The sequence below is a fragment of the Erpetoichthys calabaricus genome, chromosome 3, assembly GCF_900747795.2.
Source record: "Erpetoichthys calabaricus chromosome 3, fErpCal1.3, whole genome shotgun sequence".
NCBI classification, from domain to species: Eukaryota; Metazoa; Chordata; class Cladistia; order Polypteriformes; family Polypteridae; genus Erpetoichthys; species Erpetoichthys calabaricus.
This window is the reverse complement of record NC_041396.2, coordinates 274356884-274421538: the sequence shown is the minus strand read 5'-3', so window position 1 is coordinate 274421538 and position 64655 is coordinate 274356884. Positions and strand designations below refer to the sequence as shown.

General features: G+C 39.6%; 1 protein-coding gene across 2 annotated transcripts; it reads right to left on the bottom strand.

Annotated features, from left to right (window-relative positions):
- Nucleotides 1-5965: 5965 nt before the first annotated feature.
- On the bottom strand, nucleotides 5966-59242 carry LOC114648968 (diamine acetyltransferase 1-like). 2 transcript variants are annotated; one of them, XM_028798330.2, is made up of 7 exons: nucleotides 59089-59242; nucleotides 57554-57605; nucleotides 46838-46921; nucleotides 41710-41811; nucleotides 20539-20579; nucleotides 13897-14065; nucleotides 5966-6116 (listed from the first exon to the last, which is right to left on the bottom strand). In XM_028798330.2, the coding sequence occupies exons 1-7, from the start codon at nucleotides 59149-59151 to the stop codon at nucleotides 6091-6093; spliced, it is 537 nt and encodes a 178-aa protein (XP_028654163.1). In that variant the 5' UTR covers nucleotides 59152-59242; the 3' UTR covers nucleotides 5966-6090. The 2 variants fall into 2 exon arrangements, with proteins under 2 accessions (XP_028654163.1, XP_051781279.1); XM_051925319.1 differs by lacking the exons at nucleotides 5966-6116; nucleotides 13897-14065 and adding an exon at nucleotides 16836-17167.
- Nucleotides 59243-64655: the final 5413 nt, after the last annotated feature.

Below are 64655 nucleotides of genomic sequence, written 5' to 3'. Positions count from 1 at the left end.
AACCGCACGACAATGATTATATTATGTACATTAAAGAACCATCAACAAATCAAATCAAATTAATAATATATTGAACAATTATTGTAAAAGTAAAGTTGAATAAATTGGACTCTGCAGCAGCATGAATTAAAAAAAAATCGAGTATATATTCAGGTAAACTATCTCTTCCGATTAATGGATTTGGCCCAAAGTTAATACAGATCTATAATTGTGGTGTAACAACCACATGCCAAATTTCATCCATCTATCTAGTTGCGTTTTTTGAGATATCGTGTTTATACACGCACACAGACATAATTCCAAAAAACGGTATTTTCGGACTCGAGGAGGTCTAAAACGTCAAGATTCATCAAAATATCGAGGTGGACTTTTTCATGATTAGTATACTTTCTCTATACTTTGTATACTTCGAGTGTGAAGTGGCAGGTAAATTGCTGTCAACAAAAAGCAGGCACCTGTGAAATAAACTGAAACGTTACTCACTCGTGATTTTTCTGTCCATACGGTAAAGTTTTTGTTGAGCAGCACATTCCGATTTCAGGCGTTTGAATTACATCTTGATATACAACAAGTGCAAAGAAAGTCGACATGTAAATCGCTTTCTATTCCACACGCTTTCCACGCGTATTCAGCTCGCTGTGTCACTGCAAATGCTGTGTGAACAGCCGGCCTCATACCTCCTTCACCAGCCGCCGTTCATTGGATGAATACGTGCGGGCGGTTCGTGGTGGGTGGCTTTCAGTTTTAGAGTTAAAAGTTAAAAGGGTTAAAAACTAACAGCAAGAAAATTAATTCAAAAACGACAACTAAAATTGCTTAGTAAATTATTTTATTTCAGTTAGTCTTTCCAGCTACTTTAATAGTTTCGTTTTGTTTTTCATTTTAGTTTTATTTTATTTCAGTTTACGAATTTTTTATAGTAGTTTCTGTTTTGATTTTAGTTTTTGTTAACTATAATAACCTTGGTTCCTTCAATGGGTAAGTATCCATCCATTTTCCAACCCGCTGAATCCGAACACAGGGTCACGGGGGTCTGCTGGAGCCAATCCCAACCAACACAGGGCACAAGGCAGGAAACAATCCTGGGCAGGGTGCCAACCCACCGCAGGACACACACAAACACATCCACACACCACACACACCCTAGGGCCAATTTAGAATCGCCAATCCACCTAACCTGCATGTCTTTGGAGTGTGGGAGGAAACCGGAGCGCCCGGAGGAAACCCACGCAGACACGGGGAGAACATGCAAACTCCACGCAGGGAGGACCCGGGAAGCGAACCGGGTCTCCTAACTGCGAGGCAGCAGCACTACCACTGCGCCACCGTGCTGCCCTATGGGTAAGTATAATGGAAATATTTCAAAAATAAAGGTTTAAGTGGATGATAAAATTAGAAACTGCCTGTCAGGCGAATCTTGCATTTCATTTATGAAATGGAGTGTTCAAACTTTCAGATCAACCAATTTACACATCGTTCAATATTTGTATACAGGTGCAACTCGTAGTAAGGCCAGGCATATACTGTACCTGTGAATTAGGAATGCTGCAGCTTTTGAAAATAGAGTAACAAATTGTTGTTGACCAGAGGCAAATGGTTCCATATGAAAGAGGGCTGAGGATGCGAGGGGGTTTGCTGAGAGAAATACGGTATAGCGGGAGAGCCAAAAATGGGCAGAGATACAGACCTGTGGCAGACGGAATAAGGACAACATTAGTGGACCATGTCATGAACCATGATCTTACAATGGCAGAGGTTGGTCGGAGTGTACAGCTTAATGTGGGCCACTCGACAGATTTGGATTGAATAGTCGAAACATTCACAACAGAAAACAGGTGTGTAATCTTTTAAAATTCTTACAATGTAGCCCAACATATTTTGAAGAAGGCAGTACAGTAATGTGATATATTTTTGTACTACAATAAAATTTGTCATCAGTGTGTATGTACTGTGTGTTTAGGGCAGCACTTCATCCCAGTGTTGGTAGCAGAAGAACACTTTTCACACGGAACAAGATCTGCAACATGGTCATAGTGAATAATGCCATCAGACTAAGAGATAGAGAGTGCCATTATAGCAGACAGTGACATCTTCCAAAACATAAGCTCTGTCAGTCTCTCAATGATAGATTAGTGATGAGGGATATGATGTGAATGAAACAACTGTACAAGGTAATTTTGAAAAGAAAAGCAACAGAGCGAAGGAACTGAGGTACTAGAATGTGCAGGTACTGACCCTTAAAGCATCTGATCTCCCCAGTACGCGGTTGTGATTTTACTAACAACTGTTCTCTTCCTCCCCCTGCAGACTGGAAGACTGGCTGCATTAACACCAATGACTTCACTTCCTGTGTCCATCCACTTGGACCCATCTCTTCTTGCCACAAGTCCATAAAAACAGAAGATTTGCCATCTTGTGCAGTCACTGTTTATATACATATTGTGGAAGATGACCCGGACACAGACAGGCGGACACGTTGAAGTCACCCAACACATGTTTATCATACTTTTCCATATTTACAATAAGTGCAGCACAACCCCAAAGTCACCAAATTTCAGGCCCTTTCTCACAATGCCTTACTTTCTTCAGGCCGCCTCCTTGCCTCCTCCAAGACCTTGCCCTCCCTTCTCTCTCGACTCCAGCCCCTGAATGGAGGGAGGCGGCCCCTTTTATAATCACCCGGATGTGCTCCAGGTGCCTCCCGACAATCTTCCACCGGCACTCCCCAATGTGGCGGAAGTGCCAGCTGCGCACCCGGAAACACTCCAGGTGTCCCTGATCCTCTCTTCCCCCCCAACACTTCCGGGTGTGTCAGAAATGCTGAGGTCCAGGGCTCCAAAGGCATTGGGGCACCCCCTAGCGGTGACCACGGGCCCCTACAAGGTTGATCTTCCAAGCTCTGCACCCGTGGTCCCCATAGCCACCAGGGTGGTCGCCCCACGTGGTCTGGGGGAGCCGTAAGCCCTCCCCTGGTCTTTTGTGGCGTCCCGGCCACCTGTGACAATATTTTCTATCTATCTATCTATCTATCTATCTATCTATCTATCTATCTATCTATCTATCTATCTATCTATCTATCTATCTGTAACAGAGCACTGTGAATACACTTGACTTGAGCATTCCTAGTTTTCCTCCTCTTTCCCTGTACGTTTAGCATTCATTTGCTCAGAGGTTGATGTGCTTGCTGCTTCCTGAGCAGCTCTTCTTTTCTCCACCTTAGCAGCCTGCTTCTTCTCTTCTTTCATTGGCATCTTTTCATGTTAAAACTGATTAAGTTAGTGTTTGTGTTAACTTAGTACATTTTCCTTAATTTTTCACTTAAGCTGGCAGTTAAGTCTTCAATCTGCCTCAAGAATGATTTAAGATATGAAGAGGTAGAGAAAGTGACAGCAAAGGTGGTAGGGATGAGAACGGTGCCCGTACGCATGTGTTGCACGGCCACCCTGCTGCCTGGAGTTGATTCTACAATAAAATAAAAACAAAAAGAGTAATAACTCCAAAACTCTTCGCTTTTAATATAAATCTATAGTGCAGAGTTTCAGCATAGTATATGTGTACCAAATTTCAGGCTACATGTTATTTGATTTTTGACCTTGACCTTCCTCGGTTGACCTTGGAGGTCAATGAAGTTTGTGAGCTACGGGTGATTTAAAATCCTGGACAGACAAGTGGACAGCTACGGTAGCATATTACATAAGAAGATATATATATATGTGTATATTTGCAGCTGGAGATCCAAAAAGGGAGAAAATGAATCAAGTATCATAAAGTAGTTTTTATTCCTGAGCTTTCAGCCCCAGCCAGGGGCCTTCATCAGAGGATAATGATTAGACTTACAAGAACCAAAGGCAATATATAGCAAAAACTAGGTGTGGGGAGGCTAAGTCAGTGTGTTCAGGAGTGGGGGGTATTGGTCGTAGTTTTATTATGATTTACAACCAATACCCCCTCCTGAACACACTGACTTAGCTATACTTCTGATTAATTTTCTCCCTTTGTGGATCTCCAGCTGCAAATATGTAAACCGTATCACAGACCTTCTCTTCCATACTTGTATATGTATGTGTGTACCTATACTGTATATGTGTGTGTGTATGTATATGTGTATATATATATGTATGTATATACTACAGTAATATTATACAGTAATGTGTTTTACTTTATGTATTTCAGTGTCACCTGTATTTCAAGTTACATTACTGTAGTTGCAGAGGTGGACTTTTACTTTAACAGGTGAATTGTTGGTTTCATATCTGATGTTTTATGTTTACTCAAGGTAGTTTTGTTGGAACTGGAGTCAAATGAAACCCCTCACATACTGCTGTTCATGGATAATGCCAGATTCATCCTGTCCGAATTTAGGTCGGAATATAATAGAACACAGTTAACAGTGAATATCCAGTGAAACTCTATTCTAGAGAGTTTATAAAGCATAATCTAGTGCACTAAAACAGTCTATAGCTGTATAGTCCAGTACAGTAATCCCTCGCTATATTGCGCTTCGACTTTCGAGGCTTCACTCTATCGTGGATTTTATATGTAAGCATATTTAAATATATATGCCGGATTTTTTGCTGGTTCGCGGATTTCTGCAGACAATGGGTCTTTTAATTTCTGGTACATGCTTCCTCAGTTGGTTTGCCCAGTTGATGTCATACAAGGGACGCTATTGGCAGATGGCTGAGAAGCTACCCAACCAGAGTGTACGTATTAAATAAAACTCCTCATATATATTGTGAGCATGGGGGCTGTTTGCACCCCTAGAGGATACGGCTGATCCTCAAAAAATGCTGAAAGATTACCTTCACATTGCTGCCATCCTTGCTGGGCTTACATGTGGCTGCTCTGTCAAGCGATATGCTTCCTGCACAGTGCTTCTCATACTTAAAAGACCAAACAGCACGTATTGATTTTTGATTGTTTGTTTTTCTCTGTCTCTCTCTGACATTCTCTGCTCCTGACGGAGGGGGTGTGAGCAGAGGGGCTGGTCGCACACTGGCCTAGAGGATACAGATGCTCCTCTAAAAAATGCTGAAAGACTACTTTCACATTGCTCTCTTCCTTGCAGCTGCTTTATACGGCGGTTCTTCGCATACTTAAAAGCCAAACAGCCCTATTGATTTTTGTTTGCTTTTTTCTCTCTCTCTCTCTGACATTCTCTGCTCCTGGCACGCACTCCTTTGAAGAGGAAGATATGTTTGCATTCTTTTAATTGTGAGACGGAACTGTCATCTCTGTCTTGTCATGGAGCACAGTTTAAACTTCTGAAAAAGAGACAAATGTTTGTTTGCAGTGTTTGAATAAAGTTCCTGTTTCTCTACAACCTCGTGTTTCTGTGCAAATCTGTGACCCAAGCATGACAATATAAAAATAACCATATAAACATATGGTTTCTACTTCGCGGATTTTCACCTTTTGCGGGGGGTTCTGGAACGCAACCCCCGCGATCGAGGAGGGATTACTGTATAAGTTTTAATACTACATTTTAAAGTATAGCAGGATTTTGCACTTTTATAGCAGGCAAGCTTAACATAATTTTAGGAATGTTTTAATCTATTAGTACAATATAAGAAGGTTTTGTGAACTATTTAAAATACATATTATTGCTAGTATCTCTACTAGTTCTTGCTAGTTTCCACTCTTTCATGCTTACCTCCTCAACATTATTCTTGTTGCTTTTCCTCTTCGTGAACGCATAGCAGTCCCTGATTACTACACATGCAAAGGTGACTTCTGGTGTGAAGTATTAATCCAGAGTGGCCTGTCGCATGGTGTGCCCACACTGCCCAGTGACTGTTGTTGGTACCCCTGGTGTAATGTATAGATGAGGGAGCAATGGGTAAGCTCCTAAAAAGTTATAAGGATTAAACAACCTTCAGCATCCTCTAGTGACTTTTCCCTTTTCCCTAATCCCTGTAACTTTTTTTGGGTTATGTTTAATTTTCAAAAGAAGACAGATGCTGTGTGTCTGGGTAAACGTAAAATTTATTGTTTAGGTCAATGTGATTTTTTAAAAATTTCTTTAATGTTGTTTTCTTCTATACATCTTGAAAAATTGTGTCTTGCAGTCCAAGGGTTTTCGGACATAAATTAACTGTTCTTGTGTTCAGTTGCTCCTGAAACAGCATTAAGGGTTAACATGTGAAAGATCAGTAATCAGGTCAGGGTATCACATTGGACTGAATAAACTGTTTTGTATGCTCTAATCATTGCTGTATGAAATATCTTCTGAGTTATACTTTATTATAGTTTAATTTATAATATTAAATAGCAACATGAGCAGCAAGCAATTTATTTCATCTTTACTCCAGTAAAAAGACTAAAAAAGAGAATTTAAGAAACCTTAGGGACACAAATGGAGAAATCATTAAAAATGGGATTGAAATAACAAATTAACTGAACAAATATTTTACTTAAGTATTTATAAAGGAAGAAACAAGTGGAATGCCTCATGCAGAAGTAAAAACAAATTCAGAGTTCATAGATTTTAAATTAGAAGAGTCAGATGTGCTTCAAGCCTCTGACATTTTGAAGATCTTACTAATTGCACTGAAAGAAATTAAAGATGTCTATAAGTCCTTATTAGACATACTGTATTTCAGCAGCCACTTCAGAAAGGAGAAGTACCTGAGGACTGGAATGTTGCAAATGTGAATCTTTAAGAAGTGATAGAAAATGGATCCTAGTAGTAACAGACCACACATTCTTAACTTATGTGCCATGCAAAATTAGGGAAACTGTAATAAGAAATAAATGATAAAATTGCCTAAATAAAAATTATATTCTAAATAGCAGCCAGCATAGGTTTATGAGAGGAAGGTCCTGCCAAGCCAATTTTTTAGATTTTTTTGAAGAAGCAACTGAAATAGTTGACAAAAACAAACCATATGACATAATGTACCTAGACTTTCAAAAAGCATTTGACTCAGTCCCACACCAAAGATTAATTCTGAAACAAGAGACTGTAGGCATCAGAGGTAACGTATGAAACTAGATCTCTAGTTGGTTAACCCACAGGAGACAGAGTACAGATAAGAGGAGAATACTCCACATAGAGCAAGGTGATCAGTGCACTCCCCCAGGGGTATGTCCTTGGACCATTACCTTTTCTGATTTATATTAATGGCATTGATTCTGGTCAGTAAACTTGTCAAATTCACAGATGACACTAAAATTGGAGGGATGGAAGCAAAAAGAATTCAAAATGACCCGGACAGCCTTCAGAATTGGGCAAACACCTGGAAAATGCAGTTTAATGTAGAAAAGTGCACACTGCTACATGTGGGCAAAAGGAACATCAATTACAAATACAAGCTGGGAGACACTGAACTACAGGAAGACACCTCTGAAAAGGATTTAGGGGTTTATGTTGATGCAACATTTTCATTGACTAAGCAATGCACATACGCAATTAAAAAGGCTAATAAAATGTTAGGTTATATCATAAAAACTGTTGAATTTAAGTCAAAGGACATTATGCTCAAACTATATAATGCACTGGTATGACCACTTCTGGAGTATTGTGTACACTTACAGCCGCCACAGTACAAGAAAGACATAGCAGCACTTACCTGTCAACTAGGTGGATCCCAGGACTTAAGGATGTCTTACTCTGACATACTCAGAGAATCAAACCTGTTTAGCAGAGGGTGCTGCATCAGGACCTAATCCAGGTATTTAAAATCCTCAATGTCATTGATAAAGTTGAGCTAGCAACATTCTTTTGTCTTAAGGGTGAATCACGTACTCAAGGATGTCAGTGGAAATTAAGGGGAAGTGCATCTAAAACTGAAGCCAGGAAGCACATCTTTACATAAAGAGTAGTGGGACTCTAGAACAAACTACTGAGACATGTAGTTGAAGCAGAAACCTTCACAACCTTTAAGAAAAACATGGATGAGGTATTGGGACAGATCAGCTATTAGCTAAACAAACAGGCTTGTTGGACTGAATGGTTTCCTCCCGTTTGTTAAATTTCTTATGTTCTTATTCTTAATTGGACAAAAACATCATGATTAAAGCTTACTTATTATAAGTCTGTCCATAAATAAATCAACACCACAGTCTTGTCTGAGAATATTCCATTCATAGATGACTCTAGACAATCCAGACAAATGTCACCAGTGGCTATGAAAACCCACCGATTGGAGACAAATTGCTTGACACATCTTGGACTTAAGTCTTCTTAAATAAAGCCACACCGATATTATATTAGCTAGACCAGAGGTTCAAGATCAGTCCTGGGGTCTCATTTATAAAACTTTGCATGAATTTGTGAAAACACGGTATGTGCAAGCCAAAAAAAAAAAAAAAAAACAGGAAAATGCGTACACCAAAAAAAAAAAAAGATAAAATCTGATGTACACTCATTTCTATGCAATTTTGCATTATAAATCACAAATCCTTCCGCAAATGTGCACACATGAATACATCTCGAACACTGCTAGGATGCCACCATTAACAACCATACTATGGTCTATGGCAATAAACCTCATACATATGCAATCACGATGCTGCAGACCTTCACTGGCCTCCCAACTGAAGCATCTGGCCACTGCCAATTGCATTTGAAGAGTTCTATGGCCCGCATGACATTGAAGTACTACTTCTCTGCACTCTGATGAGCTGGGGAAGGTACCAGCGTCTAAGTGTAAAGCCACTATCATGTGGTGAAAGTAATGACATGATTGCAGTTACAATTAATATTATATGCCATATGAAACAATGAGGGTTCAGACACTTACCTTGTCACCAGCCATCACATACTGTACAGTGCCTTCAGCATGTTACCTGATCAAAGCTATTTTGCCTCAAAATAAATGAACCTTGGGTTGACCCATCCAACTAATCCACAGCATTTGTCAGCTTCATCTTGGCATCACATATGTGTTATTAGAAATATAACTGTTTATGATTAGTAAAAACACCAAAAAATCTCTCTATGTGCCTTTACTGCAATATGAGTACAGTAAATTTCTACGATTACATTAGGAAAATCGAACAGTGATACAAATTTCTTTTTATGGAATGTACAACCAAACCATGAAAAAACAGAATGTAATTCCTTGCTAGTTGTTTATGACTTCCAGCACTGCGAGAATGACAGAACTGAAGCCTGGCTAAGATTTTCCTGACCTGTTGGCCAGTATGCTGTGGTAGGTGCCTGTTGTTAGAAAGTCAACTGTTATTAAAACCTGCATATGAACAGGTAGAGCACAATTTTGGGCAGTCTGTTTTTCTAATGCTTGTTACAACTCAACACATAGTTCCACGAGAAGGTCTGAAAGTATAAATTGGCACCTTAACCAGTCATCATTATGGTGAAAAAAGAATCCAACTGGTCCCTAAAAGCTCATTCCTTTTGTATATGATAATTTGTATAATCTTCAAAACAGTGACAACTATTAGGCTATAAATAGGCCATAGGGAATGACATGTGTAGCTTTCTGAATGCTGGGAGTAAACCACATCTGTGCATTTACCATATTTTAGTTTCTAATCCTTAGAACTAATGAAAAAACAAGTTCTTCAGTCCAAGTGTGCAGCACTGGCCCTCTTAAAAGGGACCTAAAATACAATTTGTACATCACCTTCATCACTTTTGAGGGTTAATATTTTGTCACATCAACACACATTATTATAATGGCTTGGTGATATGATTTATTATACGTGAGTTGCCAATTAGCTGGTTTGTGTGAATTTCCCTGCATGATCAAGATTGTCATCATTTTCCAGTTTCTCCAAAACATTGCATACATGTGTATTGGAGCTGCTGTAAATACAGTATATGCAATGATGGATGGCTTCGAGTTGCCATAAATATACGCATGTTCCCCCATCAAGTTTTCTTTTATAAATCCCAACATTTGTGTGGGAAGTTGAGTATGCACATTTCAAGCCTCTTTTTGAAAACTTTCTAAATGAGGCTCCTGGGGCGCCACTGAGGCTGCAGGTTTTCATTCCAACTAGTTTCTGAAATCAATGCATCACACTCTCTGCAAACTGATCTAATTGCTTTTTTTCCTTTAACTTTACCTTCTAACAATATTGCTAGTATGATACTTACATTCATAAGAAATTTGGAAATGTTTATTTTTCCAAAGATTTAAATGCTTAATTTTCTTTTACCGCTTTCTTTTAAAATGACCCTTTTCTGTGCAGTTTGCTCCCTTAATTATATGTAAAATACTGACAATTTGCAGCAAGCAGTGCAGACACAGTTGCAGCTAATATTCACTTCTGTGCTAATTAGTAAGAAAAAGCTTTATTAACCTGAGCATCAAAAAAGGAAAATCTTGAAAAACAAGAAATCTATATATATATAATTCACTAAGCCGTCGACAAGTAAGACGTCCATGGCGCACGCAGGAAGGAGCCACGTCCACCAACTCTAAGACCATTGGATACAACGACAACTCGCAGAGCTACGCCCACCAACTCGGACGCGACGACTGGGGAAAAAAACGCCGTCATTTATGTTCGTCTGTGCTACAGTACACATGCACCTCTGAGCCACATTGACTTTTCGGTTACGACGCACGACCGCGTGCACCATAGCAAACTGTTTTACACGCTACATACAGCAATTCGCATCCGTGACAAACATGCGTCTTCTTAGATGGTCCTGCACGAACACGGAAGACGTTTCCCTGCCCACCAACACTCCTTTTTCCATGGCCCGCGTCTGCCCTCGCTCTCTAGGCATTCACACTGCCTGCTCATGTGCCCGGTCGCAAAAACTCACCAACCACCCAGTTAGTCCCTTTCGTCTGTGCTAGGAGTCCACATGCACCTCTGAGCCACATTGACTTTTCATTATTCTTTTTCGGTTACGACACCCGACCACGTCCACCATCAAAAACCATGGGAAAGGAACAACAAAGCCCCGCCCAGAAACTCTACCCCTCCTCCCACGTGATCGGGAACGCAACTCAGAGCACTGCCCGCCAACTTGAACAACTCATCAAACACATACTCACTCGCTTTCCTCTGTGCTGCTGTCCAAATCCAGCTGTGAGCCACGTTGACTGTTCTTTTGCCCTTCATGGCTAACGCTTCAAATGTATTTCATGGAAACAACACTTCTTTCAATGTTATAGAAATTCCTGCATCAGGTAACTGTTTCTCTATCAGTCGGGTTTTTTTTGGAAAAATGTCATTGACGAAACTGTTGCTCTCAAACTTCGCAACATGGCTGTTGGCTTTGTTTGCCAACATTGGGTTAACTTCGGCGACGTGGTGTCCGTTGTTGTTAGTCACAGAGGCATTGTTATACAGTCTGCTCAACAATACGCTGACTACATGAATACATCTGGAGTCTATGGTGGCGAGGCAGAAACTGTGGCAATGTCCCAAATTCTTCCAGCTACTATCAGCCTCTCCTCGAGTTTACAATCTGGCCTAGCGTCTCTCCATATCCCTGCTCTTTAGCGGTCCTTTGGATCATGGGCATTACGAGGTTCTCATGCCTCTCAAATACACACGTGATAACCTTCCGGTGACATCTTTTGATGCTGTCGGTATGTGCACACAGGGTGCACACCCACTTGCTCGCCACACTAATGTGACGTCACCTGCCCACTCTCCTCTTCCTGAAAAACATTTAAAGACACACTCCCCTGAACACACGCATTCCACACAGGACTTTCAATGCACCTTTTGTTCCAAAAGCTTCTGAGTGCAGAGATATCTGAACGCACATTTAAAAAAACACAACACTAAACGAATTATGCAATGTGAACATTGCCAACAATGCTTTAAAACAACTTGCGCTCTCAAGAAACACTTACGAACTCATTCCACTCTCACCTTCAATTGCACATTTTGTAACAAGGACTTCACAGGTGAGATGGATCTCCACAACCATATGCAGATCCATTCAACACAAAGATTTGTATGCAAAATTTGCGACAAACACTTTCACGCACGCAAATACCCTTACTAACCATCTCAAAACACATTCCCTGATGAATTCTTTTCAGTGTCAACACTGCTCCAAAACCTTCATGTGCCAGAAATCTCTCAAAGCACATTTAAACACCCACTCCACTGAACAAACGCATTCCAAACAGATCTTTCAATGCACGATTTGTTCAAAAACGTTCCGAGTGCAGAGATATCTCAACATGCATTTAAAAACACCCAGGCAAACAACACTGAATAATCAATAGCTGCAACTACTTTGCCCACCCCAACTCCTCACCTGAGTCGGTTTCGTCTCTGTTCAGCAGTGTTTCCCAAACTCGGTCCTGATGAACCCCTGTGGATGCAGGGTTTTGTTCCAACCAGATTCCTAATCGTTAATGCCGGTGAAACTCATCCGGGATAAGTCGGTTTTTCAAATGCAGCTGTGTAGCAAATTATTCTAGCAGGATGTAATAATCCGAGATGAATGCGCGCCCCCGCGCTGAGTGAAAAGCCAATGTATATTGAGTCTAGAAAACATGATCAGCAAGTCTTTGATAGGCTGCAACAAAATGATGAAAGAACGGGCGCATTTTTTTCAAACAAGCTGTGTGTGTGGGTGGGTGGGAGTTAGTTAGTTAATTAGTTACTCGAAAGATTTCAAGATTTAATATGCACAAGCGGTAACACTGCAAAAGCAGCCCAAACCAGAAAAGACGGCTGGCAAAAAGTGGGGGACAAATTAAATGCGTGTGCATTGTACTTACTGAAAGCAGCATTACGGATTTTGCAAATGTTTTTTTCCCTCTGCTTAAAAAACATTAAAAAAGCAACGTGATTATGCGGCGTATACTACGCCGCGGGTTGGTATGCAGCGTGTAAAACAGTATGTTTGCCGCAGACAATTTGCCTTTTACTTTAACACGAAGACAGTCACGGACAGTTGTATGTTGCTCTCTCCAGAGTTCCATCTTTTCATTCACTTACTGGTATGCCTGCAGGAACACGTGCAGCGAGCGAGCGAGAGAGAGTGAGCGACACACACACACACACACATACAGGCGCGCGCGCGAGAGAGAGAGCACTGGACACATAAGAATAATAATACTACATTACATTGATATACCGGTGTTTTCAGTATTCAAAGCGCTATCCACACAGGGAGGAACCGGGAAGCGAACCCAAAATCTCCCACAGTCTCCGTACTGCAAAGCAGCAACACTACCACTGCGCTACAAGGCAGAGAAGGCAGTTAAAGAATGCACCGGGCTCGATTTTGTTTTCACTTCTGTTTGGACAACTGTGTCGTTCAGGAAGTGTTCACCGATCAATACATAATTATGCGGCGTATGTTACGCCACGGGTTGACTAGTAGAAATATAATTCACCACAATGTAATGCCTAAATGCTCACTACATCCCATTAAAAATTTAGTAAACTCATTTTGTAATTTCTTGGTTAACACCAAAAGAGCAGAATTTGAGAAATAACAGCTTGATTAATGAAGGCAGGAGTCCAGTTAGAAGACAAGGTTAGTTGGGATGAACACCTGCAGCTACAAGGAGCCACTGATTTAAGTCTTTTCTTACTTTAAGTAGTGCCTCCTCTTTGGCATTCAATGTCACTTGCACCTGGGTCTGTTATACTTGTTTCAAGCTCTCCAGAAAGGTGAATTGAAAAGAAAATTGTTAAAGAAACATAGGCATTTAAAACTAAAGACAAGATTTTTAAATTTCTTACAAGTGTATTATATTCTTTTGAATACAAAATAAGAGAGGACATTGGTTAGATAATTAAACAATTCTGTGGCAACCCCTAACGGGAGCAGCCGAACGAAGAAGAAGAAGAAGATGAAGTTGAAAGCCTTCTTTTAAGATTAGTGGCCTTAAAAGGACCCAGCTGTATTTTAAAACTCTCACTCTGTGTCCCAGGAATAAAAGAAGTACTGTATATTATACAACAAAATATAGGCATCCTTATTTCATTTAATACCTGTCATCTGTGCCAGTTTTTCCATAGCTGCTACTTCAAATCGCATTGCATGCCAGCCCTCCTTCTCTGTCAGGTCCAGTGCCCCATGACTCTTGTAGAACTCGATGCTGGGCTTATTCCAGTTGAGTACACTGAACTGAAGCCGGACACACTCACTCTGTCTGCCAATCTGTGCCAAAATTAATAGACAGCCAGTACATTTATGCCAGCTCAAATAAAAACCCAAACCCATGTTACTTTCTGTTAATTCAAGATGGAGAGTCATACTCGAATGTTGAAATGATTAAGTGGTCACCTCTGACTGAAAAGATTTAACTAATTCTCATCTCTAGGTAATTAGAATCAAGTTTTAGAATATAGCAAATAACTATAATAATAAAACAGAAAGAATGGGTATGTGTGGCAAAAGGGGATGAATTGTTATACATGTTCTGACTTACAGTATATATTTTCCTTTGTGACTAGAACAATAAGATGCTGCAGATGTTCTATCAAACAGTTGTGGCGAGCGCCCTCTTCTACGCAGTGGTGTGCTGGGGAGGCAGCATTAAGAGGAAAGACGCCTCACGCCTGGACAAACTGGTGAGGAAGGCAGGCTCTATTGTTGGCATGGAGCTGGACAGTTTAACATCTGTGGCAGAGCGAAGGGCGCTCAGCAGGCTCCTATCAATTATGGAGAATCCACTACATCCATTAAACAGTGTCATCTCCAGACAGAAGAGCAGCTTCAGCGACAGACTGCTGTCACTGTCCTGCTCCACAGACAGATTGAGGAGATCGTTCCTCCCCCAAACTATGCGACTCTTTAATTCCACCAGGGGGGGTAAACGTTAATATTTAACATTATACATAGTTATTGTCTGTTTTTTTCACCTGTATTATTATCATTCTTTAATTTAATATTATTTATTGTATCAGTATGCTGCTGCTGAAGAATGTGAATTTCCCATTGGGATTAATAAAGTATCTATCTATCTATCTATCTATCTATCTATCTATCTATCTATCTATCTATCTATCTATCTATCTATCTATCTATCTATCTATCTATCTAGAATCTAATTTTAATAATATGTACCTTAATTTTGTATAGATCACATGTAGTGCTTTGGAAAGGTAATTCCTATGAACAAAGATTATTTAATATAACCTGTTAAATTCAATTCTGAGTGGTAGCCAAGGCCAGAATTGAGGGGCAAGCTAGGACACAACACTGGCTGGGACACCAGTCCATATGAGCACCCACACTGCTTCACTGGGCCAAAACTGAGTTGCCAGTTAGCTTAACACGCTCATGTGTAAAGTACGGGACAAAAACTGGAGTACTTGAGGAAAAATCCATGTAGTCACAGGGAGAATTTTAAAACCTCACACTAACAGTGACACTCCGTGGGATTACAGCCCAGGATTCTAGATCTGCGAGGCAGCATTTCAACTTAAAGATTACTTGAATACAGTACATAAACTGACTGAGTGAAAGGTTTAGCAACACTATTAACTTGGTCACGACTTCATAAGCAGCGGAAACACCACTCTTTATAAAGGAAGCTCCTTTTTAAAATTTATATATACATTTTAAATTTTCAAAAAGCAGATGTTACAATGGCGTAATACTCAATCAAACAATCATAACATAACAGATGCAACCATTTACTTCAAAATCAACGCAGAATAAACAAAAGAAAAATACAAGTGCAAAGGGGAAAAAACAAGCTAAATAAAGCCCCCATCACAGAGAATGAGAAAAAGAAGAGAAATCCAAGAAAGAAAAAATTTTAAATATAAAAGAACAATTAATAGCATAAAAGAGTCAATAACAGGGCTAGGATACTTATTTTAAAATATTAATGAATTCTTGTCATATTTTAAAAACTACTTGGACATATCCTCTAAGATAGATTTTTTTTAATTTCAGATAATATAGAAAGATATTTGCCTACTCAGTTATAAAAGATAGATTGACAGTTTTCCAGTTAAGCAAGATAAGTCAAGCACCCTAGTAGTGTCGTATGGGATATTACAATGGATTTATTCCTATGCACTTTAATCCTATCTGTGAGTACACCAAACACCAGCTGATATTTGTTATAGTTATAGGATGCACACTAAGAGATATATCAAAGGAGTAACTAGATCCATAATACAAAAAAACAACAAATAACACATATCTCTCCTGTGCATCTGAGGACCATCTTGTCAGCTCTGATCAGGTATGAGGCACCACCCCTAGGCAAGAGATGGCGTTGTTGCTAACTGTCTTGTTTCTTCCCTCCATAGGTCAGAGAAGATGGCCCAAGAGACCAAATCACCACACCTCAAACACTTTTATAAGTCCTGCCCTTTCCAGACCAAAGCATATAAAAAAGACACTTGTGACCCAAATTCTCAGCAGGATGGACCTCCTAGTTAGACTCAACCCAAAAGGAATGCTGCTTAAGTGCCTGATTTATATCCTAGCATCCTGTTGACGCACAATTAAATGGGGTTGCTCGGCTATGCAAGTCACTCTGTTTCACAAACCTGTTAAGAAGTGCCTTTACCTTTTCAAATTTTGTGAATTTGTGTATCACCTATAATAGACTTGTTAGTGTTGAGGAAAACAGACAATAAAATTTGTTTTGCAGGTGATTTTGCACTTGCGGAATGCAAAGCCCATTAAGAAGAGTTTCTTGGATGTATAAATATTTTTTGGAGTGGAAAACAAGGAATATTGTTCCCTAAAGTCTTCGGTGTTTACCTGTGTTCTGTTCTACAGCCGCTCAATGCATGTAATCTGTGCATATTTTCCACAGAAAGACTCCCTTCTCTCCTAAACCATTTCCTTGCAATCACCCTTTCAAAGCACTATGTAATTTCAAGTTTCATTTCTGCCCCTGCATCTCTTCTGCCCCTACATTTCTTGCATCTTTAGGATTGCAAGATTGTCATCAAAATTGACAAAGTGGTGATACGGCCGAGGCAGGAAATTAGTCAGGTGACTTTTTTTCACCTGGAAATCCTTATTTAAATACTACGTGATAGGCAGACACTTGTAAAATGAAACAATGAAACAAATGCTACAATACAGGATTAAAAATGTTTTTGTGTAAATGGCACATATTAGGCTGGACGCAAAAGACAATTTGTTTAAGAAACATTTTTGCCAAGAGAAACATTAAGCTTCCATTTGAATTCACTCTTTCGCAAATCGTTTCGCTCATCACTAGGACTGGTGTCCCCATTCAGTGTTTGTCTTACCATATTCCCTGCATTAGGATCTGGCTTCCTGCATCTGTGTAACAGAAAAAAAAAAAAACTAGACTCAGAGAATCAGAGAATGGATCGAAGAGCATAGCAATTTTACAGTCTCCAGAGCTTGTTGAAATCTGTATCTCAGTTTCACAGTACTTTGCACAAGTAGTGAAAAACTAAACTGTAACAGTGGTAGACCAGGTGCAATATGAAGAGCAGCTTTGGTCAATCATAAAAAAAACACACTCATATTTTCTTTAAATGACATATGGGATGGCTACAGAACATTCTGCTTATTTTTAGTTCACTAAAGATTTATACCTTCAGTTAGTTAAGTGTAAAGGAAATGTGATGTATAGCCACCTTTACAATATTTAGGCTGTCTGCTGGTGAAAATATCACAGTTATCAGAACAGGCAACCCATAAGTAAATATTTCTGTATTCATCTTGCCACCTTAAGTTGAGTTTTCTTGTTTGCCTATTCAAATACTGTATTTTAAAATGAGCGTCTATTTAAAAAGTGCCACATGATAAATAAGACATGATAACTATACTGAGTTGCATGGCAGCAGTGACTAGAGCTGTTATATCACAGTTCTAGGAGACTGAGTCTGATTTCCACCCCGATGACTGTGTGTGTACAGTTTACACATTCCCTTGTGTCGTGATGTGTTTTTCTCCGAGTTCCCCAGTTCTCTTCCTAAATTCCAAAGCAGTACATGTCAGGTTGATTGGTTACTCTAGATTTGCTCTGTTTGAACAGGGGTGTAAGCTAATGTGTCCTTTACTGCTGCACCCATCCAGAGTTGCTCCCTGGCTTATTCTCACTGATGCTGGGATAGGCTCCAGCTACTGATTATCCTGAATTGAACTAACTGGTTTCAGGAGGTAGATGAAAGGAAAAAAGAGAATTACAAGGCAAGAGTGCAGTTATGATAATGATATCCATTGCTTTATTAATCCCTGAAGGGAAGTGTCATTTTGCATGACTTTTGGGAGTCAGAGCCCAGGGTCAACCATTGTACAGTGCACCTGGAGCAATTATCAGGTTATGGGTCTTTTATGCATACAATAATAGAACACAGCCCATAAAACTATTAATGCTTACCCTTCTCCAGTGATCTCATAGCCACAATCATGGAATATTTAAGGTTAGCTAAACACATGGGCTTCTGGTAGAGATCTGACTAAATAATTGAGGGGGAGACAGTTACAGATAGACCCCAGAGGCTGGGACTGGGTTATTCTAGCAACTTCAGGAACTAACCCAGAAAGGGGTGACTGCCCAGAGGAAACACACTTACACAGCCCACTCATTTATGCAGAATCAACTATGAGTCACCAATTTATGTAAAGTATGTTTACATAAAGACATACAAAGAATATGAAAATCTCCTCCTTGTAAATGACTGTGCCTGGATTTGAAACCAGTCTCTTTGAAGTATGAGGCATAAGGAGAAAAATATAAATTAACAGAACAGCAGAGTATCTGATTCATTCATACTTAAAATTCTATGGTATACCTTGAGTATGGGAAAGACACTTTATACATAAAATGCATAATTTTGTTATTAATGTTAAAACTGAATGACATTTACAATCTGATAACTCTACCACTGCTGACAATAATAAAAAGAATTTAAAGTACTTTGATGATCACTTAACTTCTTTACAGCTTACTATACCACTCTATCATAGTTTTAACAAGATAGATGCCTTAAAGGAAGGGAAAAGGACAAACAACAGGCAGATGATACTCTGAATGTGTAAAAAGTCAAGCCAGTGTTCATCAGTGATTGGTGCATTGGCATTTGATGCATTACTAGTATGATTAGGTTCATAATAGTTTATGTTTTGCTATGTTACTACATTGTGTGAATGTAAACATAATTATGGGCTTGAGAACAATATTTCACTATGGTAAAATTCATACTGTACTGTATGGGCTGTTTGGAAACACAATCATAATTGAAGAATTTGTTAGTTTATTTTATATAGTGCTGCCCACACTTTGTCAAACAACTTTACACAAAAATGAAGAACTTCCTGAAATGTATTATGATAACAGCTGGTGTTACGATTAAGCTCTTTTGTAAATGTTTTTATATAATTACATATTTTTCTGAACATTATTCTGAGTAGATTTCTGGATTATAGAATAATGTGTTTTGCTTTGTTATCAATCATTGTTATGTTGTTATGAAAGTTATCTGCATTTATTTTGAGAACCCTTTGTTGTCATTTTGTGTTCCTGTTGCTATGGCATGTTGTGCAGTTGCTGGGGGCGTGTCCTCAAGAGTTGTATCAGTGGATGTCACTAGCATAGCAGTTTACAAACAGGTGTCGCAGGAGGCTGAGGGCCAGACCCAGCTGGGATGACTGGAAGGACCGGGAGGTGGTATATATGTCCCCCGGGCCACGAGGGGGCAACCGCCCTGGATGATGAGGGGACCACGGGGACAGAGCAAAGAAGCTCAAACCCACTGGGGCCCGTGTCCACCACCAGGGGGCGCCCCGAGTGTCGTGGAGCCCGGGAGATTGACACTTCCGCCACACCTGGGATGATGGAGAAAGGACCTTCCAGGGACGCCCAGAGTGCTTCCGGGTGCTAGTGCCGCACTTCCACCACACCTGGGAAGGTCCTTACAGCCACACCAGGAAGTGCCGCCGGAAGAACATCTTCAAGCACCTGGAGCACATCCGGGTGAATATAAAAGGGGCCGCATTCCTAAAGTCGGGGAGCTAGAGTTGGGAGCTGGATGAAGCTCCAATGACAGGAGAGAGAAAGGCAGCTCGAAGAGGACATTGGGAGAGGCCCGTGTTGGGAATGATTGGTGCCGGAGCACTGTATGCTGTGTGGACTTTATTAGTTTAATAAACGTGTGTTTTTGTAAAGTGCTGGTGTTTGTCTGATGGTGTTCGGACCCGCTCTCACACAGGCAAAGGAAGTCAATCGTCATCCAAGTATTGACCATTACTGACCAATTTTCTAAGTGTTTCAGGTTCAATTTAAGGTTATGATTTAACTATTGTTCCTGTAATCCATCTTGGCAGTATAGCTGGAGAGAAGGCAAACAATCCCACTAGGGTATAGATTAAACTAACAATGTGATATGGAGGTGCAGAATTCTGAATTCTGGTGTGGGTATTTAACTGCTAAGTCATGCTGCCTGTTTAGAATTATGGAAAGAAATCATTTTATCACTTAGGTGTCCATTATTTTCTCTGCTAAACAGGAACAATACTAACCAATTTATTTAAACATTTGAAGGCATAAGTATACAAAAATACTGTTTGCTTGGAGGATATCAAAACAGGAGGAGTTAAAACTTTTTAGCAGTAATTTAATGGAAAAAAAGAAAAAAATGAAGTTAGGCAGACTTTTATATCACTGTAAGTGGACAATATACCTGAGCAATTCTGCACATCATTGCTTTTCCAATCCCATTACCTAATAAACAAAGAACAGAGGGAACATAACAAATTAATTTTCAATTTTGAAAGTATTTATTGTCTGTTGTACTCTCGATAGTTAATTGTTTAACACTTGTGTAGACAGGTAGCTAGAAGAAAAAAAATCGAGGTTCAATTAAAGGGTTAATCAAAGATAAAGGATACTGTTACCGTTAGGTGTTATTTCCTTTAATATCTTAAGCAAGATTATTACAAACATAACATAGATCCAATAAGTGACCTTCATTAAAGTTAAGGAAATGCTGTTTCTTTAGACAAAGAATTAAAGAAAAGCATTTCATTTACAGTATTATTCTTCTAGATATACCTTGTTGCCTATAGACAGTTAATGGCCATCTTGGAATTAACAGTTACAAGGTCCTAAATATAACTGTATTTTTGAGCCTTGTAACATGTACTTGAAATAATATTTACAATTATGTAAGCATTTTCTGCTGCAAGTACTGGTAAAAGGCATTTTTAGATTAATTTGAGATTTTGAAATTGGATATACAGTGCATCCGGAAGGTATTCACAGCTCATCACTTTTTCCACATTTTGTTATGTTACAGCCTTATTCCAAAATGGATTCAATTCATTTTTTTCCTCAGAATTCTACACACAACACCCCATAATGACAATGTGAAAAAAGTTTACTTGAGATTTTTGCAAATTTATTAAAAATAAAAAAATTGAGAAAGCACATGTACATAAGTATTCACAGCCTTTGCCATGAAGCTCAAAATTGAGATCAGGTGCATCTTGTTTCCCCTGATCATCCTTGAGATGTTTCTGCAGCTTAATTGGAGTCCACCTGTGGTAAATTCAGTTTATTGGACATGACTTGGAAAGGCACACACCTTTCTATAGAAGATTCCACAGTTGACAGTTCACGTCAGAGCACAAGCCAAGCATGAAGTCAAAGGAATTGTCTGTAGACCTCCGAGACAGGGTTACCTCGAGGCACAAATCTGGGGAAGGTTACAGAAAAATTTCTGCTGCTTTGACGGTCCCAATGAGCACAGTGGCCTTCATCATCCATAAGTGGAAGAAGTTCGAAACCACCAGGACTCTTCCTAGAGCTGGCCGGCCATCTAAACTGAGCGATCGGGGGAGAAGGGCCTTAGTTAGGGAGGTGACCAAGAACCCGATGGGAGAACCTTCCAGAAGGAGAACCATCTCTGCAGCAATCCACCAATCAGGCCTGTATGGTAGAGTGGCCAGACGGAAGCCACTCCTTAGTAAAAGGCACATGGCAGCCCACCTGGAGTTTGCCAAAAGGCACCTGAAGGACTCTCAGATCATGAGAAAGAAAATTCTCTGGTCTGATGAGACAAAGATTGAACTCTTTAGTGTGAATGCCAGGCATCACGTTTGGAGGAAACCAGGCACCGCTCATCACCAGGCCAATGCCTTCCCTACAGTGAAGCATGGTGGTCGCAGAATCATGCTGTGGGGATGTTTTTCAATGGCAGGGACTGGGAGACTAGTCAGGATAAAGGGAAAGATGACTGCAGCAATGTACAGAGACATCCTGGATGAAAACCTGCTCCAGAGCGCTCTTGACCTCAGACCGGGGTGACGGTTCATCTTTCAGCAGGACAACGACCCTAAGCACACAGCCAAGATATCAAAGGAGTGGCTTCAGGACAACTCTGTGAATGTCCTTGAGTGGCCCAGCCAGAGCCCAGACTTGAATCCGATTGAACATCTCTGGAGAGATCTTAAAATGGCTGTGCACCGATGCTTCCCATCCAACCTGATGGAGCTTGAGAGGTGCTGCAAAGAGGAATGGGCATAAACTGGCCAAGGATAGGTGTGCCAAACTTGTGGCATCATATTCAACAAGACTTAAGGCTGTAATTGCTGCCAAAGGTGCATCGACAAAGTATTGAGCAAAGGCTGTGAATACTTATGTACATGTGATTTCTCAATTTTTTTATTTTTAATAAATTTGCAAAAATCTCAAGTAAACTTTTTTCACATTGTCATTATGGGGTGTTGTGTGTAGAATTCTGAGGAAAAAAATTAATTTAATCCATTTTAGAATAAGGCTGTAACATAACAAAATGTGGAAAAAGTGATGCACTGTGAATACTTTCCGGATGCACTGTAATACAGATAAAAAAAAATCTGCTAGTGACACCCTGTCTTACTGCATTTATGAATGAAGGAGTGATATCATCAGAATTTGGTACATAGTAAAAGCAATTTAAAAAGTCCACCTTAATAAAAGTACAACTTTATGTGTGTGTGTTTGTGTATTTGTGTATCTGTCCGGTTGCTATATATATTTGTTATATGCTATTTGCTGTGGGATTCATAAAAACAGTGCTAATGTTTTTTTAGAACATTGGAACTTTAGAACAATCTAAACAAGGCCATTCAGCTCAACAAAGCTCATCAGTCCTATCCATTTAATTTTTCTAAAAAAACTAGGGGGCTTTGCCTCCTGCTCGCTTCGATCGCCAAACAACAAATCTTTTAATTCTCGTGGAAACGCCTCTTCATTGGGAAGAAACAGTACTTTTTTTTTCCCCTGATGGCAACACGAATTATACGATCTATAAGTCTCTGACTTAAAGTTTAAATATGAACAAAATATTCGTTCTCTTTTCTCTGTTCCGTTATTTCAGTAATGATTTCCGTTTGTTTGTGCTAATGTGATCTTTGCTCTCCTTTTTTTGAGACTTTTGAATTTTCGTACTTCTACTATCTCTAACCTGCTCTGCATGTGTACCGCGCCAACGTTTTTGAATTCTTTATGACGTTCTACTTTGTCATCTATACTGTTTTATCACTAGTTAAATCTCTTGGCACAAAGACTCATCTCGTGGGATGTGAAAGTGTCTCTCTGAGAAAATCATGTCTCATCTCCTTCCAACCTTCCAAGATTTTTTTTATAATAGAGAGATATTAAATCTTGTCTTGAAGGTCCCTAAAGTCCTACTATATACCACACCACCTGCTAACTTATTCCAAGTGCTTATGTTTCTGTGCTTAAAGAAAAAGTTCCTAATGTTTGTGTGAAATTTACCTTTAACAAGTTTTCAACTGTGTCCTCGTATTCTTGTTCCCTTCATAATTTTAAACACTTCAGTCATTTCTCCTCTGAATCTTCTTTAGCTTAAACTGAAAATGCTCACCTCTTTTAATCTTTCTTCATAATTCATTCGCTGTAGCCCTGGAATTAGCCTAGTCACTCTTCTCTGGAGTTTTTCATTGTTTGCTATGTCCTTTTTTGTAACCTGGAGACCAAAACTGCACACAGTACTCCAGATGAGGCCTCACCAGTGTGTTATAAAGCTTGAGCAGAACCTCCTTGGACTTGTACTCTACACACTGTGCTATATAACCTAACATTCTGTTATCCTTCTTAATGGCTGTTCAACACTGTCTGGAAGTGTTGAGTCCACAACGACGCCAAAGTCCTCCTCATAAGATGAACTTTTGATTTTTAGGCCTCCCATTGTGTATTCACATGTAACATTTTTACTTCCTACATCTAACACTTTACATTTATTGACATTAACTTTCATTGGCCATAACTCTGCCAATCCCTGTATGCTGTCCAAATCTCTCTATAATGATTCAATGGATTCCAGATTATCTACCCATCTTGGTATCATCTGCAAACTTAACCAGCTTGTTACTTATATTCCTATCCAAATCATTTATATATATATATATAAGCAAAATACCCGCGCTTCGCAGCGGAGAAGTAGTGTGTTTAAGAGGTTATGAAAAAGAAAAGGAAACATTTTAAAAATAACGTAACATGATTGTCAATGTAATTGTGTTGTCATTGTTATGAGTGTTGCTGTCTTTTATATATAATATACACACACACACACATAAACATATATATACATATATATACATATCTACATATACACATATCTACATATATATATACATATACACATCCACATATATATATACACATATCAACATATATATACACACATACATAAACACACATACATACATACACACACACACACACACACACACACATATATATATATATATATATATATATATATATATATATACACACAGACACATATATACATAAATATTTACATATCTACATATATACACATCTACATATATATATATACACATATATATACATATCTACATATATATATATATATATATATATATATATATATATATATATATATATATATATATATATATATATATATATATATATAGACATACATACATAGATAGATTGACACATATATATATATACATATCTACATATATATATATATGTAATTGTGTTGTCATTGTTATGAGTGTTGCTGTCATATATCTACATATACATATACAGTGGAACCTCTAGATACGAGTTTAATTCGTTCCAGCACTGAGCTTGTATAGCGAATTTCTCGTATCTAGAACAAACGTCCCCATTGAAAATAATGGAAATCCAGTTAATCCGTTCCGCATCCCAAATATATTAACATAAAAATCAATTTTCCTAACAAATAACACTGATAAATTATATATACTGTAGTCTACCTTTAATAAATAACACTGGTAAATAATATAACTGATTATTAAAAGAATCAAAACAGGTGTCCAAAGTGCAGTAGAGCATTCAATAAATCTTTAATCCTTAAAACAGTTGTGAAGTGGAGGTTTAAAGTACATAAGAATAACAATCCTTTAACACGAGGTTAAAACGTCAACAGGAAGCAGTCTTCAAAAAACAGATGACAATCCCCGGTGCTTCTTCTCTGTTAGCATCTCACCTGCTTCTCCCATGCGGGCTCTGCAACAGGCGAGACACTTAATGCAGCTGACCTTCTCTACACCGTCCTGCTTCAGCTGTTTGGCTCGCCTGTTCAGCTACACGCGAGCCTGTACTCGCTCGCACCGACCTCCTACTGCTGCGGATTCCTGCCTCCTCCTGCAACCTCCGTTCTATCTCCTCTCCTCTCCTCTCTTTTCTTTTACTTCTTCTCCCCCTTAACCGGCTCGCGCTTCTCTATATATGCGGGGAAGACATGGCAGCTGCTAGGGTTACCACTTTTAATACAAAAAAATAAGGGACGCATACGTATTGATTCAAAATGGGACGCGCAATTTCATTCTCAAATACTGGACGATTCCGTATTTTAAAGGACGGGTGGCAACCCTGCCCAGCCCATCAGCCACAGGACAAATCATGGATGTGGGCAGTTTCCCACCTGTGCACTTAGGTGAGAAACGCAGACACCGCAGATCGCCCTGCGGCTCGCTACAGCTACCACGCCCCCTCGCTAAGCCGCGAGCTATACCCACAGCCTGGCTCGTGGCTCGTTACGTGAGCCAATGCTCGTATTTAGATCTGAATTTTTCGCTCATACTTTCCTCGTATTTTGAATTTCTCGTATACAGAGGTGATCGTATCTCGAGGTTCCACTGTATATACATATACACATCCACATCCACATATACATATATATATATACATATACAAATTTACATATCTACACATATATATATATAGACATACATATATACATACATACATTCACACACATATATATATATATATATATATATATATATGGAAGAGAAGGTCTGTGATACGGTTTGCATATTTGCAGTTGGAGATCCACAAAGGGAGAAAAAACGAATCACGTATCATAAAATAGTTTTATTCCTGAGCTTTCAACCCCTATCAGGGGTCTTCATCAGAGGATAATGCTTAGACTTACAAGAATCAAAGGCAATATATAGCAACACATTCAGTATGGGGGGGGGGAGGGGTGGGTGGAGGTGACTAAGTCCGTATGATCAAGGGGGAGGGGTTGTATCGTTTAATTAATGTGCATATGTCCTTCTTAAGTTGGCATATGCTGGGTTTATGTCCAAGTGTCTGTTGATGGCGTTTTCATCTGATAGCCAAGACTCGGCCAACTCTCTGGCACTTTTTGTACTGGCCTTGCATTTTACTTTTACGTTGTCCCAGTTGAATGTGTGTCCTGTCGATTTAGTATGTGCATATATCAAAGATAGTGCGTCCTTTCTTCTGACGGCGTTGCGATGTTCCTGTACACGTGTTGAGATTTTTTTTTGACGTTTGTCCTATGTATACAGCTGAGCAAGAATTGCATGGAATACTATAAACTGCGTTTCGTGTTTCAGCTGTCGATTTCTTGTTTTTAGCATTAAACAGGACCATGCGCAGATTGTTGGTGGGTTTATGTGCTATTCTGATGCCCCACTTGGTCAGGGTGCGTGCCGTGCCTTCTGACACATTATGGTGATACGGGAGTGAATGCCAGGTGGGGTGGGGGTTCTGATTTACGTCGATTGTATGCTGATTCCTTTGGCGTCTGCTGTGTAGACTCCGATTAATGAATGATTTTGAGTATCCGTTCGAGGTGAAAAGTTGAAACAGATAGCGTCTCTCATTAATTTTTGTTTCCTTGGTATTACAATGCGTGTGGACTCGTTTAAATAGGGTTTTCACGCAGCTTCATTTATGAGATACCGGGTGGTTGCTGGCGTAGTGTAGGATTTTGTCTGCGTAGCATTGTTTGCGGTAAACACTTGTGGTCAGGGTGGCGTCACTATTTCTTTTGATGTAAATGTCCAGGAAGTTGATGTGTCGATTGTTTTCTTTTTCCATTGTGAACTGGATTGCAGGGAATATTGTGTTAATATGATTGAAGAACTCATTCAGCTGGTTCTTTCTTAATATGACGAATGTGTCGTCTACATAGCGTATCCAAATTTTGGGTGTAATCTGGGATAAAGCTATGTTTTCAAATCGTTGCATTACCAGTTCAGCTAGGAGTCCAGATAACGGTGATCCCATCGATATGCCTTCTTTCTGTGTGTAATACTTGCCGTTGAAATGAAAGTGCGTTTTTTGGCAAAGTGATATTAGGTGCATTATGTCTTTGATGGACAGTTTGGTTCTTGTCTCTATGGTGGGGTCACTGTCCAGTTTCATTAATAATGTTTCTGTGGCCAGTTGGATCGGGATCATGGTGTATAGTGATATAACATCAAACGAGACCATGATCTCGTCCTCGGCGATGGATACGTCATTCAAGCGCTGTAATGCCGACTCCGCGCTGTTGACGGAATAATCTGAGTCGTCCGGACACCATCCCATAATATTAGTTAACGATTAACACATTTCTATATGTATTGTAAGCATACAATACAACTGATAATATGTTGTGCTTATTTATCTGGTGTACCGACATTTTTGCGCGTTTAACGTCTGAAATCTAACGTGGTTTGTGCCCTTCAGAATGAAAACAGTTTGCATTTACCTTTTTAGTAAAAGGCGAGCTTTTAAGCCTGAGAAATCACCCCGTAAATGCACACGTTTAATTGCACGTGTTAATATGTATGCCTACACAGTATTAAAAGACACTCAAAAATTAACGTCATTTACCTTCGTTCCCACGTTTGACTCGTGCTGTAAATCTCTTCCTTGTTTTTAGTTCACGTGATTACGTAGGAGGCGTGATAATGCGATACGTGACTCTGCCTCCTCCATTAGAGTATATGGACAAAAAACAGGTTCCAGTTATGACCATTATGCATAGAATTTCGAAATGAAACCTGCCTAACTTTTGTAAGTAAGCTGTAAGGAATGAGCCTGCCAAATTTCAGCCTTCCACCTACACGGGAAGTTCGAGAATTAGTGATGAGTGAGTGAGTCAGTCAGTCAGTCAGTGAGGGCTTTGCCTTTTATTAATATGTATAGATATATATTAAAAAATAGCAGTTGTCCTAGCACTGACCCCTATGGAACACCACTCTTAACATTGGCCAATTCTGATGAGGTTCCTCGCACCATCACCCTCTGCTTCCAGTGTCTGAGCCAATTCTGCACCCATCTAAAAACATCACTCTGAACTCCCACTTCTTTTAATTTGATGCCCAACCTCTCATGTGACATCTTATCAAATACTTTTTGAAAATCAAGATAAATAATATGCTCCACTCTGATCAACACTTTGATACCCTTTTGTTGCTTTCTCATATAATTCCAGCATGTTGGTAAAACATGACCTCTCTCTTCTGAACCCATGCTGACTGTTTAGTAAAACTCCTGTTCTTACCGTGTGTTGCTGAATCTTATCCTTAATAATTCCTTCCATTAATTTTTCCGTGATGTATGTTAAGCTTACTGGCCTATAGTTGGTTGGACCCTTTTTATATAACAGGATAGTAACAATAACAATATAATATTTGCCATTTTCCAGTCCTTTGGAATTTCCCCAGTGCACAGTCAATTCCTAAAAACATGCATCAAGGGTTTATATATGTACTCTATAACCTCCTTGAGAACTCTAGGGTAAATATTAACTGGTCCTGAAGATTTGTTTGATTTCAGTCTATTTAATCTAAGCAGTACTTCTCCCTCTGCAATTTCCAATTCACTCAGAACCTCCTTAGAATTCCCTTTTACACCTGGGAGCTTATCTGCTTCCTCACATGTGAAGACCTCAGAAAAATTTGACTTTAGAGCATCTGCTATTTCACTGTCTGTATTGTTTATTTCCCCTTTACTTTTCCTGGTGCACTTCACCTGCTCCTTGACTGTTTTTGTACAAATAAAATACTGAAAGAATCTGTTTGGGTCATCTTTTGCCTTATCTGCTCTATTCCTCTCTAAATGCCCTTTAGCCTCCCTAATCTCCTTCTGAAGTATCTCCTTCATGTTCTCATACGCCTTATGATTCACATTGGAATTATTAGTCTTAAATGCTTTATACAGCTGTTTTTTCCTTTGCAGCTTATTTTTCAACTCTTTATTAACCCAATGCTAAGTTTTAAATTTCATACTAATTCCAAAGTTAGGTATGTACTGTACATGTTCTGCATTACATGTAAAAATTCGTTAAACCTGTTCCACTGCTCCTCGGCTGTTTACACACTTAAAAGCTTTTCCCAGTCTATCCTCCTTAGACTTTGCCATATCCACTCAAAAGTTGCCCAACCAAAGTAAAACTTAACAGTTTTAGTCTTTGCATCCATGCTCTTCCATAACACTGAGAACTGTGTTATATTACGGTCACTTGTCCCTATTGGTTCAATCACCTCTACACCCTCAATTCTATCCTGATTATTACAAAATACTAAATTCAGACAGGCTTCACACCGCGTTGGTGCTTTAACATGCTGTGTTAAAAAACAGTCACTAATTACTTCTAAAAACTCCTGCTCAAGTGCTCCTCCATTTGCAAGGTTATCCCAGTTAATATTTGGGTAGTTAAAGTCCCTCATGACTATAATGTCCCCCTGTAAAATAGTTTTTCTAATATTACTAAAAAGATGTGCAATTAAATTACTATCTGCTTTGGGTGGTCTATAGCACACTCGTAAAGTAAGGCCTCTTTCCCTAATGCTTTTCAGGTAATCGTTCAGCTCCAAAAGTACCTGAAAACGGTTTGACACTTCCAGTTCTGGAGTTGATGCCTCCGGATAGTGTGCACCCTTTACCTTGCACCTTATACCCTTTACCTTGCACCTTATAACCCTGACCAACCTATCTCTACCTGTCTGGTCTGGAATCTCCTCTCACAACACGTTAGGGGTGCAACTATTTTTCTAAAGGACACCTGGACCAGGTCCGCCAATTCTCTACTACAACATAGGCCAGCCAACTCCTCCTACAGTTCAGCGACTCTGAGATCGAGATGATATATCAACTTGCATCTGCTACAGATATAGCATTCATAGAAGACTGGCTCCTCCAAGCTGTCCTATAAAAAGTCCAACATTCAACAGGACTTGCATTGCACTTGCCACATTATTAAAATTAGAGCTATTATTATTAAAACTGCCTTAACTATTTTACTTTATTAAAATTAAATGATTTAACTTAAATGGAAAAACTAAAGAAAATGTAACACAAGTCTTTCTTAGAAGTTAACTTTATAGGGAATTCATGCAAAATGTATTTGCATCTATTCCCAATGTGAACACTCATAAAATTATAATGGCTGGGGACTTTAATTGTGTTTTAAATCCACTCTTAGATATGTCTCCTGTCACAGGGGGATGACATCTAACACTGCAAACACAATTACACAGTCTTTAACTGACCACAACTTATCAGACCCCTGGAGGTTTCTAAGAACATATTCCTTCTACTCACCAGTGCATCATTGCTACTCAAGAACTGATTATTTCTTTATAGATAATAATTTCTTGCCTGTGATTAAATCTTGCAAGTGCGACGCTATTGTTATTTCTGACCATGCCCCTCTGATCTTGGAGCTGAAATCATTATGCCCCACATACTCATCTTGCAGATGGCATCTTAACCCACTTCTATTAGCAGATGAGAACTGTACAGAAATTATATCAAAACAAATCAGTTTCTTCCTAGAGACAAATACATCCTCAGAGATCTCTGCAGGAATACGCTGGGAAACTCTAAAGGCCTTCTTAAGAGGAGATATTATTTCATATCTTTCCCACAGAAATAAACTAGAAACCAAGACAATATCAGAGCTAACCAGTGAAATTACTAGAATAGATCAAGAACATGCCAGGTGTCCAAGTGAAGCTCTTCATAGGAAAAGACAGGCTCTGCATTCAAGCTCAACCTCTTAACAACCAAAGAAACTGAACAAGTCATTTTTAAATCAAGACATCATTACTATGAACACGGAGAGAAAGCTAATAAGCTCTTAGCTCAACAAATCCACAAGCAAGAAGTTCATAATACAATCCCAGCAATCACGAACACGAACGGAGATAAAATCATTGACCATTAAAATATAATTGACACATTTAGAGACTACTATAAATCCTTCTTATTCTACTGAGTTCAAAGAAGACAACACACATTACAGATACCACAAACAGATACGTTTATTGCAGAAGAATTGGATAAACCTCTGGCTCTATCAGAATTACTAGATGCTATAAAGTCACTTCAGAACAGGAAAGCAGCAGGCCCTGATCGCTACCCTGTGGAATTCTCCACTCAGCTAGCTCCTCTCTTATTAGCAACATTTACAGAAGCTAGAGACAATCAAATTCTACCTCAAACTTTTCGCCAAGCATTAATCACCATCTTTCCAAAACAAAACAAGGACTTATCACAATGTGCATCATACAGACCAATTTCACTTCTGAATAATGATGTTAAGATACTCTCCAAAGTCCTAGCTACAAGTAGAGGTGGGTAGAGTAGCCAAAAATTGTACTCAAGTAAGAGTAGCGTTACTTCAAAATAATATTACTCAAGTAGAAGTAAAAAGTAGTCATCCAAAAAATTACTCAAGTAAGAGTAAAAAAGTATTTGGTGAAAAGACTACTCAAGTACTGAGTAACTGTTTGAACATAATACATGATTTATTTTTTAGAAATGTTGTAATAAGACAGACAAAAATATAAAATAATGTGCAAATTCTGCTATTTCCAAATAATAAAATTAAAAATGAGAAATATAAATAACATCTTTACAAAATAAAGATGCACAAATAACAAAAAATTCCAAATCTCAGTTTTTCACAACAAAGCTTTTGAAGCCAATACCTACAGTAGGTAACATGTATGTTTGAACAGTGCAAACTACTTACAGTGACAAAATGTACTGTACACTGACAGTATAATACTGTATATTCACTGTGTGGTGTATTGGGTCTGCAGCTTCAAAAAACAAAAAAAAAAAGGGCCAGTTTCAAATCCATAAAGCCATGTCACTCTCCATAGGCACAACTGCACGACCGCGGGGAGTTAATGAAGTAGTTGGAGCGAGTCACACCTGCACGTGCGGGTGTGATCGTTCTCAATTGCTTCATTGGCTTTCTGCGGCGTGTGATTAAGGCACACGGAGACAGGAGTGTATATATACGGGTCGGCACAAAAAAAAAGAAGGGGGAATCAAAGAAAAGAGAGAAAAGAAAAGAGTCCATAGAGGACTGGCATCGTCACACACTTGCCCTCCAAATAGCACAGCTGATAGAAAATAAAATTAGAACAAGGCAGCTTGTGCATGTACAAGAAGTCTCACTTTACCATGACTGTCTGTATTTGTGCATGTTTGGTTAAAACATGCTTGTTCTTCACTCAGTGAAGTGATGGTTAAGCTTCAGCAGGAGTTGGCTCTCAAGGTTCTTGCAGTGAAGCTTCTGACCGTTTAGCAGTGAACAGGAGCCCCACATGACTAAAAGTCTCTCACAGGCTGCAGACGCAGGAAGTTTGTGTCTGGTCATGTGACTGCATGGCTACGTCTGATTGGTGAAACGGAGTTATGTGATTATTGTTGCTACGTCTGACTGGTGAAACGTAGTCATGTGATTATTGTTGCTACGTCTGATTGGTGAAACAGTCATGCAGTAGATCCACTGCCAACTTCTCTCTGGCAAAAATATAAGTGTATCTAATGTGTAAATGGAAAAAAGTAACGAGTCGAGTGTTGCCTAATGTAGTGGAGTAAGAGTAGCGTTTCTTCTTCACAAATGTATTCAAGTAAAAGTAAAAAGTATGGTACAGTAAAATGACTCTTAGAAGTACATTTTTTTAAAAAGTTACTCAAGTAAATGTAACGGATTAAATGTAACTCGTTACTATCCACCTCTGGCTACAAGGATGGAGAAAGTGCTGCCTTCAGTAATATCACAAGATCAAACTGGATTTATTAAAGGCTGACATTTAGCTTCCAATCTCCGATGCCTGTTCAATGTAATATATTCAACTGCAAAGGCAAACACCCCGGAGATATTATTATCGTTGGATGAAGAAAAAGCATTTGATATGATTGAATGGAACTACCTTTTCACTACATTGGAGAAATTTGGGTTTGGCCCGAATATTTGTGCATGGATCAAACTACTGTATACCAATCCAGAAGCTTTAGTTTGTATTAACAACATTTGCTTAGACTACTTTAAACTAGAACGTGGTACCAGACAAGGATGCCCCTTGTCACCACTGCTATTTGCAATCACCATTGAACCACTTGCAGTTCACTGTCGAAATGCTTATCAGATAAAGAGGATTATCAGAGAAGGACTGGAACAGAAAATTTCTCTATATGCAGATGATATGGTTTTGTATATATCAGACCCACAAAATACTGTGCCTGCAGTCTTAACAGCACTTACAGAACTTCAAAAGATCTCTGGTCTCAAAATTAATTTGAATAAAAGTGTGCTCTTTCCAGTGAATTCTCAAGCAATACAATATTAGATTGGACACCTTCCCTTTTATTATTGCAGATCAGTTTAAATACCTAGGGGTAAATATCACAAGTAAACATAAATCTCTTTATCAACAAAATTCCGCCGTCTGCATGGAAAAAATTAAGCAGGTCTTGCATTGATGGTCAACCCTCCACCTCACTTTAGCGGGAAGAATTAACGTTGTTAAGATGAATATCCTTCCTAAGCTTCTCTTTTTATTTAAAAAAATTTCCAATATACATCAATAAATCATTCTTTAAGCAATTAGATTCAACCATAACCTCATTTATTTGGAAACTAAAGCATCCACGTATTCAAAGAGCGACCCTATAAAGACCTAAGACAGAAGGAGGCGTGGCTCTGCGTAACTTTCAGTTTTACTACTGGGCAGCAAACATACAAGCTATAAAAACCTGGACACAAATAGATGAACATACACAGGCTTGGTCAGCAATAGAAATAAAATCCTGCAGTACTTCTCTATATTCCCTGCTTTGTGCCCCAATAAATGCAAGTTATCGCCAATATACTAATAACCCAATTGTGCTTCACTCACTCAGAATATGGAACCAATGTAGAAAGCATTTTAAGATGGAGAATCTTTTATCTGTGGCACCTCTGCATGAGAACCACCTTTTTCATTCGTTGCAAACATATGCAGTTTTTAATATCTGGAAAACATTTGGGATTAAATTGTTTAGAGATCTTTATACAGACAACATCTTTGCATCATATGAACAATTACATTCCAAATTTAATTTTCCAGCAACACATTTCTTTCACTATCTTCAAATTAGAAACTTTGTCAAACAGAACCTGTCAGATTTTCCCCATCTCCCACCTTCCTCTATGCTGGAAAAAACATTGCTCAGTCTCGAGGACTCTGCCAGCAGTTCTGCAATATATAAAAATATTTTACAGTCCCTCCCTTTCAAAGATCCAAGAGGACAATGGGAAAAGGATCTCTCACTCAACATATCAGAAAAGGAGTGGAAGGGAGCAATGCAGAGAATTCATTCGAGCTCCATATGCGCAAAGCATACAATTATTCAGCTCAAAATTATATATTGAGCACATCTGTCTCGGTTGAAATTGTCCAAAATGTTTCCAGGGCAAGATCCAACCAGTTAAAGCTGCAATCAAGTTCCAGCCTCACTGGGTCACATGTTCTGGGTCTGCACCAAATTAACATCGTTCTGGACAAAAAAATTTAAGTGTCTTTCAGACAGCCTTGGTGTCACAATCCCTCCTAATCCACTAACAGCTGTGTTTGGTGTCCTTCCAGATGGGCTTAAAGTAGAGAAGGACAAACAAACTGTGATTGCCTTCACTACACTCTTGGCAGGCAGACTTATTTTGTTAAACTGGAAGAATCCTAACTCTCCTCTTTTAAGTCAGTGGGTAACTGATGTTTTATATTATTTGAAATTGGAAAAAATCAAATTCTCACTTAGAGGATCTGTGCAGAACTTCTGGCAGGATCTAATTAATAATATTTTAGAATAAGCTCTTAAAGCACTGAGGAAGTAGATTCTCTCCCTATTTCTTTTTCTTCTCCATTTATCTGTATCTGCCTATTAAACTCTTCAGTTTAATTATTTTTACTATTTTTAAGTTTTAGTCCACTGGCCATGCTCTCTTTCTCAGGGGTGGATTTGTTTTCAATCCTATTATTTTTTGTAAAAATTGATCTATTGTATGGAATAATTACAATAAAATCAATAAAAAAAAAAAAAAAGAAGTTAACTTTACTTTTGGGGCGGCACGGTGGCGTAGTGGTAGCGCTGCTGCCTTGCAGTTAGGAGACCCGGGTTTGCTTCCCGGGTCCTCCCTGCGTGGAGTTTGCATGTTCTCCCTGTGTCTGCGTGGGTTTCCTCCGGGTGCTCCGGTTTCCTCCCACAGTCCAAAGACATGCAGGTTAGGTGGATTGGCGATTCTAAATTGGCCCTAGTGTGTGCTTGGTGTGTGGGTGTGTTTGTGTGTGTCCTGTGGTGGGTTGGCACCCTGCCCGGGATTGGTTCCTGCCTTGTGCCCTGTGTTGGCTGGGATTGGCTCCAGCATACCCCTGTGACCCTGTGTTCGGATTCAGCGGGTTGGAAAATGGATGGATGGATGAACTTTACTTTTTCTCTATCTGTTCTATTAACTTTGGGCTCCTCTCATTCTTTACTTATAAGTTCTTTTCTTGCACCGTTTGTACTCTTTCGCAATAATGAGCCCTTATGCTGTCGCTCCCTTAACTGCTCTACTTTCTAGAAAAAAACTTGCTTAGTGAATAACTGCTTCAAGTTAATTTTTTACTGTCTTGTCTGCTCCCACAGCTGCTTGTGCCGAGTCAGCGTGTTAACGCTTGCCGCTTGCCTAGGTACCACTGCTTTGAATTCAGCCACTGTCTTTCTTTTTTTTCCACAAAGGAATCTCTGTTTCTGTTGCTTATAACTATTTGTCATTACGGCCCCGGTTATTTACTTACAGAGATACCGGTGTCAGCTACTGCTGCTTACTGTCTCACTGATGCTAGTTTTAATATAAACAACAAGAACAAGTACACGTAACAAGTACCTTTAACAAATGCACCCCCAAACACCCACTTACTTTTTCTCTTCTGCTGGATTAAAAAAAACCCTTCTAAAGGGAAAAAAACAAACTTTAAAAATTAGTGCATGGCTCTTTAATGGCAACCAAAATAAATTTATAATGATCAGTCTCATTTGTAACATTATTCAAAGGCTCAATGTATTAAGATAATTAATTAAAGTTATATATAAAAACAAAGATTATGTATATTTATCATGTTATAATTGTTGAATGAATAAAAAAATAGTATAGCAGCACAGTGGTTAACACTGCTGTATAACAGGGGGCTTTTGTTTATAAATTACTCCAATATGAGCAAGCATGAAGGATTGTATGAATGTGCCATGCACATGCAAAATGGAGTCCTGTTAAAGTTTTGTTTCTGTTTTACAATTTACGTTGTTGGCCTAGACTCACATACACTGCCAGGCTGTACAAGGAAAGAACAAAATATATCACATTTATTGATGTAAATAATTTAAAGTAAATTAATTTAATTAATTTACTTTTTTATTTAATGAGCTACTCTGTTCTTTTTTATTAATATAGCTGGAAATAGAACCAGAATTCAATTTCTTGCTCAAAGGCAAAAGGCAGTTCTACACATAGGCGACTGTTCCTAATCTTTTATGCTACATTATTCCCATGCAACTGTTGTGTTATTCTTTCAAATGTAAAAAAGCAAACTAAAAAACCTACTGAAACAAAAAACGTAAATAACTGAGTGCAAATCTGACTACCTTGAAAGTGAAAGAAAAGTAATTTCATTACCTTAATAAATTAGATTTGAACTGAATATTCTTTGACTAAAATATATTTTGACCTTTAGTATAAGACTAAGAATACATAAAAAGTAAGTGGTAAAAACAACAATCTAAGACAATGTTACTAACATTCTTAACAAACTACAACTCTCTAATGGATAGTTAGAGCGATGTTGGGATGGCAGACATGGCTGGTTGGTTGGTTGTTAGGTAGGTAGATAGAACTTCATTTGTCCCCCCATATTTGGCATTTCACAGAAGCTGTTTAAATAAATAATAAATGGTTATCGTTGCTGGGAGAGGCCAGTTTGTTGAGAGAACAGAGGGAAAATCACATGGACTGTTTTCCTCTTCGATACAATAGGTGACAGGGCAGGCTGGGATTTGTAGTTCGATACCACAGCCCTGCAAGTGTTAAATCCATGCCACCGGGGGAGCCACAGGAACAAATCGTCCCTGATTCAGGGAACTCCCACCTGACCTAGAGGCGCCTCCGGCTGGTAGTACTGTGAAACTGGAAGTATTCCCACGTCTGGCATAAAAGGGTCAAAGTTTCCTGTATAGGTGGTCAGAGTCAAGAGGCAGTGGACAGCGATCATCTTTAGGAAGGACAGAGATAATGAAAGAGGAAAAAGAAGGTAGAGAAAGAATATATGTGTTGTGTGCTTATTATATAAATGTGTTCAGATTTTTCATAATAAATTGTCATTTAAATTTATAATTGTGTTGGTGTAGGTGTATTGGAGGGATTGGCGGCTCAGTGGCGCCCATACATGTCACAGTATGTAAACAAATAAATAAACAAAGATACATACACACTTTGGTCTGAACACACACCAGAATTACTAAAAAATAATAAAATTAAAAAGAAAGAAAACTTGTGACTTAGTGGTCACAGTCCCAGTGAGGCATTATGCAGTCATATTGCTGTTGGTATAAAGAATCTAGAGCAGCGTTTGTTGACACACTTTTGCTGAATAATTCATTGGCTGAGTGTTAGTGTGTCACAGAGATTATGTGCAGCATTGTTCATGATGGTACTCAGTTTTGTTTTCATTCTCTCCTCCTCTACTACCTCCAGGAAGTCCGGAGTGCATCCTATAACTGAGCCTACCCATTTAATTAGCTTGTTGATTCGGTGGGCCTCTCTTGAAGTGATCCTACCTGCCCAGCACACCACAGCGTAGAAAATTGAACTGGCCATCAAAGAGTTATAGAAGATGTGAAAGGTGATCAGATGTGAACTTCCCACATTAAAGAATGAAAAAAGAGCCTGCTCTATCCTTCCTACATAGTTGCTCAGTGTGCTGAAACCATATGAGCTGGTAAGTTTGGCAAGCCAAAAAAAAATCACTTGGAGATCAAAATGAATCAAGATGAATATTAAAAATCTGAAGTGTGTTAGAGATCTTCGAGACTGGAAATACTTCCCATTAAAATTCATGTGGAAAAAAATTGTTGCTGGGCAATGGGGTGCTATGGACTCTCAGAATAAACCAACGCTGATGTGTCTCATTTGCTTTTATTATCCTTTCATACTTTTACCATCCTTTCATACGATAAGAGTTTTACTGTGCAAAAGAGCAGGGACTAAGAATTGAAAAAATATATTACAATTCAGCAGGAGGTAGTGGTCCTAACTGCTCACTTAGTCACTCGCGTTCCTTTGCCAGTGCAATTTCTAAGGGCCATCTCAATAATTTAGTGCACAAGTAGAGAAAATGCTGTGTGTCTTTGAATATTCTGATGCAAGTTTTTTAGAGTTTATTCCGAGAAGTTTGAAAATTAAAATAGTGATTTTTTTATGGAGTAACTGTAGCAGAGGGGACAGATATACCGTATTTTTCGGACCATAAGACGCACTTTTTTCCCCCCAGAATTGGGGGGAAAAAGTCCCTGCGTCTTATGGTCCGAATATAGCCTAAACATGTGCTGTAAAAAAAAAATGTTCAACTTGCCCGGCTCTGTGCATTCCCGCCGCGGCCGCCCGCCCCGCTCACTGGAGTCAGGCGCTGCTGCTGCCCTGTGGTAGTAGTAGTACCGTACCTGCTTCCATGATCATTCCTGCTGGCTGCAATGCTCCATTCCCGCCCCTACCCGCACCGCTCACTGGAGTCAGGGGACTGGACTCTAACTGGTACAGTGTAGTGTACGGTGACGGTCCCTTCCTTGATCCTGCAGTCTGCATGCATCATCATTCATCGATTCCCATCCGCCTCAGCTGGTGTCCGCCCGCTTCCGGGATCGGAACCAGCGTGAGGCGCACATGTGACCTCCCTCCTGTGAGAACACGTGTGCGCCTCACGCTGGTTCCAATCCCGGAAGTGGGGGAAACCAGCTGAGGCAGGACAGGAGTTGCGAGTCGAGCGCCACCACTGCACACACCAGTGAAATACGAATAGAGGTAAATGACAAGTGAAATGACTGAGTGAAGGTAAAAGCGCAAGAATATGCATACAAATAGAAACCCTAATACAGTGGAACCTCGAGATACGATCACCTCTGTATACGAGAAATTCAAAATACGAGGAAAGTATGAGCGAAAATTTCTGATCTAAATGCGAGCATTGGCTTGCGTAACGAGCCACGAGCCAGGCTGTGGGTATAGCTCTCAGCTTAGCGAGGGGGCGTGGTAGCAGTTGCGAGCCGCGATCTGCGGTGTCTGCGTTTCTCACTTAAGTGCACAGGTGGGAAACTGCCCACATCCATGATTGTTCCTGTGGCTGATGGGCTGCAGCTGCCATATCCTCCCCGCATATATAGAGAAGCGCGAGCCGGTTAAGGGGGAGAAAAAGTAAAAGGAGAGAGAGAGAGAGAGAGAGAGAGAGAGAGAGAGCGAGCGGGCGGGCAGGCAGGCAGGAGAGCAGGCTCGCGTGTAGCTGAACAGTGAGCTGAACAGGCGAGCCAAACAGCTGAAGCAGGACGGTGTAGAGAAGGTCAGCTGCATTAACTCTTTTAGGGCGGATGTCGTTTTTTGTCGACAGGAGGGGTTGAAGGCGTTAATGTTAATGGCGACAAATCTCACTGTCACGTCACAGGCATTCCCTCTGTGCTTGGAGGAATGCTAGACTCGTTGACTCGGCAAATAAACATTGCGTGTGCGTGAGTTGCGAAATGTAAACAAAGGCAAGATGGCACCGACATGTGAAAAGGCAGCGAAGCAAGTGCAGAAAAGAAAACACTTGGCAGACGTTGTTTTGCGCATTACCGCGGAGTCGGACTCTTGATTTTTCAGAATCGGACTTTATTGGCAGTGATCAGGAGATCGAGCAAGAGAGTTAGAAGCAGGCATCAGCTGATCAGACACCAGCCGATGCCGCGCGAGCGGATCTGCTGCCAGTTGAGTGCCTTCGCGCAGCCGATGCATCTACGGCAAGGTTCGCGTGGGATAAATACACAGACATTGATCCGTTGAGAGCCGATATGGCTACCGGAGTTTACAAGACGGCATGGCTTGCTGTTGGACACGACAGATCACCAGCTGCTATACTTCAGGCTGCTCTCTCCTGATGCTGCTTTCAGCTACTGTCAGACGAGACAAACAGGTAGGCAGAGATTTTTTTTGAATCGCGGGCTGCGTTTGCATCGCATTCTCGTTATTCAAAGTGGAAACCCACAACGAAAGACGAGATGAAGCGCGCTGTGGCATTACAAATAGAGATGGGACAGAACTGGTGATATAACTTCAGGGAGCATTGGTCCAAACGTGTTTTGTCCCCTGGTGGCTTAGGTACGTGCTGCTGCAAAGTTTTATTCACTTCTGTAATAAACAGAAGCAAATCCCATGGGGTGAGCCAGGCTATAATGCCATACATAAAGTTCATAAAGTTTCAGAAGATGAAAAGAGGTGACAATACGGTTTTCATGCAGGCAGAAAACTTGGTGGCAGTGGCATGGCACGATGGCAAATGGGTGACTTGTCTCTCTACAGTACACACTAACAATATATGTTAGAAAATGCAGCAACAGACAATTGAAAAATAGGCATCAAAACAACACATAGAGAATTCAGGCTCATACAACATGCAAGACAGTAACATTTGTCAAAAGTAAATATTTTTTGTTGATTTGATATGTTAAACAATTGCTTTGTGTTCTTTTTTAAAAAATGTTAGTTTTTGGAAAAATATTCAGCCCTGGGAGAAAAGAAACAAAAAAAAAATTAGCCCTAAAAGAGTTAAGAGTGTCTCGCCTAGATTCTGACTCTAGCGATGAGGAGTTCTTGGGGTTCTCATAAAACAAGCAGAACCTAAAAGAGCGTAACTGTTCAACTTTATTCTATTTTATTACTGAAGTCTCTCGTTATTGTGTTTTACAGTAATTTTGTCTTTTGCTGACTGTATTTGTTAATAATGGTTCTAAATGCTGCTGTTCACTTTACAGGGTTGATTACATGTGTTTATGACTGTGATGTTGGGTTTTAATGCACATAAAATGTTTTAAGACATCAGAATCTTTTTTTTCTTCATTTCCCTTCTCTAAAAACTGGTGCGTCTTATGGTCCGGTGCGTCTTATGGTCCGAAAAATACGGTAATTGGCAAATACAAGAGTAATATACACCATTGCAACAAGACATAAAACATACATTTTCAAATGTACACAATTGAATGTTACCTCGGAATTCAGGCATGACATACAAGTCTTCCATGTAGATCACACAGCCCTCCCAAGTGCTGTAGGTATAGAAATAAAGGCAATAACCCACAATGGTGTGCCCTACAAAACAGGCATAAGTGTTAGGTTAGTTGTGTGACAATCCCAAATGTTTTCAGAGGCTCTTCATTCTATGGAAAGAAAACATTAGAAAGGAGATGTTTGGGGTACGGGCGGCACGGTGGCGCAGTGGGTAGCGCTGCTGCCTCGCAGTTGGAAGACCTGGGGACCCGGGTTCGCTTCCCGGGTCCTCCCTGCGTGGAGTTTGCATGTTCTCCCCGTGTCTGCGTGGGTTTCCTCCGGGCACTCCGGTTTCCTCCCACAGTCCAAAGACATGCAGGTTAGGTTGATTGGCAATTCTAAATTGGCCCTAGTGTGTGCTTGGTGTGTGGGTGTATTTGTGTGTGTCCTGCGGTGGGTTGGCACCCTGCCCGGGACTGGTTCCTGCCTTGTGCCCTGTGTTGGCTGGGATTGGCTCCAGCAGACCCTCGTGACCCTGTGTTTGGATTCAACTGGTTGGAAAATGGATGGATGGATGGATGTTTGGGGTACCTTCTTCAATGATGCATATAAGTTCTTAAACTCTTAAAATTGACAAATATGTCATTGAGAAATACCTCTCTCCATCATTTTATACACACTTTTCAACAATCCCAAAACATCAGTGTAATTATCACTTTTTGCATTGATTAAAATTTATTGCTGTTGAATTCTTCTGAATATCTTAATACATAATTCGCCAGTCTCCTAACTCACTCACGTCCGTCCGAAGCCGAATGCGCAGTCGCCTTCTGCGCAGCTCCTCGAAAAACCTTACGAGACCGACATCGCGGCAGGTGGTGGATTTACGGCTGCGAAAATTCAAAGAGAAAGGCGACTACGGCCACGAAAATTCAAAGAGAAAGGCGACTTCGACCAACATCCAAACCCAACATCGTGGGAGGCGGTAGATTTACGGCCGCAAAAATTCAAAGAGAAAGGCGACTTCGATTAAAGCTGTAGAGGCCTGAAAGGCGATTTTGACTACAGCTCAAGGCCTAATTACGCATTCAATCAATAAATCTATATCAGGTTTGTGGCGCTTATACTTATTACTATTCCACTCGTGCCCGTTTCATCTTACATTGTCGAAACGGGCTCTTTGTCTAGTCTTTATATAAGTGTCATTCCTATTCCATTGTAGCTACACAAAATACACACATTTAGAAATTAGATTAAAAAATACTTTTAAACAGGTATAAACTAAACTTTCATTTATTTACAGCTGAAAAAATAAGTCTGTGAAACCTTTGGAATTTACGATGTTTCTAAATTAATTACTCATACAAATGTGGTTCGATCTTCAACTAAGTCACAATAATAGACAGATATAATGTGCTTAGGTTTGTCTAAAATTCCACCTAATCACTTTTCCAAGTCTGATTAGCAGCTACAGGGAATGTTTGGTGGAGGTTATTACAGCTAAAGGAAATTCTACCTGTTAGTAAATGCAAGGGTTCACATACTTTTTCCTGTCTGGACTGAGAATGTTCAGGCAATGTGTTCAGTATTCACAAGATTAAGTACAATTGTTTGCATGACTAGTATAAGCAGATTGTTTTCATCTACTATTGGTGCCTTAGGTGAAGATCAGACCACATTTTATGAGAGACTGATACAGAAATCCAAATAATTCCAAAACCTCACAAATTCTTCCTGGCAAATTTATTATCTTGGAGGAACTTTTGAACTCACAGTAAAATCATACAGCTATCTAGCTATCTCAGTAAGTCTAAAAAGCAATGCATACGCTCTGCACATTCACCACGGTGCAGTCAAGTAAATTTCATTACAACTCATAAAAACAAGTCAGAAGTACAAGTCGGGAAGTGATGACATGTTGCATATGACTCATGCATGCAAATAAGTCTTTCATTGTACTCTGTGCATGTGACAGTGCTACTGCTGCTGCTACTACTACCTTTTTATTCTCTGTCATGAAGTGTTTCACAATGCAGTTACGATCAGGTATAGGTGTGGGAACAGTCAACATGGGTTTAGACAAGGGGGAATATTAGAATTTTCTAAAGTAAGCATCATATAAGAGAGGTTTCCACGCAGTATTATCCCAACTTTCAAAAAGCTAATGATAACACTAAAAGAATTTAAGAGCTCAAGGTATACTGTGGAGATGGGTTTAAACCTGACTCAAATAAAGAAAGTAAGGAATTATGATGCAAGGAACCTTTTCTAAATTAAGAGATGCTAAAAGTGGTGTTTCTATGGCATCAGTAATGGGGCTGCTGCTGTTTTTAACTTTATATAAGTAATCTTGATAAAATTGTAACCAAGAAGCTGGCAAAGTGTGGAAATGACACTTAAAATAAGGTGGACAATGAGTACCCTGGAGACAACAGAATCATTACAGATGGTCCTGGATATAATTCAGGCTTGGACAAAAAGGAGACCCATGATGTTTGATGTAAATTAATGTTACTTTTTGAGAGGAAAATAAAAATATTAGTATACAATTAGGCTCTGAAAGTTCAGACAATGTGATTTAATAGTTAAGGCATTGCACTTCAAACCCTGAGGTTGTGGGTTCAAATCCTGCTACTGACACTGTGTGACCCTGAGCAAGTCACTTGAGCTGCCTGTGTTCCATGTGGAAAACCAAAAGAAATGCAACCAATGGCATCATGAATGTTGTAAGCTGTCTTTGCTAAAGGTGTCAGCCAAATAAGTAAATGAAAGTTGATTATACACCTGAGGAGGACTTACGTGTAATAGTGAACTGTCCACACCAAGGTAATGTACAAAACAATTGAGAAAGCTGATAGACTGTTGGTTTATACAACACCTATGCTGTTTTTGACCACATGTCAAGGAGGTTGTGTTTAAGATATGCAATGCACTTGTGATGTCTCATTTAGAACATTGTGCTCAGTTTTAGCCTCAGTATTAAACATAAGATGTATCAGCTGTTAAAAAATTCTGAAAACAAACTACTACACAGTTTTATTGACTCTGGGATATGAGGTTTGAGGAAAGACTAAAGGAGCTGAATCTTTCCAGTATGAGATAGATAGATCGATAAATAGATGCAGTTAGGTCTGTAAGTATTTGGACAGTGACACAATTTTCATAATTTTGTCTCATTGTGCTACCACCATGGATTTGAAATGACAAAATAATTACATGATTGAAGTGCATTTCAGCATTAATTCAAACGGTTTAACAGAAATATCATATGAGCTGTTTAGGAATGACAGGCATTTTTATATGTGGTCCCCCCATTTTCAGGGGCACAAAAGTATTTGGATGATTGACTGACAAGCTGTTCCATAGCCAGGTGTGAGCAGGTCCCACATTATTTCATTAACTATTAAGCAGGTAGAAGGTCTGGAGTTGATTCCAAGTATGGAATTTGCATTTGGAAACTGGGGCATTTAACTCTCAATATGATGTCCAAAGAGCACATACTCTATTAGGCAGAGAAAACAAAACAAACCCATCCGAGAGATAGCAGAAACACGAGGAGTGGTCAAATCAACCATCTGGTACATTCTTAAAAAAAGGAACGCACTGGTGAGCTCACCAATACCAGAAGGCCAATTGTGCTAGATGATCTCAGAATTCTTTTCTTGGCGAATAAAAACAATTCACGACCTTTAGCCAAACCAAGAACACTCTCTGAATAGTAGGCCTGTCATTGCCAAAGTCTATAATCAAGGGAAGACTTCATGAAAGTAAACACAGAGTGTGTACCACAAGGTGCAAACCATTTGTAATCCTCAAGTGTAGGATGGATAGATTAGACTTTGCCAGAATTTTTTTTTTAAAAACCAGTCTAGTTTTGGAACAGTTTTATTTGGACAAATAAAGTTAATAAATACATACCAGAATGATGGATAAAGAAGAATATGGCGGGAACAGCTTATGATCTGTAGCATACCATATCATCTGTGAAACAAGCTAGAGGCAGTGTTAATGCATGGGCATACATGACTGCCAATGGAAGTGGGTCACTGGTATTTATTGATGATATGACCACAGACAAAAGTTGCAGGATGACTTGTGAAGTGTACAGGGTAACAGTGTTTGCTCAGATTAAGCCAAACACTGCAAAACTGATAGGACAATGCTTCACAGTATAGATGGACAATGGGCCACAACATACTGAGACAACAAACAAAATGCTTTTCAAGGCAAAAAAGTGAAATATTCTTCAATGACTAAATCAGTCAACTGATCTCAACCCAATTGGACATCCATTTCACTTGATGAAGACAAAACTTAAGGCAGAAAGTAAAATTAACAAGCAGCATCTAAAGACAACTGCAGTAAAGGCCTGGCAAAGCCTAAGGGTAGAAACCAAGCACTTGAAGATGGCCATGGGTTCAGACTTCAGGCAGTCATCGACTTTAAAGGTTTTTCAACCAAATATTGAAAATGATCATTATATTCATGATTATGTTAGTTTGTCAAAATACTTTTGAGCTCCTAAAAAATGGGTGGATCACGTATTAAAATGGCGGTCTTTTCTAAATGACTCATACAATGTTTTTGTTAAATGCCTTCAATTAAAAGTGCAAGTTTACATTTCAATCACATCTTGTTTTATTTCAAATCCAAGTTGGTGGTGCACATAGCCAACATTAAGAATATTGTATCACTGTCTACATAGATAGATAGATAGATAGATAGATAGATAGATAGATAGATAGATAGATAGATAGATAGATAGATAGATAGATAGATAGATAGATAGATAGATAGATACTTTATTAATCCCAAGGGGAAATTCACATACTCCAGCAGCAGCATACTGATACAAAAAACAATATTAAATTAGAGATTGATAATAATGCAGGTAAAAACAGACAACAACTATGTTAATGTTTAATCCCCCCCCCCCCCCCCCCCCCCCCCCCAAGGGGTGGAATTGAAGACTCGCATAGTTTGGGGGAGGAACGATCTTCTCAGTCTGTCAGTGGAGAAGGACAGTGACATATAAATATAAATATAAATAGCAAGTGGAAGAGTGGGCAAACCCAAAAGATAAACAACTGTAAGTGTTTAAATGGCTTCAAACAGATAGCAAAAATACCTTCTTTAGTTTGATGCTCTTCCGGGACTTCAGCCACTAAGCACTTGAAAAAAGTATGGTTTGAAAAGCCATCCCGTTCAAGCTCTGCAAGAAACAAACATTTAGAAATATCACCATACTGGGGAGCTATATTTATAATAATTTATATTATTTCTGTATTTCAGCAATTGGAGTACTGGACAAGTCACTCAGAGTGCCAGTTGCAGGGACGAGTAGCAGGAACTTTATATTTCATAGCCCAGCATGTGAGTGACCAGGCAACAATGCAAGTGAGAGATTTTACCTTGACAATTGTGCGTCAGCACAAGCTTTTATTATTCTAGAAAGCATCCTTAATTTTAGTCATTGTTATATTATTACTGAACAAAACAATACAGCTACTTTAGTTTAATTTCCCCCTTGGTGACAAATAGTCTATCTGTCTATTGTGATAAAAACACAGACCAGACATCATAAAAAGGTTTGGGGCAGCCACCCGTATAATATTCCTGGCTGCAAAAGGTTTTGAAATTGACAGAGATGTTCACAATACTGAGTCCAAAACAGAACTGACTTCTTGATGATATGATGGCGGCTTTAAAGGCCCATATAGGAAGTGACGTCATCGAAGGGCCCAGACCTGGAAGTGACATCGTCTGGACCGGAAGTGACGTCATCGGAGGGGCCGGATCCAGAAGTGGCGTCGTCTGGACTGGAAGTGACATCTTCTGAGGTACTGGAACCTGGCAGGATTTCTCGGAAAAGGTCTGCAGGGAACTGAGAAAGACAGTTAGTGCACCCCACCATCCCCTGGTCGGATGTGGTATTACCATTACTTAAGCCCTTCAGCTGCCTCCTACTTGCACGTGTGTGACAAGGCCCCCCCTTCGCCCAGACCCACTGAGTCGGGCGACCTGCACCGAGAGATCGTGAGCACGAGAGACGGCTTCAGCGTTGGTATGGAGAGAGGCCTTACGATGAATAAGCGAAAACTTGTAAGGTTGTAGGTCAAGAAACCACCTAGTGACCCGTGGATTCGACTCTTTGTGAAGGGCCATCCACTGTAAAGGAGCATGATCTGACACTAGAGTGAACTGTCGGCCCAAGAGGTAGTACCTCAACTGCATAATTGCCCATTTAATCGCCAGGGCTTCCCTTTCCACTGCCGCGTACCTGGTCTCTCGATCCAGCAGTTTCCGGCTCAGGTACATGATGGGGTGTTCAACACCATCGACACTTTGGCTCAACACGGCACCAAGGCCTGTGTCCGAAGCGTCCGTCTGGAGAATGAACGGGAGAGAAAAATTAGGAGTGATTAACACTGGTGCTGAAGTAAGAGTCTGTGACAGAACGCAGCTTCCGTCTTGTCAGTCCATACCACATTGTTAGGAGCTCTTTTCTTCGTCAAATCAGTCAAGGGTGCCACCCTCTCAGAAAACTGAGGTACAAACCGGCGGTAGTACCCGGCTTATCCGAGAAATGCTTGGACTTGCCACTTGGTTCACGGATGGGGCCATTTTAAAATGGCATCTATTTTTGAACACTGTGGCTTCACGGTGCCCCGACCCACCAGGTAGCCCAAATATTTAGCTTCTTTCAGTCCAAAGAAATATTTCTTTGGATTGATTCGGAGCCCGGCTTCTCCTAGTGTCCGCAACACCACTCTGACCTGCTGTACGTGTTCCTTCCATGTGCTGGAATAGATGATGACATCATCCATATAGGCAGCACTATATGCATCCTGCTGACTACCCCATTGTGATAAAAACACAGACCAGACATCATAAAAAGGTTTGGGACAGCCCCCCGTATAATATCCCTGGCTGCAAAAGGTTTTGAAATTGACAGAGATGTTCACAATACGGAGTCCAAAACAGAACTGATTTCTTGGTGGTAAGATTGCGGCTTTAAAGGCCCATTTAGGAAGTGACGTCATCAAAGGGGCCTGACCCAGAAGTGACATCATTGGAGGCCCCGGACGTGACATCGTCTGGACCGGAAGTGACATCATCAGAGGCGCCCCCCCAAATCCCCGTCCCAGGACCCTGAAGTAACATCGTCTGGACTGGAAGTGACATCTTCTGAGGTACCGGAACCTGGCAGGATTTCTTGGGAAAGGTCTGTAGGGAACTGAGAAAGACAGTTAGTGCACCCTGCCACCCCCTGGTCGGATGTGGTATTACCATTTCTTAAGCCCTTCAGTTGCCTCCTACTCGCACGTGTGTGACACTATCTATCTGTCTAAAATGCCGAATCAATTTAATGTTACACAGGACATTTCACGATCAACAAAGCATGTCATGTATGCACAACAACACCAACTAAACAAACATTCTAATACTACTAATCATAAATTAGGTGTGATTATTACTGATGTCTCACAGTCTTAGGTTTAAAAACCCAGCCTGGGCGTTGTCAGTGTAGAATGTGCATGTTCTCCCAGTGTTTGCTTGTTTTGTCTACAGGTTCTCCATTTTTTTATTCACATTTCAGTTTTTGATTTTTATTAAATTTGTAATACTTTCTGAAAACATGTTTTCACTTTGTCATTATGGGATAGAGTGTAGACTGATGGGAAAAATTGGCAAATGTATCCATTTAAAATTAAATCTACAGCACAATAAAGTATGCAGAAAGCAAAGGGATCTGAATACTTTCTGAATGCACTGTTCAAAGAGAATTTGCAATTCAGGACTCTGAATGTGTGAGGCAACTGTGCTAATATTAAAAAAAGACACACATGTGGAGAGGCAAAATGGGGGGGTAAAGGGGGGAGAGAAGGAGAGCAGGCTATATCTAATCTATTCTTCTAATCCTTATAACTATAAATATAAATGCGACAATAGGCTAAAATGCAATAACTCATGGGGAATTTTGAAATTAAGATTAAAACTGCCTCACTATCAGTTAAGACTATAAAATGACATTAAAAACTCAGAATCAATGTCTCCATGATGAGACAGTTAACTTTGTGAGCTGGAATGTTAAAGGCCTGAATCACGAATTAAAGAGAAAGAAAGTATGCTCTCACCTAACAGGCTTAAATGCTAAAATAGTATTTTTACAGGAGACCCACTTACTAAGCAAGGATCAGTTCAGACTACAAAATGACTGGACTGGCCAAATGTTCCATTCTTGCTTTACAAAGAAAACTAGAGGGGTGGGAATTCTCATACACAGAACAGTTCCATTTGTAGCATCAGATGTAGTATCAGACCCTGAAGGGAGATATGTGATGGTCATGGGCAAATTATTTAACAGTAAAATGATTTTGATAAATGGTTATGCACCCAATGTCAAAGATAAGGAATTCATGCAAAATCTATTTGCATCCATTCCCAATGTGAACACTCATAAAATTATAATGGCTGGGGACTTTAATTGTGTTTTAAATCCACTCTTAGATATGACTCCTGTGACAGGGGGGACGACATCTAACAATGCAAAGACAATTACACAGTTTTTAACTCACCACAACTTATCAGACCCCTGGAGGTTTCTTAACCCAAACTCAAGATCATATTCGTTCTACTCACCAGTGCATCATAGTTACTCAAGAAATGATTATTTTTTTATAGATAATAATTTCCTGCCTACAATTAAATCGTGCAAATACGACACAATTGTTATCTCCAACCATGCCCCTTTAGTCTTGGAGCTAAAATCATTAAGCCCCTCACAATCACCTTGCAGATGGCGTCTTAACCCTCTTCTATTAGTAGACGAGAACTGCACAGAATTTATATCCAAACAAATCAGCTTCTTCCTAGAGACAAACACGCCCACAGAGGTTTCTGCAGGAACACTCTGGGAAACTCTAAAGGCCTTCTTAAGAGGACAGATTATTTCATATCTTTCCCACAGAAATAAATTAGAAACCAAGAAACTGTCAGAGCTAAGAAGCGAAATTACTAGAATAGATGAAGAACAAGTCAGGCATCCAAGTGAAGCTCTTCACAGGAAAAGGCAGGCCCTGCATACAGAACTCAACATCTTAACAACTAAAGAAACTGAACAACTTATTTATAAGTCAAGACATCATTACTATGAACATGGAGAGAAAGCTAATAAGCTTTTAGCTCAACAAATTAACAAACAAGAAGTTTGCAATGCAATACCAGTAATCACCAACACGAATGGAGAAGAAATCATTGACCATAAAAATATAATGCACGCATTTAGAGATTATTACAAATCCTTATATTCTACTGAGTTCAAAGAAGACAACACACAATCTAATGCATTTCTGGATACATTACTGACACCACAAATAGATGCTTTAAGTGCTGAGGAACTGGATAAACCTCTGACGCTAACAGAATTACTAGATGCTATAAAGTCACTTCAAAGCGGGAAATCAGCAGGCTCTGATGGTTACCCCGTAGAATTTTATAAGAAATTCTCCACTCACCTAGCTCCCCTCTTATTGGCAACATTTACAGAAGCTAAAGACAACCAAATACTACCTCAAACATTTCGTCAAGCATTAATCACCATCTTTCCTAAACAAAATAAGGACTTGTTACAATGTGCATCATACAGACCAATTTCACTCCTGAATAATGATGTTAAGACACTCTCAAAAATTCTAGCTAGAAGGATGGAGAAAGTGCTGCCCTCGGTAATATCACAGGATCAAACTGGATTTATTAAAGGCCGACACCTATCTTCCAATCTGCAACGCTTGTTTAATGTTATATATTCACCAGCAAAATCAAACACTCTAGAGATATTACTATCATTAGACACAGAAAAAGCACTGCATTGGAGAAATTTGGGTTTGGCCTGAATATTTGTGCATGGATCAAACTACTGTATACCAATCCAGAAGCTTCGGTTTGTATTAACAACATTTGTTCAGACTACTTTAAGCTAGAACGTGGCACCAGACAAGGATGTCCCTTGTCACCACTGCTGTTTGCATTCGCCATTGAACCACTGGCGGTTCACTGTCGAAATTCTTATCAGATAAAGGGGATTATCAGAGAAGGACTGGAACAGAAAATTTCTCTATATGCAGATGATGTGGTTTTATATATATCAGACCCAGAAAACACTGTGCCTGCAGTTTTAACAGCACTCACAGAATTTCAAAAGATATCTGGTCTTAGAATTAATCTGAATAAAAATATACTCTTTCCAGTGAATTCACAAGCATATAATATTAGATTAGACCTTTTACCATAGCAGATCAGTTTAAATACCTAGGGTTAAATATCACAAGTAAACATAAAGCTCTTTATCAACAAAATTTTGCCGTCTGTATGGAAAAAATTAAGCAAGACTTGCATAGATGGTCAACCCTTCATCTCACTCTAGCCGGAAGAATTAACGTTGTTAAGATGAATAACTTCTTTTTTATTTCAAAACATTCCAATATATATCAATAAATCATTTTTTAAGCAATTAGATTCAACAATAACTTCATTCATTTGGAACACAAAACACCCACGTATCCGAAGAGTGACCCTACAAAGACCTCAGGCAGAAGGTGGCATGGCTTTACCTAATTTTCAGTTTTATTACTGGGCAGCAAACATACAAGACATAAAAACCTGGACACAAAAAAATGAACATACACAGGCTTGGTTCGCAACAGAAGTAAAATCCTGTAGTACTTCTTTATACTCCCTGCTCTGCGCTCCAATAAATGCAAGTTAGCGCAAATATACTAATAACCCAATTGTACTTTACTCACTCAGAATATGGAACCAACTTAGAAGGCACTTTAAGATGGAAAATCTTTTATCCGTGGCACCTCTGCAAGAGAACCACCTCTTTCAACCCTCGCAAACATATCCAGTTTTTAATACCTGGAAAAGTTTTGGGATTAAAATGCTCAGAGATCTTTATATAGACAACATATTTGCATCTTTTGAACAATTACGTTCCAAATTCAACCTCCCAGCTACACATTTCTTTCACTATCTTCAAATTAGAAATTTTGTTAAACAGAAACTGCCCGATTTTCCTCACCTTGTACCCTCCACCATGCTGGAAAAAATACTGCTCAATTTCGAGGAATTAAACACCATTTCCGCATTATATAAAATCTTATTAGAGTCCCTACCTTTCAAAGACCCAAGAGGAGATTGGGAAGAAGATCTCTTAATCAATATATCAGAAAAGGAGTGGAAGGTAGCAAAGCAGAGAATTCAGTCGAGCTCCATATGCGCAAAGCATAGAATTATTCAACTAAAAATTATATATCGAGCTCATCTGTCTCGCTTAAAACTGTCCAAAATGTTTCCAGGGCAAGATCCAACCTGCGAACACTGCAACCAAGCTCCTGCCTCACTGGGTCACATGTTTTGGGCCTGCACCAAACTAACATCATTTTGGACCAAAATTTTTAAGTGCCTTTCAGACAGCCTTGGGGTCACAATCCCTCCTAACCCATTAACAGCTGTGTTCGGTGTTCTTCCAGATGGACTTGAAGTGGAGAAGGACAAGCAAACGGTGATTGCATTCACTACACTTTTGGCACGCAGAATTATTTTGTTAAATTGGAAGAATCCTAACTCTCCTCTGACAAGTCAGTGGGAAACTGATGTTTTATATTATTTGAAATCGGAAAAAATCTAATTCTCAGTTAGAGGATCTGTACAGAATTTTTTTAAAACCTTGCAGGATCTAATCAATACTATTTTAGAATAAGAGAAATAACTATTTTTTTATTTACCTATATATATATTTCTTCCTTTCTTCTGTTTATTGTTGCCTTATTAAAAATCCCTAAGCAATTCTCCTTTGGCTAAGCTCTCCTTCTCAGGGGTGGGGTTTGATTTGTCTTTAATTTTTTTTTTTTTTTGTTATAAATTGATCTATTTGTATGGAATGATTACAATAAAATTAATAAATAAAATTTAAAAAAATAAAAAAAGACACACAAAGAAACACACAAAAGAACACCAAGATGAAAACCAACACTTGAACATAACTCAGTTGTATGCTACGAAAATAAAACACATGCTCCTTGGGAATTCCTACAGTCAAGCAGGTAGTACTTTATTTTGTCCCCAGGTGAAAATTTAGATTTATGATTAAAAAACTGCTAGAAGGAAAGTAAACATAGCCAATCTTGCTTTGAACAACTGGATTACAGTAATTATTCTAAGTACTGTAATTGCAAGAGGCACGTGGAATGATTAAGGTGGAAAAAGCAGTGTTATAATAATAATACATTTTATTTATATAGCATCTTTCCCATGCTGAAGGCATTTCAATTGTTAAAAATTGTTAACAGAAGAAAACTTCATAAAGCGTATCTATGTTTTATATTACTTCTAAGCACATTTTCCAATGTGCCTACTGTTCAGTGTCATAGACCTAAAGTGGAAATTTGATGAAACATAAAAACAAATGCCTGAAGTACTGCAGTTGATCTTGTGTCAAGAGAGGGGAGAGAGCACTTTTTAACTTTTGGAAGCCAAATGAACTGGCCTTATATTTGTAAAGGCTTGGGCAGAAGGGCTGTTTGCGTGAATGAAATCCTGTAGTTTTGTAAGTAAATGATGAGAGCTGTCTGTAATTTCAGGCTATGAACGTGTTTGCTTAAGGTCTTGGGAGATAATTGATAGAGGCTCCCATGGAAGCAAAACATAGAGAGCTTGTGCTTTCTGTGTATACCTTTAGCATTGGTAAGTGAGGCCGTCAGTGAAAGGTGTCCTGAATTTGGCACAACTCTGAGGTTTCCGACATCTGTCATACCTGCACTTGGTGTCAAGCAGTCAAAGCGGGTGTCGTTGATTTGTGGAATGTACTCTGCAGGACTGAATTCTCATCGCCGTACCTTTCACCGTGTCACTGGGGATTATCTCAGTGATGCAAAACATGAAGTATGGAGCTGTTGCTACTGTGTCTGTGTTGTAAGATCATCTATCCTCACACTTCTTGTGTAAGTTCAGTATGTTTTTTCGATTTGGTATGTGCAGCACTGTCTTGACGTCTCATCACGGCTACCACCGTTGGAGGTTGTTGCAGGTGTAGTTCCTCTTTTTGACTTGTAGCATTGTATTCTGCAATGTCAGGCCATGCACGTTGCAGTGTCTTTGCTGCCCATGAGAAGCACTTGAAGCAAAATATTGGGACTGCCAAGAGTCAGACAATCAAATCATGGATCGTGTTGTGTGTGTCACAGCATAAGCTGTCAATTGAGACCAAGACCAAGACCTGGTTTGAAAGGTCTATCTGGGGTGCGCAAATATTTGCATGACAAACACACAACTCTTAGGATTTAACTTGTTTTTAAGAATAATATTCAAATCTTAACTTTTGTATAATTAGACAGTCCTTGAATCTTTTCAATTTATTTAGTTCAAAGTCGAGTTTTTTACTAATTGAAATTTTCACAGCCACCAGTGGATTGAATACAGATGGCAAGTTAGTCCTGTTTGCAGAATATTTTTATTTTATTAATGAATTTGAGTATTAATGCAATTTGAATTTTCACATTTTTCTCACATTTGAAATAACATAGCATAGGACAAAGTGGGCACTGCCCATTCTGCTAGACTTTAGTGGCACACCAGGCCTGTTAAGAAAGCAGATTTAACAGGGGTGCAGGCATCCAGCTTCACCTTGCCCCACTTGCATTCCAAAGTTAAGTGACTGAACTCCAGCTTGTACCAGGATCTGCGTGGACTTCATCTGATAACAAAGGTGTAACTCAGAGGTGACCTGACATCTCTCCAGAGGCCCCACTGCAGACCTCTTGAGCCAGAAGGTGCTAAAAGGACTCAAGCAAGGTCAAAGACCAATAATTCAAGGGATGACAACTGAGATGGACAGAAGAACCCACCTATTAAAAGACACTGATTTTGTAACTGGAAGTGACTTTACTCCAATCAGGGGAAGTTTCATCCTTAAATTTAAAACCACATGCACCCTATATCTCAAAGTAAATGAGAAGAAGAAAAGAGACAGGAGAATGGCATGTTGATAGATGTACAGGGATTCTCCCTGGGAATCCTGATGTCTGAAACGAAAAGCTGTGAGCCTCTTGCTTGGAGAGTCTAAGCTGACAAACTCTTATATTTGTGGATCAGAAACTGAGACCCAGTTTGTCAAGCTAAAGCCGTGTGACGGTAGTCTGATGAGGCTAAGAAGCCATGACTTCAAGAAAGTTACTTCAGTATCTAAACTCTTGGGCCAGAATGAGTAATGTGAAGTGGAAAAAGACAGCAGAATGCAAGCTGAGGAAGTAGCAGCACAGTACTGACAAAGATCACACAGCAAAGAGAAAGAGTACACTACAACACAAGAAGAATCTTCCTCTTGAACCCGGAGCAACAACAAAGCAACAGCTGCATTGGACACCATCCATAAAGACTTGGTATCACATAACTATTTATCTGTGCCAGGATAAAGAACTCTAAATACTAGTAAACAGCCATCCTGTGCATTATTTGTTTGTCTGTCTAGTATGTCTGTGTCCAATCTTGTATGTCAACTTATATATACTGTATATATATATATGTAGCTACCATATTTTTATAACCCTTGTGTTTATCAATAAATTGTATTATTCTGTTTCTTAACCCCTCCTACAACAGTGAAAGGTAAGGTAAATAAAGTTGGAGCCTTGCCGAATTATTGAATTAACTGCCAGTATTGACAAAGGAGAAACTGATAATTAACCAAGTTTTCTTTTTCAAATTCCACATTATCATGGCATATTCTTGAGTGGTCATCTTATTGATTAATAATTATCTAAATTCCTACAATAATATCCTGTGCCCTGATCACGTGGAAGTAAACAAAGTCACTGTTAAAATTATATCGCTTAGTGTTTTAATATAAAGATAAAAAAACAGAACCTTCTTTTTATAGTTACATTGTAATTGTGTCTTTAGAGCTACCCAGGTTCTGCCAAAGTCTCAAAATTCTGAAGGTCATGGTCCAATAATAAATTTGAAAATCATATGCCCATCCACTGTTTTAGGCAGGAATATCTTTTTTTCCAGACAGGGCATTGTTTTACTTCGTATAGATGAAGTGACAGATTCATGTATTTCTACTACTTTTTTATATAAACTAGTATGCACTTAAAGATACTATACATTAACTTGAATATGATACTGATTTTAATAATAATTATCTCAGCATTCCCTACAATTTTGGTCACTTTCCTTTCTGTCTGTGGGTGAAAAAACAGCCCTTGGTTCCCTGAGTACAGAAACAAACTCCACAATGTTTAGTTTTCTTAGCTTACTCTGTTTGCCTCATACTAGACCAGGAATCAGAAGTTCAGTATGCACTTCATGGGACATGTGTTGTAATTCTGCACAATTTTGGGGGTACATTATTGCTCCTCACCTTCCTTAGCAGGATTCACACTGCGTGTGTGACAGAAATTAGACCTAAACAGGGTGACTAACCGTCAAAAGGCATGCTCACTAAAACTCATATTGGGCCAGCTTCAGACTTGTCAATTATCCTAACTTGTCTGGGGTGGGACCCTGGGGATCAGGGTACCCAGAAAAAATCCTGTGCAGGCGAACGAAGAACACTTACACTCCACACAGTGGCCAGACCAGTGTTTAAACCCAGTCTACTTGAGCTGTGATACAACAGCATTAACCATTGCACCATCATGTCACATCATAAACCAAAATAAACACTTTAACCCCTGCACACAGTGGATGACAAAAGTTGAAATAAAGAAAAACATGAATATGCCTCATGAGGAAATTACAATATTAACTGAAGTGCAAATATTGTGATTGCAATACGTACCTTTAGACGTAATTTTAACTTGCTCTGACATGTTCTCATATACTGCCAACTCCTGCAAAAAGAAAATAGGAATCTTGTAGTTTGAATTTGACATCAGACTGAATAATATATTTCCTGCATTTTCAATAAAATGTAAATCTCTCCTACATCTAATAATAATAATAATAATAATCCATCCATCCATTGTCCAACCCGCTGAATCCAAACACAGGGTCACGGGGAATAATAATAATAATAATAAATTGCATTTGTGGTGCAACCATTATGGTTTTTGCAGTCTACTTATTCAAGGCAAAGAAGTTTAGGAAAAAGGCACAAAGCCTAAAGAAATAAAAATAGGCAGCCCAGGTCAAGCAGACTCAAGAAGTAAAGAAAATGAACTATAGACATCTGAGTCTCTAGGATTACTAGTTGTATACGTTTACAGAGTTAAAATGTGGTTTACAATTTACGGTATCGTTCATCTATTCAGTTACTGAACCAGACGATGTCTCTCTATATATAAAATCCACCGTCTGTCTATGTCTGTCTGTTTTTCACAAGAGAACTACCTAACGGATTTAGCTTGGGTTTTTATCTATAATTTCCTTGAACATTCCGGTTGATTTTTCTACTTCTTTCATCGCGCTAAAGCGGGGTTTATACTTCACGCGACGCATGCTGCAGCGGATACTCCTGCTACGCTAGCGTTTTATTGTTTATACTTGCGCGCGTACTTTCCGTAAATCTGGAAGAATCCATCAAATTAGCATCATAGTTCGCTAGCAGGAGCGATATATTCCCACTAATCCGAGACAGAAACTGTGGGCCGAGGGGAGGGGGACGCGTGACGTCAGGAGTGAAGCCCTCATCACTCACACGACAGCATCCGTTCAAGTAGCTGTACCACTCCCCCCACTAGCTAGCGATACCTGGTCATTGATTTTTAAAGTTTGTCCTTTTTCACTGCTTCGCGGGTGGAGACAGCTAGTACTGTAAAATTAAATAATTGGAGACAATCTATGATAGTCATACATCTTACATAAAAACAAAGTAGTCTGCAAAATTTGAAACTTTATAACTAATCAAGCTCGTACGGTGTGTTGATGTTTAGTAACTAATGTGCTATCAAACTTCGTAACAGAATAGAATAAGAAATGAGCGGTCGAATATGTTGGTTGACAGACACTTTAAAACCATGAGGACTTCCACGAGGAACTCACATTGAAAGCGCGGCGTGAGAATTTCCAGGCACTTTTGAAAGTAGAGTTTGTGCAAGCCAGAAAACGAGTGGCTCTTTCCGATCAGTTTGGAAAAAAAAATGTTTGTAAGTAGCCTACTTAGCATCGGTGCTCTGTGACTTTCTATACATTTGCGATCGATTTAATGTATTGAGTCCTCGTGATTTGCGTGACCGCATTGCTGTATTAAGGCCTCATTCAAATAAAATCACGTCTTGCCCTGAAGGAGACGACTTTGATCTTGACTACATGCACTGCAAGTACGGCGTATGCACATAACTTGTTTCATTTACTAAAGCATAACGATAGCCTTACCATGATTAATCGCATTATATGTTCGCAGTCACATGACCTGGCGTGTCGTATTGTGAAATTCATTGCTCTGCTGCTTCTTTGTGGGTTAGCTAGAGTTCACAACATGCACAGAACTACTCTCTATTTGACAAACAGTAATCCAGTATCTTCGTTTCAGCCGTAACGCCGAAATCTAGAACGTACCAAGTTATTCAACAGAAAAGGGGGAGAGGGAAGCAAACTGCAATGGTTTATCCCGAAATGTCAGAAAGTAAATTTAGAGAGTGATAAGCACTCACTAGTGATGGGAACTCCGGCTCTTTTCAAAGCTTCGGCTCTTTTGGATCCGCTCCCTTTAAAGAGCCGGCTCTTACGGCTCCCGAATGGCTCTTCGTTTAGTATCACTTGGATGCTTATATTTTAGCCTAATTAAGCAATTATGAATGGTTTGTGTATAGCCTAAGCAATTTCTTATTCATTGTTTTCAGACATTACGTATTTTATGCATTTTTTCATTACAATAAATACATAGTTACTATTGTTTAACATTTTAATAAAAGCTTTAAATGAACAGCTTAACACAAAACCACAGCAAACAAATTAAATAAAGGCCAAACTCAACAACAACAACGCAACACTATGACTCTTTGAATAAAAGTTTTTAGGCCAGGTTGGCATTCAGAAATGCCAGATGCCTCAGCTTAGGTGGGCTGATGCGATTTCTCCTCTCCGTGATTATTTGTCCTGTTTTTGAGAAGACTCTTTCTGAGGGGACCGATGTAGCGACAATGCAAAGTCTTCCTACCATTACCTTAACCAGGCGTGGGTAGACTGCAGCCTTGGCCTTCCACCAGCTCACTGGGTCTTCAGATCTTTGGATGAGGTGCTCCTCAAGATAGGACCTCAGCATCTCCTGTTGCTCTTTCATCAAAGAGCCTCCACACAGCAGAAGCTTGTGGTTCCTGTGAACACGCCCCTGCTCCAATTTCTTCCTCTTGGCCCTATGATGGAGGAGCAGACAGGCTGCTGGGGTTGCATCTTGCTGCTGCTGCACTTATTCTTTGAAATGCCTCATCCACAGCTCTTTTGTTATTAAATGCTACTTTTTTTCCAGAGCAGTGGTTTCTGAAAGCACAGTGTTGTACTCCATCCTTAGATATATAGTTATGGAATAATTGTTTGGCACACAGTTTTTCTGCTAGGGAGAACATACATGGGGTTTAAGGCCTGTACAAAAGTTGTAAATCCTCTGTCCTCCACATTGGAAAATGGTTAAAAGTCGCTAGCTATCATTTTAGCCAGCTCCCCATCGACACTTATTTGTTTGTTTGGCGTCATTTGTTTTGGAATAAGTGTGCCTATTTTGGTTTGAACTGAAGACCGTGTTATACCTGCAGTTTTCGGTAAGATAGTGGATGCTGCAGCAGAAGTACTTGGCTCTTTTCCAGGGTCAGTGGATGGCAGGAGAGAGGGCACGCTCTCCTCCAGTTGCACGGATGGGTGGGTGGTTCTTATATGTCTGTGCAGGTTTGTTGTTGACCCTGCTCTAACGGATATTTTCATATTACAAATTCTGCACTTAGCTTTGCAGTCTGCAATATCACTGAAATGCAGCTAGATGCTGCTTCTTTTTCGGCTTTCACTCAATTCTTCACGATGCGCTTGCATTTAAATCTGGCTCCTCGTCTGTCGCAGCGACAGGTACACAGAGCGTACCTGGCCTGTACCAACACTCGCTGTCTTCGGAGCGTCTGCCCCCCTTTCTTCTTGCACATAATGGTACGATCCTAGTCCGATGTGTCGTTTCCGAGCCGGCATTATGAGCCAATGTTCTGTGTGTCCATATAAATAAAGTCCCGCCCCTGCCGAATGGATTTTCAGCTGAGCAGGAGCCGCTGAAGCTTCGGCTCTGCTCGACGGGCATCGGCTCCTCTCGTTCGCTTCAAAGCATCGGCTCTTAGAGCCGGCTCGTTCGCGAATGACACATCACTAGCACTCACCCGTTTAAGGAAAAAAGAAATCGACTGAGCTGTCATGCGATAAGTTTAAAAGTCTGAATATTTTTTCATAAATAAAAAAATTTACCTCGGTGCTCGTACGGTGTTCTTGCAGGCGGAGTGGTGGCTCTGAGGTTAGAGATCTGCACTGGCAATCGGAAGGCTGCCGGTTCGAATACCGTAAATGCCAATAGGTACTCTGCTCTGTTGGACCCTTGAGCTAGGCCCTTAACCTGCAATTGCTGAGCGCTTTGAGTAGTGAGAAAAGCGCTATATAAATGCAAAGAATCATTATTATTGCATAGAGAAGGTCGCTGTGAACGTAAATGGTAATCGGCAACGCTGGAAGAGTTTACTCTGTCTTTATCCCTCCCCTTATTTCCTTCCACGTTTTGGGGAGACTGGGATCTGCAGATGCGCTAGGAACCAAACCTTTTGTACGACGTGTTTGTACGATGGAATGATGTCAGGTCTAGGGCAGGTTTATTTTTTGTATCTAATGCTTTAATCATCAAAACGCTGTCATGGAAAATTAGTGGACAGTCATTTTTGAACCACCAAGTATACGTCTGGCACTCAACTTAGGTTGATTTCTACTCAGGAAAGTGTCAAAATACTTAAACAGATTCATAAATGAAAATCTAATAGAAAAGTTAAAAAAAACCTTATAATGCACTTCAATAAGTGCCCATACTGTATACTACAGGTCCACACAAATTGCTGCAACAGGCTGCAGCCCTGTATAGCTACTTATGGGACGCACCGCTGTCCTTACGCTTCCCAGTAACCTTCAACCGAAATGTCCCGACCTTAAAACAGTAGCAGAAGATAACAGAAAAACCAAACAACTCTAGCGCTACTACTATAATACACGCCACGGAGTCAAATCTCTGCCATCCCTTAAACCTAGATAATCGGTACGAGTAAAACTGGATAAAGACAAAGGATGGCATACTACTGCATTGGTGAAACATCAAGCAGAACAGCCACGCTCTTACATTATTGGAACAGAAAATGGTGAGTTCAGGAGGAATAGGAAACAGCTACAGGCTAGATTCCAGATTCACATGAGACTCCAACTAACATTCCAGAAACACAGGCTGAATTATAACCAAAGCCTACTGAGCAGTCTGAGGTGGAACAGAACCTGCCAGAAAGCTCACCCGCAACACCCAAGGGCACCAACATGCAAAAAAAAAAAAAAAAAACAAGCTCTAGACGGATTATAAAAACACCTATCCGTTATAAAGACAAAAAAAAAAAAACTTTAGCTTTAAGTAATTATTTAGATACTGTAGAAAAGATGCGCTTTTGTATAGCATTGTAAACTATCACGGAAATTACGGGCCGCATTTAAAAACAATCAATCATTTGACTGATATGTTTTTAATCATGACACGATAAAACCGTGCCAAAATTAAATAGCACACTTACATGTGTATCGCATCTCAACGTAGTTAACACGTTGGATTTCATTTAATTTTGGCAGGAAGAATTACAATTTCATAATTACATCTGCACATATATACCTTACAAAACCGTACTTGCAACAGCATAACTATTGCAGGGTTTAAGGATCGGTGTTGCTTTCTTTCTATTGCTATTCGTTATTGACTACACACTGACTGCACCATAATGTAGATTGCAGAAGGAACCTTTCCAACGGTTTCGGAATTTATCCTAGATCGAATTTGTCAATCAGTAAATCAGTAATTTTGTGTTGTATACGGCAAGTATATCTTATGTGCCATCACAACGCTTTACCGTTTTAAAAGACTTCAATACACTATCCGACTTAACAACTGAACAGTACAATGGTTATTGTTCAGTAGGAGTGTTTTTGTACATTATAAAACTAACCCAATGTAATATCAAAACAAGTGAAATTAATATGGAATTTTCGTCTCGCGCTGCACCAAGCAGGCTACAAATCACGAACAGCAAGCAATGTTACACTGCACGTCCTCAAAATGCCGTATCATGTTATATATCATTGGAGTTCTATCCTGCCCTTGTATTCTGAATGCACATTAATTTAGGCCCATATATGGTCCACTCGGAGTTTACCTCATATATCTATATATATATTTCAGCATGTCTGTCTGTTGGTTGGTTGGTTGGTACGTTTACATCAGTGTTTTGATTGGCTGAACAAAGCACTGGGAAGCGAGTGACCAATCGGATTAAAAGAAAAACTGAAGGAATTCACTCGACTGAAGAAGACGAAAATGCAAAAAGAAATAAGATTTTGGATATTTCAAGTGCTCAAACTACACCTCATCAATTGCCAAAAACGAAGAAACCAAAAAGAATTTTTACTGAAGAACAAAAACTGTGGAATAAACAGCGACGTGCAGTACGACAAGGTAGTCGTGCCCGTCAAGGACGGGCTGCAGGCGACTTTTATCAGTGTTGCAGGGTAAAAGTCATTAAGTGCAAAATTATTTGTACCATCATTAAATTTAGTAATAAAATGTTTTTTGTTATTTGTGTTCAAATCTCGCAGCAGAGACAAAATGAACGCCATCGAGTTGCAGCTTACAGAAGCAACCGCACGGAAGAACAAACACAATTGGTTCACGAAATTGAGCGTTTGCGATTGCAACAAAAACGTTCTACTGCCACTGAAATTGAAGTTGCTGAAAGACGTGAACATGAACGGTAACGACAACAAGAAAGTCGGTCAAACGCAACTCAAGTTGAAATTAGCCAGGTTTCCATCCAAGGAGTTTTTGCGAAAAAATATTTAGCGCTTCAAATTTTTTACCGATATAGCTGATGGAAATGCTAATTATCGATAAAATGTTGTACGTGTCGACATAATATTTTTCCGTTTAACTTTAGCGCATAAATTCCATGTCGATACTTCAGATGTCGCAAAAACTACATTGGAAACAGTTTTTGTCGGAAAAAAGGGCTTTAACGCAAATAAATGTGTCACATTTTCATCACGTGCAATCAAAACGATGGCGGAGCGGCTCGCATGGTCTGATGAAGAGAGTTTTTTTTTTGATTAAACGTCGTTATTTTGTATTAATTCAAATTTCAGTTTTAATTAAAAACCTTAAGGGAAGCAGGTTAATTCAGTTGTTATCGCACTGTGAAGGGATGTTGAAAGGTAGGCTCACCTTTACAGATCCGATGCTGCAAACACAGCTGCATCATGGGCACTTCCAGGAGTGCCAACGCAAATGTCTCGTATCATGCACCTGTCATCAACAAGGGCCTGGAGAACAACAGATGGCCACCCTTTGCGATTAATGTAATCGCGGTAGCCTTCCGTCGGGGGAAGAATAGGCACATGCGTGCCATCCAGCGCACCGTAAATCTGTGGCACAAGATGCACCAAGGAATTGCGGTATGCAATTTCATTGGCCTCCGCTACAGTCGGAAGTCTGATATAACGCCGCATTAATTTTTCTTTAATAGCGGTGCACACAGCATATACACATCGATGGACGGTAGTTTTACTAACCACGAAAGTTTCTCCAACTACTCTATACTCGGCACAGGTTGCCAGCTTGTAAAGGGCGATGGCAATCCGCTTTTGGGTTGGAACCGGTGGTCGGTGGCAACCTGTGATGGGCGCAA

Excerpts from the sequence above, each read along its gene's own strand:
- LOC114648968 (XM_028798330.2), bottom strand. The coding sequence starts at position 59,151 with ATGAATTTCACAATACGACACGCCAGGTCATGTGACTGCGAACATATA. Across the intron at positions 57,606-59,088 it reads ATATAATGCGATTAATCATG|GAGTTGGCAGTATATGAGAA; the intron begins GTAAGGCTATCG and ends TTCTTTTTGCAG. Across the intron at positions 6,117-13,896 it reads AAAACTGGCACAGATGACAG|GAGCAACTGAACACAAGAAC; the intron begins GTATTAAATGAA and ends ATGCTGTTTCAG.